At 46.6% G+C, this 71,701-nt stretch overlaps 1 protein-coding gene across 2 annotated transcripts; it reads right to left on the reverse strand.

The window, feature by feature from the left end:
* Positions 1–3,632: 3,632 nt before the first annotated feature.
* TMEM63A (transmembrane protein 63A) lies at positions 3,633–58,651 on the reverse strand. Of its 2 annotated transcripts, none has more exons than XM_064164603.1 (23): positions 58,569–58,651; positions 55,087–55,283; positions 52,703–52,782; positions 50,837–50,900; positions 46,760–46,797; positions 45,446–45,588; positions 42,316–42,367; positions 41,096–41,204; positions 40,623–40,693; positions 39,151–39,231; positions 38,495–38,618; positions 37,521–37,654; positions 31,498–31,635; positions 26,696–26,849; positions 25,864–25,970; positions 21,297–21,383; positions 20,607–20,669; positions 18,677–18,839; positions 17,346–17,451; positions 14,640–14,807; positions 6,864–6,979; positions 5,360–5,422; positions 3,633–4,776 (listed from the first exon to the last, which is right to left on the reverse strand). In XM_064164603.1, the coding sequence occupies exons 2-23, from the start codon at positions 55,270–55,272 to the stop codon at positions 4,606–4,608; spliced, it is 2,418 nt and encodes an 805-aa protein (XP_064020673.1). In that variant the 5' UTR covers positions 55,273–55,283; positions 58,569–58,651; the 3' UTR covers positions 3,633–4,605. The 2 variants fall into 2 exon arrangements, with proteins under 2 accessions (XP_064020673.1, XP_064020674.1); XM_064164604.1 differs by having other exon boundaries at positions 4,690–4,776; positions 5,327–5,422.
* Positions 58,652–71,701: the final 13,050 nt, after the last annotated feature.

The following is a 71,701-nucleotide window of genomic DNA, read 5'->3' on the forward strand; positions in this document are numbered from 1 at the left end:
TGAGAGTTGGACTCAATCTTATAAAGGCTTCATCCAACCAAAAGAGTTTTATGATGCCTCAAATCCCAGCAATGACTCTTTCAGGAGACACAAATTCCCATTACCTACCAAGTTTTCCATACTCTCTGATGCCTCAAATCCCAGCAATGACTCTTTTCAGGAGACAAATTCCCATTACCTACCAAGTTTTCCATACTCTGATACCTCAAATCCCAGCAATGACTCTTTCAGGAGACACAAATTCCCATTACCTACCAAGTTTTCCATACTCTCTGATGCCTCAAATCTCAGCAATGACTCTTTCAGGAAACACAAATTCCCATTACCTACCAAGTTTTCCATACTCTCTGATACCTCAAATCCCAGCAATGACTCTTTCAGGAGACACAAATTCCCATTACCTACCAAGTTTTCCATACTCTGATACCTCAAATCCCAGCAATGACTCTTTCAGGAGACACAAATTCCCATTACCTACCAAGTTTTCCATACTCTGATACCTCACATCTCAGCAATGACTCTTTCAGGATACAAATTCCCATTACCTACCAAGTTTTCCATACTCTCTGATACCTCACATCTCAGCAATGACTCTTTCAGGATACAAATTCCCATTACCTACCAAGTTTTCCATACTCTCTGATACCTCAAATCCCAGCAATGACTCTTTCAGGATACAAATTCCCATTACCTACCAAGTTTTCCATACTCTCTGATACCTCAAATCTCAGCAATGACTCTTTCAGGAGACACAAATTCCCATTACCTACCAAGTTTTCCATACTCTCTGATACCTCAAATCCCAGCAATGACTCTTTCAAGAGACAAATTCCCATTACCTACCAAGTTTTCCATACTCTGATACCTCAAATCCCAGCAATGACTCTTTCAGGAGACACAAATTCCCATTACCTACCAAGTTTTCCATACTCTCTGATGCCTCAAATCCCAGCAATGACTCTTTCAAGAGACAAATTCCCATTACCTACCAAGTTTTCCATACTCTTTCTGAAGCATGGTGGCATGAGTGGCAGGGGGCACGGGGGAGAGCTATACCTGTCCATACTGAACCCAAGGCAGCCACAAGCACCTTCATCACCACGATTCAGCAGTCTTCCAAGCAGAAGGAGGAAATCCAGTCACCCAATGAGTTTTTGTCCTTGCTACAACATATTGTGGTATCACAGAATGGTAGGGTTTGGAAGATTATTGAGTCTAACTCCCCCTGACAAAGCAGGATCACCTAGGGCAGGTCACACAGGAATGCATTCAGGTGGGTCTTGAGTCTCCAGAGCAGACTCCACAACCTCTCTGGGCAGCCTGTTCCAGTGCTGCACCACCCTTACAGCAAAGAAGTTTTTCTTTGTTATCAAAAGTCACTTCAAAACCATTAAGTCAGATGATAGAGCACCAAAATCTCAGTGTCAGCATTGTGGTAGCTGAATAATTTCACTCCCCAATAAGTGCCCACTGCTTCTGCAAACATCTGTATGGGATGGGGCACTGCAGCTAGTAATAAGTCAGAACAATCACAGGCTTCTGATCTAATTAATACAACAGGCTCTGTCCCCTCCTTCTGTCCTCACATCTGTATGGCAGACTCAAAAACAAGTAACAAAACGTGGAACCTGTTGGTTTTCTTTTGTCCTTTGTTTGGCCCTCAGTCTTCACTGGCAGTTTGCATCCAGGGTACACACCACCTCTAGCAACACCATGATCATTAATCCACCTGCCCCATCATACCCAGTGCACATAACCCCAGGCAACCAGCAATAGAACAAGGGGACACAGTCTCAAGCTGTGCCAGGGTAGGTCTAGGCTGGATGTTAGGAAGAAGTTCTTCACAGAGAGAGTGATTTCCCATTGGAATGGGCTGCCCAGGGAGGTGGTGGAGGCACCGTCCCTGGGGGTCTTCAAGAAAAGCCTGGCTGAGGCACTTAGTGCCATGGTCTGGTTGACTGGCTAGGGCTGGGTGCTAGGTTGGACTGGATGATCTTGGAGGTCTCTTCCAACCTGGTTGATTCTATGATTCTATCAATGCTACCACTGCTGAAGCCAACACTCACACACACTCCACATCCCTGCAACACTCAAGTGACAAAGATGCCTGGCACAAATCCATGCCACTCCACTAGACTAGGACCAGGAGTTTTGTGTACCTTCAACTAAGAGGATGGACTTCTCTGTAGGGTCCTTCTTGAAGCAGTGCAGGTCTCCAGCTCAGCATTCATCCAGAGTGCTAGTCTTGGGAAGCTGTAGGCAGTCCACAAAGACACTGAACATTTGCACACATTCATCTAGGGCAGAAATTCAGCTCCAGTCTCAAGATGCTACTGCTCCAGATGTGCTAGAAAAGCTGTAATGGTATAGGTGGGATCTATTCCAAAACTAACATTGTTTGTTCATTTTGATATTTAGCAATCTCACCACAGACCCCAATTCTGTAATTCAGATTCTTTGCACAGTCATGAAAAGTATTACACAGAGGGGGAAAGAGGGAATCTAAACCACTTATGAAATAACTACTAATAACAGAACAAACATTAAACTGTTTTGGAAAGAGAATCTTGTGGGCAATATGGAGCTTACCCTCAAGGGAGGCCCCAGAGGCTCCTTTCTGTTAAGGCAGAAGGTACAACAGAATTCAGTTAGAGAGAGGCTCATGAATATTTACTCACAAAAATATTCTCCTTGGATTCCCAGGGCTAACTACAGTTTCCAGACAGTACCCAAACACTTGAAGGGAGTTCTGTTGGTGTCTTGATAGCTGCTGAAGCTTCTAGATCTTCCCAGGCTCTAACAGGGTGCTAGGAAAGAAGCAGAGGATCTCTAACCTGATCCTGATTCCTTTTGCATTCCAGACTTAGTACAGAGGTTTGCAGAGGTGCAGGCAGGATGTCCTGCAGCTGTGCAGAGAGGACAATGCCAGTGGCACTTCTCGACACAGCATGAAACACTTAATGCCTTCTCCTGGTAAACCTGAGGCACAGCAAGTTTCCATATAGACAAAGCTTGTACATCAAAGCTAAGCTGCTCTGAAGCACGCTGGGGCAGGGCAGAGCACACTGGGACAGGGCAGAGCACACTGGGGCAGCTCCATTTATATTACTTGCCCAAGTGTAAAGGCTCCTTTGGCCACAGAGACTCACCAATCAGAGTGGCACTTTGCCAACCTGACCATATTAGATGAAACCAGGGATTGCTTACCCTTATTTGGGCAAGACACCAACAAGGGCATAAACACCCGTGGGTACCTGCTTATCACTTTGGGAGGGGACATAATGGCCCAAGCCTTTGTTTTCCTCTGACCTTGCTTCCCTGATCAGAAGGGTGGGGCTAGCCAGGACACCTTTTAGGCCATTAGCCTGCCAAGACAAAAAGTCAAGATCAGGAACCATCAGTTCAATGTTAAGCAGGCAAACAGGGTAGGGTCAAGAAGGCCAAAACTGTCTCCTACCTGAAAAGTCATCAAGAGTCATCCTACAGGGAAATGTCAAAACATTCAAATCTCTTGTGGGACATTCTGTGCCTCCCAACAGTGCTCTTCTGAAGAGCTGATGACACTGATGATGTTGTGAGGCAGTGAGCAAAAGAACTGTTTCAATACACAGAACACTGAAGAGAGCATGCAATTTCTCTGAACTGAAGGGTTTTATTGCTTGGTGATTATTAGTTACACTTTGACATAATACACTTGGTAATAAATTTACACCTATGACCTCATTTAAAAATGTAGTATCTTGCAGTTCAGATAAATGGCAGTACAGGGAGAACCCAGAGATCTGTCATTTTGACCCAAGATTAAAAGAAAGCTAAAATGTTTCCATCCCTTTTTGTTGGCAGGTGAAGTTTCACCGTGGAAGGCCCTTAAAAATAGTGCACAGAAAGTAACAACCTAAATGCCCTCCAAAACCAAGAAAACAAAGAGATAAAAACAGCATCAGAGAAATCACTCCCTTCTTTACACCAGTCTTTTTGGTTTGATACTTTTAGTACCCAAGTGCACAGCAACTCCCTCATCTCTTTTAAAGAAACATGATCAAGTCTATACTGACTATTCTGGGTGATAAGAGGAGAGACTACCACACACCATGCCCTGAGCACCCATACAAACAGCATTTGCATCCAAAGTGACATTGCTCCAGGATTGAAAACATCCCAAGAGCTTTATAAATACTAAAGGGTTTTGTTGTTTGGGTTGTGGGGTATTTTTTATTTTAAAAAGAGGAGAACTTATTTTGGCTAAGTAAATGACAGCTGTAACAGCTGCATTTTCTTTGGTGACCTGTATCTGTATGCAGCATAAGTTATCTTCACAAGGCAAGGGGTGAGATAGCATAGGTGAAGTCCCTGAGGATCAGCATCTCCGTGTTCCACACGTTTTGTTTCACAACGTGGTGTAGACAGCCTGGAAAACGATCAGTCCGTGGCATCTACTTTTTAATCTCTGAGCACAGCTGCAGACCACACAATGAATTATTTCTGTACCTCTTCTGTAGGCAGGAATACATAAATAAAAGGGAATACTTAGTAGGCGGCGGTGGGGAGGGAATGAGTTCTCCTAACCGCGGACCAAGTGCTCCACCTTGTGTCAGTCCTCGGCGTTCAAAGCGAACCTTTGGACGCCTGCTCAATAAGTGCAGGTCCAGCAGAGTAGCTGACGACTCCTTCTGCTTGTGAACAAGTGTTGTCCATGGTGCCATACGACTGCTGCTCCTTCTGGGCAAGCATTGTCCTTTCTGTGGAAGGAGGCTGCAAAACTCGAGGGACGTACATCTGAAATCACAAGCGTTAAGGGTTTGACTAAGTCTCTCCAAGTATAACGTTCAGATATTCACCCAAGATACTTTTTCCCCTTGCTACTCTTCTTATCATCCACTTCCCATTCTTCACCTTAACACCTAAGGCCTTTTGCACCCTAATGGAGGCTTCCTGTCCTTGTAGGCTGTTACACAAAGGCCTCTGTTTCTACCTCAGTCCTACATCCTTTTTAGTGACAGGGTAGGCAGGACCTGCTACATGTCACAACTTCCGAAGTTACAAAGCAGTGGCAACTGACTGCACTTGGCAGCTGTCCAGATGTGAAGATCTGCCTGCTGTAAGGCCCAGGACACAGGGTGCAGAGCTGCTGGAAGCAGCATGGCTCAACTACTCCCAAAATGTCAGATGAAGATACTTCTGGGACACCACCTGGGAGCAGTCAAGGAGCCCAGCTGCAGAACTCTGGTCCCACAGGCACAGGGAAGTCCCACAAGCCACTCAGTCTAGTAGTCCTACACGAGGTTTGCTTGTAAGCAAGGTGAGAAATTAAGTTTTTCTAGGATACATAAGAGAGTATTAGTAACTCTTAGCTTCTTACAGAAGAGGTTGGGATGGTTGGTACATCTGTGTCGTTTCCCCTTTCACTTTGCGTGTCTTCTATCTGTAACCAGTAAGAGGTGGGAGAAGGAAGAGAGAACATCAAACTTGTCAGTTAAAACAACATATAGAGACCATAAGCACCTGGCAACCTGCAAAGACAGATCTCTGAGCAGCACTCCGGTCACTAGTGGTGTCCCTCAGGGATCAGTGCTGGGCCCCATCCTCTTTAACATCTTCATAGATGATCTGGATGAGGGCATGGAGTCAGTCATCAGCAAGTGTGCAGATGACACCAAGATGGGGGCAGATGTGGCTGGATTGGAAGGCAGAAGGGCTCTGCAGTGGGACCTTGACCACCTGGATAGATGGGCAGAGTCCAAGGGGATGGTGTTCAATAGCTCCAAGTGCAGGGTGCTGCACTTTGGCCACAGCAACCCCATGCAGAGATACAGGCTGGGGTCGGAGTGGCTGGAGAGCAGCCAGACAGAGAGGGATCTGGGAGTGCTGATTGATACCCACCTGAACATGAGCCAGCAGTGTGCCCAGGTGGCCAAGAGAGCCAGTGGCATCCTGGCCTGCATCAGGAATGGTGTGGCCAGCAGGAGCAGGGAGGTCATTCTGCCCCTGTATTCTGCACTGCTTAGACCACACCTTGAGTGCTGTGTTCAGTTCTGGGCCCCCCAGTTTAGGAGGGACATTGAGATGCTTGAGCGTGTCCAGAGAAGGGCAACGAGGCTGGGGAGAGGCCTTGAGCACAGCTCTACGAGGAGAGGCTGAGGGAGCTGGGATTGGTTAGCCTGGAGAAGAGGAGGCTCAGGGCAGACCTTATTGCTGTCTACAACTACCTGAAGGGTGGTTGTGGCCAGGAGGAGGTTGCTCTCTTCTCTCAGGTGGCCAGCACCAGAACAAGAGGACACAGCCTCAGGCTGTGCCAGGGGAAATTTAGGCTGGAGGTGAGGAGAAAGTTCTTCCCTGAGAGAGTCATTGGACACTGGAATGGGCTGCCCGGGGAGGTGGTGGAGTCGCCGTCCCTGGAGCTGTTCAAGGCAGGACTGGACGTGGCACTTGGTGCCATGGTCTGGCCTTGAGCTCTGTGGTAAAGGGTTGGACTTGATGATCTGTGAGGTCTCTTCCAACCTTGGTGATACTGTGATACTGTGTGATACTGTGTGATCCTGTGTGATCCTGTGTGATCCTGTGTGATCCTGTGTGATCCTGTGTGATCCTGTGTGATCCTGTGTGATCCTGGTACTCTTTCCTCCAACCCTCTTCATTACTTTTTCCATACTGCTCCTCTCAAATACAGTTATGCTAACAATGCAGACTTCTCATTGTGCCAAGCAGTTTACTTCTACTATCTGCCCTCTTTAACCAGCCTGGTGGAATGAACACTTGTGGACAGATGTTTCTAGTGAGAAGGCACAAACGACCCCGTAAGAACAGCTGGTGCTACATCAAGCACATAGGTAGGTGCTGAAAGGTGTTAAGTATCCATCACTTACCTTGTAATTCAGTGGACTCAGGTACTTGAAACAGCCAAAACAAGTATAAGCCAAACAAATAACAATTGTGATGTTGACAACTAGGAAGGTGAACATTGTTGTAGGTGCTTTAAAGCCTAGAAAAAAAAGCAGAGAATACATATATTAGGAAAACAAAAACCCCACACAAACAAATGTTCATTTTATCTTGCCCATTTTCAGACTCATAGGATCAGAGGATGTTAGGGGTTGGAAGGGACCCAAGGAGATCATCGAGTCCAACCCTCCCAGTCAGAGCAGGACAATCCTATCTTACACAGATCACACAGGAACACATCCAGACAGGCCTGGAAAGGCTCCAGAGAAGGAGACTCCACAACCTCTCTGGGCAGCCTGTGCCAGTGCTCTGGGACCCTTACAGGAAAGAAGTTCCCCCTTGTGTTGAGGCAGAACCTCCTGTGCTGCAACTTACACCCATTGCTCCTTGTCCTGTCCCAGGGAGCAGTGAGCAGAGCCTGTCCCCCCCTCCTGGCAGCCTTCAGATACTTAGAAACATTTATCCAATCCCCTCTCAGTCTTCTCTTCTCCAGACTAAAAAGCCCCAGGGCCCTCAGCCTCTCCTCATCAGCCATGCCCTAATCATCCTCTTAGCCCTCCAGTGGACCCACTCCAGCAGATCCCTGTCCCGCTTCAACTGGGGAGCCCAAAACTGAACACAGTATTCAAGAGGAGGTCTCAGCAGGGCAGAGTAGAGGGGGAGGAGAACCTCCCTTGATCTGCTGGACACATCCTCCTAATACACCCCAGGATGCCATTGGCCTTCTTGGCCACAAGGGCACATTGCTGTGCCATGGGGAACTTGTTAGCCACCAGCACCCCCAGCTCCCTCTCCACAGGGCTGCTCTCCAGCAGATCACCTCCCAGCCTGTACTGCTGCAGTTTGTTATTCCTCCCCAGGTACAGGACTCTGCACTTCTCCTTGATAAACTTCATCTGGCTCCTCTGTGCCCAGCTCTGTGCCCAGGTCTCTCTGGATGGCAGCACAGCCTGCAGCTGTATCAGCCAAGCCTCCCAGGATGATCAGAGGACTGGAGCAGCTTCCCTGGGAGGACAGGCTGAAAGAACTGGGGCTATTCAGAATGGAGAGGACTCTGGGGACACCTTAGAGCTGAATTTCAATATCTGAATGGGACCTACAGAAAGGCTGGGAGGGACTGGCTTGTAAGTAACAGGATGAGTGGCAATATTTTTAGCAGGGTAGATTTAGGCTGAACATTAGGAGGAAGTTCTTTACAATGAGAGTGGTGAAACACTGGAACAGGCTGCCCAGGGATGTGGCTGAGGCCCCAGTTCCTGGAGAATTTAAGGTAAGATTTGACGTGGCAGCCTGATCTAGTTGGAGGTGTCCATGCTCACTGCATGGGGGGGTCAGACAAGGTCCCTTCCAACCAGATGAAATCTATCAATCTGTGTAAATTAATAGCTGGAAAGCAGTCAATAGCATGACTCTATCACAAAACATGGGAAGGGGGTAAAAAAAGTTTATCTCTGGTACAGATACAAAATATTTTGCTGGTTCTGAGCCTTGAACTTCAGAAATAATAGACAGAAGGACAGCAGGACAAGGGAGGTTATTCTGCCCCTGTACTCAGCACTGCTCAGGCCACACCTTGAGTGCTGTGTCCAGTTCTGGGCTCCTCAATTCAAGAGAGATGTTGAGGCACTGGAAGGTGTCCAGAGAAGGGTGACAAAGCTGGTGAGGGGCCTGGAACAGGCTGAGGGAGCTGGGGGTGTGCAGCCTGCAGAAGAGGAGGCTCAGGGCTGACCTCATTGCTGTCTACAACTACCTCAAGGGAGGCTGTAGCCAGGTGGGGTTGGTCTCTTCTCCCAGGCAAGCAGCAACAGAACAAGGGGACAGAGTCTGAAGTTGTGCCAGAGGAGGTCTAGGCTGGATGTTAGGAGGAAGTTGTTGTCAGAGAGAGTGATTGGCATTGGAATGGGCTGCCCAGGGAGGTGGTGGAGTCACCATCCCTGGAGATGTTGAAGCAAAGCCTGGCTGAGGCACTTAGTGCCATGGTCTGGTTGACTGGCTAGGGCTGGGTGCTAGGTTGGCCTGGATGATCTTGGAGGTCTCTTCCAACCTGCTTGATTCTATGATACACTAACTGGGTGGAACCCAAGAACTAGAAACAAGAGAAGAAACTGAGTAAGCATGAGCTAAGCTGAACAGTTTTTCTTTAGAAAGAGAATGGATATTCTGAACAAATTAATCTCATTTTACAGCAAAGACAACTTGAATAAACTTGAATTAAAATATTAGGGAAAAAAACCCCAAACAAATCACACAAAAAAATACAACCAAAAAAAAACCCCAACAACAAACCAGCATAAATCCAAGCTGCTTCCAAGCTTGTTTATCCAAAAGAGACAAGACTGAGCCTCAAACATTTCTGTGGTTAACACCAGTGGTCCAGAAGTAACAAGCTTTACTTTTTAGCAGGTTATAAGCCCTGCACAAATCTGCAAAAACACATACAGGCAGAAAAAAAACCAACCCCAAAACAACTCTCACAAACATGTCACCATTCCAACCAAAGAGGTTAAGTGAAAAAAACCTCCCTATGGGTATTTTGGAAACTCCTTCCCAAGAGGTTGTTTTTCTAAGTCTGGGTTATATCAGTATTCACCAACTGCTGAGGCACATCCACACCAAAGCAAATGTATGGTGTGAAGCATCAAGCAAACAGCAGAGATCAGGGAAGGAGAAATTTCTCCAAGGATTAAGTTTCCTTGTCCTGAATCTTCAGCACTCCTCCCAGCTCTAGAGAGCATGGGATTTAAGTAAGTATTCCAGAAAACATAGGCTGAAGTGGCATCCTGAGGTACATCAAGAAGAGTGTGGTAAGCAGGTCAGAAAGAGGTTCTCCTTCTCTTCTGCTCCTCCCTGTTGAGGCCAACTCCATCCAATTCTAGGCTCCCTGGTTCAAGGACAGGGACTTGCTGGAAAAGATGCTGACAGGACTGAAATATCTCTCTTATGAGGAAAGACAGAGAATTGAGTCACAGCATCACCAAGGTTGGAAGAGACCTCACAGATCATCAAGTCCAACCCTTTACCACAGAGCTCAAGGCCAGACCATGGCACCAAGTGCCACGTCCAGTCCTGCCTTGAACAGCCCCAGGGACGGCGACTCCACCACCTCCCCAGGCAGCCCATTCCAGTGTCCAATGACTCTCTCAGGGAAGAACTTTCTCCTCACCTCAAGCCTAAATTTCCCCTGGTGCAGCCTGAGGCTGTGTCCTCTTGTTCTGGTGCTGGCCACCTGAGAGAAGAGAGCAACCTCCTCCTGGCCACAACCTCCCTTCATGTAGCTGTAGACAGCAATAAGGTCTCCCCTGAGCCTCCTCTTAGTCTGGAAAATGCAAGACTGAGTGGGGGGGAATTTCTTAAATGCTTGGAAAAACTGAAGGGGTGGGTGGCAGCAGGATGGGACCAGTCTGTTTTCAGTGGTACCCAGTGACAGGACAAGGAGTAACAAGCACAAATTTGAACATAGGAAGTTCCATCAAATCACCAGGTGGAACTTTACTTTGAAGGTGACAGAGCACCAGGACAGGCCACCCAGAGAGGCAATGCAGTCTCTATCTCTGGAGACATTCAAAACCTGCCTAGACATGTTCCTGTGTGACCTTCTTTAGGTGAACCTGCCTTGGGAGAAGTGTTGGACTCCATCTCCAGGTCTCTTCCCATCCCTACCATACTGTAATTCTGTAACTGCAGACAGTATCATCACCACCACCTCTGTTTTAAGAGGTCCAGTGCTATTTTAGATGCATGGCAGACATGGTATGAGAGCTGAGGAAGGACACCAACTGAGAAAGAAATAGATGACACCAGTACAGCCTATCATCTTCTGTGTGCAGTCAAGTGATGTTTGATCTTGAGTGGTAGAAGTCCTTCCGGCTTTACATTACTATGAGTGAGTATGAGGCCTGTTTAGCCTGGAGAAGAGGAGGCTCAGGGGTGATCTTATTACTGTCTACAACTACCTGAAGGGGCATTGTAGCCAGGTGGGGGGTGGCCTCTTCTGCCAGGCAACCAGCAATAGAACAAGGGGACACAGTCTCAAGTTGCACCAGGGTAGGTCTAGGCTGGATATTAGGAAGAAGTTCTTCACAGAGAGACTGGATGATCTTGGAGGTCTCTTCCAACCTGGTTGATTCTATGATTCTATTATCACTGTAATCTGCATGCAGACTGAAAGAGTGGTCAGGTGTTGGAATAGGTTGTCCAGAAAAGTGGTGAGGTCACCTTCCCTTCAGGTGTCCAAGAAATGTGTGGACATGGCACTTTGGAACATGGCTTTAGTGGCCATGATGGTTGGTTGGACTCTGATCTTAGAGATTTCTTCCAACTGAAACAATTCTAGGAGTCTATACCAGGCAAACTACACAAATCAGTAACCAAACAGTCAGTCTTTGTGGCACGTAACCGATTCATTTTGCAGACAAGGAAGCAGAGCACTCCTCCCACTCCTTCCTTTCCTTTGGCCCAGGAAGCAGCAATGAAATCAATGGCAGTAAAATCAAAATCTCCAATTCCCACCTCTCAAGACTCATACCACTTGTTCAGACTGCCCTGTGCACTAAGTCACTGAACAACACCTTGTAAACAGGATTCTCCAAACTCACCAAGCCAAACACATTAATCCAGCCTCTATTTTCCATTACTAAGCTCCATGACAAATGCTGGGTTTACCACAGGTGGTTTTGCCACTAGGAAACGTTATTATAGAGACTTAATTTTTACTGCATCAAGATTTCCTTCCTAACTATTAAAGAAACAAATCAACTGCTGCCTGTTGGAGCTGATTTTTCTAAAGCATGCCCTAGAAATCCTGCTGTTATTTTAGAGGACAGAGAGTTGTTGCTCTTCCTGGTTGCAAAGGCAGCTCTGAAAACAAAGGGGGAAAACAAGCTCTCAAACATACAAGTAATGCAGGGACATCTGCTCAAATCCAAAGACAGCCTGAAGCAAAATCTGCAAGTGCCTCTCACATCCACAGAGAGCTATCTCTGAAGTTAGATGATAGTCTGCCAACAGTATCTTCATTACTAGTTGTATGCAGCCAAACCACAATGCAAGCATGGTCATTGGTGTGAAGTGACAGCAAAAGCAGAGAAGAGGACAAAACACACAGCATCAGCAAGTTTGCTGATGGGTGCAGTTGACAAGGCTGAGGGACAGGATGCCATGCAGAGAGACCAAGAGAGAAGTGCACTTAGGAGAACTTCATGAGGCTCAATAAGGTCCTGCACATGCATCAGGACAATCTGCAGGATAGACTGGGGGCTAGCAACATTGAGAGCAGCCCTGCAGAAAAAGTGTACTGGTGGGTGAGAAGCTGGATGTGAGCCAGAAATGTGCACTTGCAGCCCAGAAAGCCAATGGCATCAAAAGAAACATGGCCAGCAGATTGAGAGAGGTGATTCTCTCCTACTACTCTGCTCTTGGGACTCCCCACCTGGAGTACTGCATCCAGTTCTGGGGCCCTCAACACAAGGACATTGACCTGCTGGAGCAGGATCCTTGAGCACAAGCCCTACGAGGAGAGGCTGAGGGAGCTGGGATTGGTTAGCCTGGAGAAGAGGAGGCTCAGGGCAGACCTTATTGCTGTCTACAACTACCTGAGGGGTGGTTGTGGCCAGGAGGAGGTTGCTCTCTTCTCTCAGGTGGCCAGCACCAGAACAAGAGGACACAGCCTCAAGCTACGCCAGGGGAAGTTTAGGCTGGAGGTGAGGAGAAAGTTCTTCCCTGAGAGAGTCATTGGACACTGGAATGGGCTGCCCGGGGAGGTGGTGGAGTCGCCGTCCCTGGAGCTGTTCAAGGCAGGATTGGACGTGGCACTTGGTGCCATGGTCTGGCCTTGAGCTCTGTGGTAAAGGGTTGGACTTGATGATCTGTGAGGTCTCTTCCAATCCTAATAATACTGTGATACTGTGATCCAGAGGAGGGCCACACAGGTAAGAGACCTGGAGCACCTCTCCTATAGGGACAGGCTGTGAGAGTTGGGGCTGTTCAGTCTGGAGAAGAGAAGGCTCCAGGGAGCCTACAGCAACCTTCCAGTACCTGAAGAAGGGGACCTACAAGAAAGCTGAGGAGGGACTTTTTTCAAGGGCCTGTAGTGATAGGATGTGGGGCAATACCTTTAATCTGGAAGAGGGGAGATTTAGACTGGCTATTAGGAAGAGATTTTTTACAGTGAGGGTGGTGAGACACTGGAACAGGTTGCCCAGGGACACTGTGTTTGAGTACTGCACCCAGTTTTGGGCACCTCAGTACAAGAGAGATATGGGATGTGCTGGAGCAGGTGCAGAGCAGGGCAAGGAATCTGGTGGAGGGCCTGGAAAATAAATCTTCAAACTAAACAGTCCCAACTCCTTCAGTCATTCTCTGTATTGAGGGGAGACCTCATCACTGCCTACAGCTACCTGAAAGGATGTTGTGGAGAGGTTAGTGCTGGTCTCTTCTCACAGGTAGTTAGTGATAGAACAGGAAGGAGGAAAAGGTCTCAAGCTGCAACAGGGTAGGTTTAGGCTGGATATTAGGAAAAAATCTTTCACAGAAAGAGTGGTCAGGCCTTGGAATGAGCTGCCCAGGGAGGCATTTGAGTCACCAACCCTAAATGTGTTTTAAGATTGTCTCAATGTGGTGCTTGGGGATATGGTTTAGGGGTGAAGTTTATACAGCAGGGTTATCGGTTGGACTTGATTGAGATCCCAAAGGTCTTTTCCAACCTGAATGCTTCTGTGACTGTCATGGATGCCCTCTCCTTGGAAGTGTTCGAGGCCAGGCTAGAGAAGGCCTTAAGCAACTTGGTTAAGTGGGAAGCATCCTTGCCCATGGCAGGCAGTTGTAACTAGGTGATCTTTAAAGTCCCTTCCAACCCAAACCATCCAATGATTCTATGAAATCAAGCTACATAAATGCAGGTACAAAAATTCAGACTACATCTTACTATAAAGAGCTAATCCTGAGGAGACTTTTGATTTAGCCTCTTGATTTTTAAGTGTTGCTCCACAGCCCAACTGGCCAATTCAAACTCTACAGGTTGATGGGACACAATTTCCTGTAAAATGAAGAAATACAAAGCCCCATGCTGACAGTTTTAAATCACCATCTAAGCCATTTCCATCAGACTACCTTAATTATAGAAGCTTTGCAGCTTACACAGGGTAGCTCAAGTGACACAGGTAACCACCATAGAATCACAGAATCATAGAATCAACCAGGTTGGAAGAGACCTCCAAGATCAGCCAGGCCAACCTAGCACCCAGCCCTAGCCAGTCAACCAGACCATGGCACTAAGTGCCTCAGCCAGGCTTTTCTTGAAGACCTCAAGGGATGGTGACTCCACCACCTCCCTGGGCAGCCCATTCCAATGCCAGTCACTCTCTCTGTGAAGAACTTCCTCCTAACATCCAGCCAATACCTACCCCAGCACAACTTGAGACTGTGTCCCCTTGTTCTATTGCTGGTTGCCTGTGAGAAGAGCCCAACCCCCACCTGGCTACAGCTTTCCTTCAGGTAGTTGTAGACAGCAATGAGGTCACCCCTGAGCCTCCTGTTCTCTAGGCTAACCAATCCCAGCTCCCTCAGCCTCTCCTCATAGGAGACTTCCCATTCACAGAAGCAAAAAAGAAAAGCCCACAAAAGCCACGAGACTCCATCAGCCATTTAAGTTAGTTGGCAAGCCAGCTGGGAGTTGCTCCTAGGTGGAAAAATGCAGTACTTACCTAGCCGCAAGAAGGAGTAAAAATAGAGCCAAAAGAGGCAGAGAATTGGAGCTGCCAGGGCCTGGTTCACAGCTGCAAAGTGCATCTTCTTCTCCAGCTTGGCAGGGAGATAGGCATAGTAAAGGTTGTAACGGTCAACCATGTGCTTCAGGAGTATGTATATCAAACCTGAAAGGAAAAAAGGGAGAGCCAAGGAGAAGCTGTTGAAGACTTGATAAGAAGCAGTAATTCTATGAGGACATCTACATGGAGGAGGGAGTTCTTCACAGAGAGTGTGATTGGCATTGGAATGGGCTGCCCAGGGAGGCAGTGGAGTCACTGTCCCAGGAGGTGTTGAAGTAAAGCCTGGCTGAGGCACTTAGTACCATGGTCTGGTTGACTGGCTAGGGCTGGGTGCTAGGTTGGACTGGATGATCTTGGAGGTCTCTCCTCCAACCTGGTTGATTCTATGACACACACTGAATATGAAAGGTGTATAGCAGGGGACAGAAGCTTGCTCTTAAGGCTGTGGCATCCCCAACCCAAGACCCCTGGGGTCTCCCCACCCTTTTGCCTCTTCACACGCTTGTCTGGAGCACCACTCGTGCATCCATAGAATCATAGAATCAACCAGGTTGGAAGAGACCTCCAAGATCAGCCAGGCCAACCTAGCACCCAGCCCTAGCCAGTCAACCAGACCATGGCACTAAGTGCCTGAGCCAGGCATTGCTTCAACACCTCCAGACACGGTGCCTCCACCACCTCCCTGGGCAGCCCATTCCAATGCCAATCACTCTCTCTGTGAAGAACTTCCTCCTAACATCCAGCCTAGACTTTCCCTGGCACAACTTGAGACTGTGTCCCCTTTTTCTATTGGTGGTTGCCTGGGAGAAGAACCCAAAGCTCCCTTCTAGTAGTCCTGGCATATGGAGCCAGACTGGTAGGGCAGGCTTGGTAACTGCTCTACCACCATAATGGCAAGGAACAGTGGCTTGACAACTCCTTGTCAGCCTTCAGTAGACTCCTGACTGGATTTCAAACTGTCTCTATCTTATCTCTCCCCCCCAAAAAAGTCAGTTATTAATGTGACAGCTATGAATTGTAACAGCCCTGGTATGCAGCAGCACATTCAGCTATTTATAGCTGCACACAAAACAAACTGTAACTAAACATCAAATACACTGCTACCCAAAAAAGAAAGGCCACATTCTTCCAATAATAAATGTGGTTCTGGTTAAAACCAGCTCTGAACAGTATCTCATTTAGCTCATTTACACTGTATCCATGTCTCTCAGATTTTGGATTAGAAAATGAACTGTATAATATGATTTAAATGCTACTTATGTCTGACAATCACATTTCCAGAGTGGGAGCATCTGTAGCTGCTGAAATGATTCTTTATGGAGAATTCCTATGGCAGTCCAGAATGTCTATGATGAAAGATGCTATAAAATAAGGTGTAGATCATGTCATAGTCAAGATGGGCAACTGTCCATGAGCTCTAGTCTGATTGCTAAGTTTCTTGCATGTGCAACAAGATTTAATTGCTGGTATAGAAAGAAGAAAGTAGTCAAAGCCAGATACTCAGGCCACTTAAGGTAGAAATGTTAAGTTTTGCTCATGAGACAGAAGGCAACTGAAAAAAGAGAAACATCCTAGAAAAAGGAAATTCATGAGTCAGAGATCTATCTGGAGATCTTCTCAGTGAGCTGTAGGATGGCAGCTCCATCTGCACCACAAGGCAGCTGTGTTCCACACACGCATCCTGAACTCCTAGAGTTAACCACCAGAGTAGAAGTACCTTTCCTCATCGAAGGGCAGCTACGGTGTTCACCAAGACCATGTCCCAGCTAGGTATTTGTTAGGTCCCAGCCCTGTGGTCAGGATCATGGAGCATGCAGCTGCCTACAGCAGAAGTGAGGACCACAGCCCCATTCTCATTCAGGATGTGGATTTTTAAATGAACAGTTTGCAATGCAGAGGAACTGCAGTAGTGAAAAGGGCAGGTAGTTTTGCAGTCTTTTGCTGCTGGATCAGCATACTTATTTTTGTGTTTCACTTTACACACATTCAGTCAAACTTCAGGACAAAAACTATTAAGGGTTTGTTGATCACAGAATCACAGAATGTTAAGGGCTGGAAAGGACCTCAAAAGATCATCTAGTCCAGCTCCTGTAAGAGCAAGATCACCTAAAGCAGGTCACACAGAAACACATTCAGGTGTGGTTTGAATGCCCCCAGAGAAGACAACTTCACAACCTCTCTGTGATCAGAAAGTCTCATGTCAAATTTGACTGCTTAAGGTGGACCTCCAGGCTGGGTATCCTCTGCCACTTGCTTCACCCCAGACCTCCTGAACTCACCATTCCCTCATGCCCAGACCTACCTAAGCTCCTACACTTTACTAAAATCCACCTCTAGAACTAACACACTCAAACTTGTGAAATAAAATAAACATCTTATATATATATATTAAACACTTTCAACTTCTAAAAGCAAGTACCACAGTATCACCAAGGTTGGAAGAGACCTCATAGATCATCAAGTCCAACCCTTAATTCACCATCTTCTGTCCTGTTTTGCCACAGGAAGAGAAGGAAACTTGGATCCAAGCCCTAAGAACGATCAGCTTTGGAACTGGAATAAGAATGCAGAATTGGGCTTTCCAAACCTCCCACATGTCCCTGTCTTGCTCACACAGTGCCCCCAGCTCACTGGGAAACTTACCAAATGGGACAATGATGGGGCATGTTATGCTGTAGGCCATGATGACAGTGAAGACACACAACATCCAGGCGTACATTGCTCCAAATTCATATTCAAATGCTTGTTGCTAGGAACAAAATCAGAACATTTAAAACTCTCATCACTGTGTCAGGAGTTAAGAACAGATTTGGTAAAGCAATAATTCACCTTTTCTTATTATCTCTCTCTCAGATTTATTTCCCTAAGAGGTATAAATGATGTAATTAAAGAGGTGAAGTATTATGCCTATTAAGTATCTCTACTTATAGAATATATGCTGCTTCCTTCATAGCCTTAAAGTAATTCCTCAGGGAATCTGTTTTCATCTACAAGAAGCAACTGCTTAAAATCTGAAGGCAAAAAATAATTGTGCCAAACTCAGATCCTTCATCTTATTGCCAGTTCCACTGAATGTGTACTGTTCCTTCCCATGGCTTTGCTAAGAAGGAAAGCTCAAGATGTCAAGGCTTTGGTGTGGTCAGTATTCCCACTTTTTCCTCTTGGGATAAAGAAATCAACATAAATGATTCCAACCACAGCAAGGGGTAACATACAGTAACTAACAGAAGTGAACGTTTAAAAGCAGCTTTTAAAATGGAATTCATCCACTGATTAAATAAGGGAAAGTCATAGAATTGTTTTGGTTGGCAAAGATTTTAGGATCACTGAGTTCAATTGTCCTAACACTGCCAGGACCATTAAAGTATGTCTCAAAGTGCCAAGCTCACACATTTCTTCAACACCTCTAGGCATGGTGACTCCACCTGTTCCAATGCCTGACCACTGTTTCAGGAGAGAAATTCTCCTAATATCCAACCTAAAAAGAACAGGGGCAGGCATATACAGGGTTAAGTTCCTATTGTAACAGCTGGAATTTAAAGGTGCAAGATGTCACCATCATTAGGAAGTGAAAGTCAACCACTTAACACTAAATAAAGACTTTAAGTACCTATGTTTCTAGATGCATGTTCAGATTAAATTGTACACACTTGGGGGCTGACAGAAGAAACTAATCACATATTTGAATTTTAGAACCCTTGAGGTTTATAACATGAGAATTATCCTATAAATCCCACTCATAAAACTGAGTTTTATGACCAATAGACCTATGACTTGGACCTAGGAAAAGTAATATCTGCAGTTCAGAGCTTGGGTTTTGACTGGAATAAATATCTCCCTGCTACCTGTGCTTCAAATCAAGGGCATATGAACCTGTCATGGATGAGTGAAAGAAAGGCCAAAAGAAAACTACAACAAAGAAGGTTCCCATGTCAGGGTCAAGTCATTTAATGGCTAAGGAAGGGCTCTGATACCTGTTTAATATTTTTCCTTTCTGCTGTGGACTTGGCCATTATCATGCGTATGGTGTAAAGGATCAGGCCAGGAAGGCGCAGCAGCTCCATCCCATTGCCAACAAAAGCAGAGGCAATCACATAGTTCACAAAGAAGGCTCCTTGGTCAGGCAAAAAGACACATCTGCAAGAAAAGGCTTTCATCACAACATTGCCCCTACATGAGACACTGACTGGAAAGCAAATAAAGCAGATACAGCTATACTCAAGCGTAGCCATAATCAATCTTTATTGCCTTTGGGAATTTCTTACCATAAGAAGTGGCTTGAAGACTTCAGATAATCTTGTTGAAAAAAAAAGAGCAGAGCATAGCTACAAATGCAGTGAGTAGCACACTTTAAGAGTCTGGCTGAGTTGCAGTTTGGATGAGGAAGAAACTGTTCATGAAAAGACAAAGCAGTGGCTGACAGCATCATTTGATGTCTGCAACAGCAACCTGAGACAAGATCAGCTAAGGATGCAAGAGAGTAATTGTCTCTCTCAGCTTAGTAGCTCCTAATTGCCTTGTTAGTGATTTTGAAACAGCATTTGGAAACCTATGTCCTAATAACTGCCTTCTCTTGTTTCTCTCCAAGCACAGCTGGAAGAGCTTATAACGAGCAGTATCTGTTGTTGTTAAAAGGTTCATGTTCCTTAAAATCAAAATGTCAAAGGACCTCAAAAATAAAGCAGCTGCAGTTATTTGGTCTCAGCTGTAATTCTTGGAGAGATTCCCTGTCCATGACAGAATCACAGAATTGGTTTTGCTCAGAAAAGACCTCTAAGATAATCAAGTCCATGCAACAATGCTCAGTACATTTTCTAGTCCTCACTCACCTGCATCATATTTACAGGCTGACCAGGGCCACATTGAATCAAATTCTGAATGCCTCCAGGGGTGGGGCCTCAATCCTGGGGAACCTGTTTCAGCACTTCACCACTCTCATTGTGAAGAACTTCTTCCTCATTTCCAACCAAATCAACCCTGCTCCAGTTCAAAACCAATGCCCTTCATCCTGTCACTATAAGCCCTTCTAAACCGTCCCTCCCCAGCCTTCCTGTAGGTTTCCTTCAAGTACTGCAAAGCCTCAAAAGGTCTCCCCAGGGCCTTCTCTTCTCCAGGCTGAACAACCCAAACTCTCACAGCTTGTCCTTATTGGGTAGGTGCCTCAGCCCTCTGATCACTTTTGTATCACAGTATCATCAGGGTTGGAAGAGACCTCACAGATCATCAAGTCCAACCCTTTACCACAGAGCTCAAGGCCAGACCATGGCACCAAGTGCCACGTCCAGTCCTGCCTTGAACAGCTCCAGGGACGGCGACTCCACCACCTCCCCGGGCAGCCCATTCCAGTGTCCAATGACTCTCTGAGGGAAGAACTTTCTCCTCACCTCCAGCCTAAATCTCCCCTGGCGCAGCCTGAGGCTGTGTCCTCTCGTTCTGGCGCTGGCCACCTGAGAGAGCCTCCTCTGCAGGAGGAGACTGATGTCCTTGCATTAGGTGCCCCAGAGCTGGACAGGTTAGGTCACACCAGAGCAGAGTGACAGAATCACCTCTCCCCATCTGCTACCCAGGCTTCTTTTGACGTGGCTCAGGATGCCATTGTCTTTCTGGGCTGCAAGTGTGCACTGCTGGCTCATGCCCAACTTCTCATCCATCAATATTCCCATGTCCTCTCTTGCAGAGCTGCTCTCTAGGTCATCATCCTGTTATTTCTTATCTTGCACAAAATTTGCAAGGTTTGGGGAAAAGAGCTGTCTCTTTATTGAATGTTTGCATCTAGCAGAAAAAGCAGCACGTATTTCTTCACAGCAGAATCACTTCCATACTCCTCCCTTTATCCCCTATATCCCCCAAGTAAATTTCAACAAACACCAACCAGAAAAAGAGAAAAGAGTTGCTAAAACTTACTCCAGCCTTACTGCAGAGTCAGCTGATTCTCTGTCAAACAGCCACCGGAAAAAAAAATCAAGGCTGAAAGAAAAATGGTTAATGTCATTATTCACTCTTCAACCATTTGGTACTTCAGAAAGTAGTTCAGCTCAAGGTAGTGGACAGAGAATGTAATCAAACAACCTCAACACTACTTTAGCTTTACTGCAGTTACTGATAGTTAGAAATAGGGAGGAAAAAAAGATACAGAAACAAACCAGAAAAGTCTACTTCATGCTAATGCTTTAATGATTTATGTTTAGTAGTTACTATATAAATAGGACAAATATATGGTGCCCAGTTAGCTGGGGAAGCAGTTCAGTACTGTGAGGGTGCAAAGAGAAGGATACCTGCAACTGAAGAGTGAGACATGATCAGGAAACAGAGGTCACGGCTATGATGGCAACTACGGGCAACTTTCTTGATCTTACAAGAGCTTAAAATGTCATTGTTAAAAGAAAACTCAGCCTTTGGAAACTTTAAGGGCTAGTTGGTCCTCAGATGAAAGGTGAACATGGAAATCCAATGTGTAATGATAATATAACCTTACACACTGCAGGAAGTGGGGGTACATCAACTGTACTTCAACTAGCAACCAGATAACAGAAGTTGTCGCATATGATAGCTCAAACATTACTCTGTTAGAAGTAAAGAGTTGTTGTTATTTACCTGGTCAGACCAAGGGAGGGCAGAATCAATACCATGAAGATCAAAAATATGTAGACTTTATGCATCATTATTCTGTTCTCTGCAGATCTACCAAACACAGAAAGTGACTGGAGTGAGAAATTCATACAGAAGACTTTCACAGGTGAAGGATCCAGCCTAGAGAATGCCAGCACCCATCAGACTTCCAGCTTACTCTACCATATCACTTTGCTACAAGACACTCATGAAACAAACATAGAATCATAGAATCAAGCAGGTTGGAAGAGACCTCCAAGATCAGCCAGGCCAACCTAGCACCCAGCCCTAGCCAGTCAACCAGACCATGGCACTAAGTGCCTCAGCCAGGCTTTGCTTGAAGACCCCCAGGGATGGTGCCTCCACCACCTCCCTGGGCAGCCCATTCCAATGCCAATCACTCTCTCTCTGAAGAACTTCTTCCTAACATCCAGCCTATACCTACCCCAGCACAACTTGAGACTGTGTCCCCTTGTTCTATTGCTGGTTGCCTGGGAGAAGAGGCCACCCCCCACCTGGCTACAATGCCCCTTCAGGTAGTTGTAGACAGCAATGAGATCACCCCTGAGCCTCCTCTTCTCCAGGCTATCTTTGAGATGTTCACTGTTTTGGACCAAGCAGGCTCTCAGAACCTTCCTGGGCAAAGAAAATACCACTGGACATTAATCTTGCATGAACATATCTGGACTAGCACTACTACAAGTCTGCACCATGAACAAGTGGATGTGCAACAAGGCAGCTGATCTCTCAGCCAGTCACATTCCCATCTCACAAGAGCTTGTAAGCAAACAGCTCCTCAAGCATTAGGCCAAGAGGGACTAGGCAGGTAAAAGGCCACTTCTGCCAAGAAACAAGACACTTAGACAACCTACTCAACTCTCCTTGCCAAGTGCCAAGGCTTTGGGAACAACATGACTCTACCCATCTATATCCCTTCTAAAGTAGCAGGAACATCTATCTGGTGACACACTGCCACCAAAAAAAGTGCAGCAACCCCTATAAACAATTCACATTCCTAAAGGTGGTACCTGATAGGACATGAAAACCACAGAGGTTTGATTACAGTGTCAGGTAGCCCTTGGACACTGTGAGACAGATCAGTAGAACTATGCTGAGACTTGAAATCAGATCTGTGACCACTAGTGACTTTAGGAAACTATTTCAGCTGCTTAAGAAGGGCTCAAAGTTTATGTGCTCAGTGTAAGTACTGGTGAAAAGCATACAACTTTGATAAAGAAATAGGAGATTCTGGATGTGATGTCTTACAAAGGAATGGGATAAAAAATGACCTTGGAATATAAAAATAAACCAAAAATGGCTGCAAGCATTATAGAAAGATTGAGTGGAGCTGGGATTTGGCATGTAGTAGAATCACAGAACTGTTTCACACAGTATCATCATCATCAGGGTTGGAAGAGACCTCACAGATTATGAAGTTTCAGTTGGAGAAGACCCCTAAGATCATCAAGTCCAACCATCAACTCAACACCACCACTGACCATGTCCTAAAGTGATAAGTCCACACATTTCTTGAACACCTCCAGGGACAGTGACTCCACCACCTCCCTGGGCAGTCTTGTTCCAATGCCTGACCACTTTTCAGTAAATAAACACTTGATATCCAACTTAAACCTCCCCATCACAATTTCAGGCCATTTCCTCTCACTCTATTACCTGATACTTGGGAGAAGAGACAAACACCCACATCGCTCCAACTTCCTTTCATGGTGCTCTAGAGAGCTGTGAGGTTTCCCCTTAGCCTCTTCTTCTCCAGACTAAACAACCCCAGTTCCCTCAGCCAGTCCTCACGAGGCCTGTTCTCCAGAGCCTTCACCAGCTTTGCTGCCCTTCTCTGGACATGCTCCAGAACTTCAGTGTCTTCCTTGGAGTGAAAGGCCCAAAAATGAACCCAGTATTCAAGGTGTGGCCTCACCAGTACTGAATACAGGGACATAGAATTTCATAGAATTTCATAGAATCAACCAGGTTGGAAGAGACCTCCAAGATCATCCAGGCCAACCTAGCACCCAGCCCTAGCCAGTCAACCAGACCATGGCACTAAGTGCCTCAGCCAGGCTTTGCTTCAACACCTCCAGGGACGGTGCCTCCACCACCTCCCTGGGCAGCCCATTCCAATGGGAAATCACTCTCTCTGTGAAGAACTTCTTCCTAACATCCAGCCTAGACCTACCCTGGCACAACTTGAGACTGTGTCCCCTTGTTCTATTGCTGGTTGCCTGGGAGAAGAGGCCAACCCCCACCTGGCTACAGCCTCCCTTCAGGTAGTTGTAGACAGTAATAAGATCACCCCTGAGCCTCCTCTTCTCCAGGCTAAACAGGCCCAGCTCCCTCAGCCTCTCCTCATAGGATTTGTGCTCCAGGCCCCTCACCAGCTTTGTTGCCCTTCTCTGGACACCTTCCAGCACCTCAACATCCTTCTTGAATTGAGGGGCCCAGAACTGGACACAGTACTCAAGGTGTGGCCTGAGCAGTGCTGAGTACAGAGGAAGAATAACCTCCCTTGTCCTGCTGCCCACACTGTTCCTGATGCAGGCCAGGATGCCATTGGCTCTCTTGGCCACCTGGGCACACTGATGGCTCATCTTCAGCTTACTCTCTACCAGTACCCCCAGGTCCCTTTCCTCCTGGCTGCTCTCAGCCACTCAGTCCCCAGCCTATAGTGCTGCTTGGGGTTGTTGCGGCCAAAGTGCAGAACTCTGCACTTGGCCTTGTTCAATCTCATCCCATTGGCCTCTGCCCACCCATCCAGCCTGGCCAGGTCCCTCTGCAGGGCTCTCCTACCTTCCAACAGATCTTCCCTACTGCTGGCCACACTAGTCCTGATCTGGGCCAGGATACTGGTAGAAGTATCATGCTTTTATTTGACTGTAAACTGGAGAAATAATCTGGCATGCCAAATCAAGCAGTGCTGAATTCTCCAAGTTAGCAGCTTGACATCTTTGGAGTACACCAGCTGTATATGAAAACCTTGCATCAACACATCTGCTGGGCCTTGGTCCAACAGGGCTTCTCAGATTGCCCCTAACAATAGTGCACTACTCTGCTGCTATTGCCTAAGCAGTACATCCACACCACTTCCTTTCCAGGCAACACAACAAAAGGATGTATGCCCTTTTTATGAGTAGCATGACAGCAGTTAGAGGACTTTGTGCTGAAGTGGGATTCTGGGATTCAGTGGTGTTCTCAGCCTGAGGAGGATCCAGATCCACAACTCCTATCCTCCCAGAGAGCAAGTTAGTTATGAGATCAGAGGCATTTCCCATGCTCCTATGGAAGCTACATCACTCAGCTTGCTTGCACATTTTTTCCTGGGCCAAACACAGTCTGGTAAGAAGAGGGGGAGAACAGGTGAAAGTGTTGGTTATAACATTAGAAAGAAATGAGAACATGACAGGCCTGACAAATTTGGTGGCTTTTTATGATGAAGTCACAACAACAGTGGACAAGGGAAGGCAACTGATGTCATTTAACTGGACGTGAGTAAGGCATCTGACTCTGCCCCACATGACATCCTGGGCATCAAACTGGAAAAACACAGCAAGTCTGCAGATGACACCAAGCTGTGTGGCACTGTCGACTTGCTGGAGGGCAGGGATCCATCCAGAGGGAGCTGGACAGGCTGTAGAGGTGGGCCCAGGCCAACCTGATGACATTCAGCAAGGCCAAGTGTAAGGTCCTGCACCTGGGTGGGTGCAATCCCAGGCACAGATACAGGCTGGGTGGGGAATGGCTGAGAGCAGCCCTGAGGAAAAGGACCTGGGGGTCTGGAGTGATGAAAGCTCAACATGAACTGACAGTGTGAGTGCAGCCCAGACAGCAACTGTGTGCTGGGCTGTAGCAAGAGCAGTGTGGGCAGCAGGGCAAGGGAGAGGATTCTCCCCTTTTACTCTGCTCTCCTCAGACCCCACCTGGAGTCCTGGGTGCAGTTCTGGAGCCCCCAACACAAGAGGGACATGGAACTGTTGGAGCCAGTCCAGAGGAGGCCACAAAGATGCTCAGAGGGCTGCAGCAGCTCTGCTCTGAGAACAGGCTGAGAGAGTTGGGGATCTTCAGTCTGGAGAAGAGAAGGATTGGAGGAGACCTCATAGTGGCCTTCCAGTATCTGAAGGAGGCCTACATTAAGGCTGGAGAGGGACTACTGACAAGGTCTTGTAATGACAGGACAAGGGGGAATGGGTTTGAACTGGCAGAGGGGAGATTTAGACTGGATGTTAGGAGGAAGTTCTTTCCAGTGAGGGTGGTGAGACACTGGCACAGGTTGCCCAGGGAGGCTGTGGCTGCTTCCTCCCTGGAGGTGTTCAAGGCCAGGTTGAACGAGGCCTTGAGCAACCTGCTCTAGTAGGAGGTGTCCCTGCCTACAGCGGAGGGTTGGAGCTGGATGATCCTTGAGGTCGTTTCCAACCCAGACCATTCTGTGATTCCTTTCTACGAGAGGTCTGCACATTGAAAAGCTCCATGGAAGATAAATACTTTCTCCATGTACTTCAGTAATTCAGCTGATAGGGCCAAACCAGAGGGAAATCTTGCTTACTTTGTCCAGTGGGATTCCAGCAGAGTTGAGTAATAGACGATTGTTGGTAGCAAAGCTGAGAAGGACCAGAGCAAAAGCGTTGGGAAAAACTGACTGACAATGGGATTCTAGGGGAGGAAAGAAAGGAATAATAATTACTTTCCATATTTTAATGCAGATGTGGTAGAGCAGAGGCTGCAATGTAGTGCTTTTTGTAAATTACAGCAGGTTGGACTGTGGAAATTAACCCTTTTAAGACCATATCTGAATATAAGTGATCAGCACCTGTGTGCAACAAAAAAAATGTGAGTAGAATTGGAAATTAAGTTCCATGCAGGTGAAGTTCCACAAGCAGACTTTATGTAGTTTATGCTAACTTGGGGGAAATGAACAGTTTGCAAAGGACTTTAGCAACAGTCAGACTAAGACCAGATATGTAAGCCAACCTGTTTTGACCCTAGCAAGTAAAACAAAACCATGGTATTTTTCCTTTAGAGTTTAAAATGTGAATTTCCTTCTTCTCAGCATAAAAATCAACACTCAAGTTGGACTTGAAATTCCATTTTTGGCAAAGGTTTTGGTTACAAAACTTTAAACTACATAGAATTTGGATGGCAATGTTTTTTCTACAAAGAAATAAAACATTTCATAGTAATAAAAAGTTTGAAGTTAAATTATTTTAGCCTACTACTATCAGGGAACAAAAAAAGACTTGAGTCTGGATACTCTGATGTAAAATAATCTTGAGACTTCCAGCTGAGCTTGTAGACATTGTTTCACTGCTATACACCTATTAGTTTAGCATCATTTTGCCCTGATCCACAGCTACTTCCAATCATATGGCAATACTCACATTAAGGTAGTGAATAGGTTTGGTGACATTGAACTTGTCCATGGTTGAGATGATTATGGATGGAGTAGTAAGAAAAAACAGCACAATAAAAAGAAGTAAATTAATGCAAGCCCATCTAAACCACCACTTCAGTCCATGCACTGAAAGATTTTTCCTAGGTGGAAGAGAGAAAAAAAAAGAGACAGTGAGCATTTGCTGGTAAAAACTAGAAACTGTCAACTAACAGGTGGCACTGCTTTTACTGAATTGAGCTTTCATAGTCTCAGAGTTATATAACAAAGCACTACACAACATTCAGTCACCATCAGGAAAAAAAAGAAAGCTGCAACCTTTCTTGAATGGTAAAAAAATTCACTTGCAGAAGAACAGAAGGCAAACACAATGGCTAAGATAGTTAAGGATTAGGATGTAACACTCCCACTGTTTAGTAATAGGGAAATATTACAACTCAAGTTAGAACAAGGCTAGAGAGGGAAAAAGATAACAGAGAAAAACATGCAAAGAGAACAGCTATCAGGCAGAATCTACCAAGAAAGTGATCTGGAAAAGGAGGAGGAAAAAAGGAGTATTTAAAAACCATGCCTGCCATATTAAACATCAACTATAGGCCTCAAATGAGTCAGGTTCTTTCATACCTGAAACTGTTCCTCCAAAAGGACCAGAATGATCTGAACCCCAACCAAAACCAAGTATTTAGAAGAGACAAAATAGCAACATCCCCACTTATGACAACTCTTATACACCTAGGTAAGTAACTTGACAAATCCCTGTGCCTCTTCTTCTACCAGAGGAGAGAGGAGAATTAACACAAAAAAGCCAAAACATCATCTTCCCTCTCAGAGATGCTCAGAAAAGCTTTGAATTATTTCAACTCACTGAATCTCAGTGATCTTTTCCTGTGGCCATAAGACAGTGCTTGAAGAAAGGAAGAAGTAGTGAAGCACACAGACACACATGAATAAAGCACGTTCAAGTGACCCTACTTGGAAAGTAGCTTGCAAGAGCTTTTTAATCCATGTATCATAACAACATGCAGTTATTGCGGTGAATGTGGGGCAGGCTGTGGACATAGTCTACCTGGACTTCAGCAAAGCCTTTCACACTGTCTGCCACAACAAGCTCCTGGCCAAGCTGGCAGCTCATGGTTTCGACAGATTCACTCAGTCCTGGATCAAGAACTGGCTGGTTGGCAGAGCCCAGAGAGTGGTGGTGAATGGTGCCACATCCAGCTGGCAGCTGGCACTAGTGGTGTGCCCCAGGGATCAGTGCTGTGCCCAGTCCTGTTCAGTATCTTTATTGATGATCTGGACGAGGGGATTGAGTCCAGCATCAGTAAGTTTGCAGATGACACCAAGCTAGGAGCAGGAGTTATCTGTTGGAAGGTAGGAGAGCCCTGCAGAGGGACCTGGCCAGGCTGGATGGGTGGGCAGAGGCCAATGGGATGAGACTGAACAAGGCCAAGTGCAGGGTTCTGCACTTTGGCCACAACAACCCCAAGCAGCACTACAGGCTGGGGACAGAGTGGCTGGAAAGCAGCCAGGAGGAAAGGGACCTGGGGGTACTGATAGACAGTAGCTGAAGATGAGGCAGCAGTGTGCCCAGGTGGCCAAGAGAGCCAATGGCATCCTGGCCTGGCTCAGGAGCAGTGTGGCCAGCAGGACAAGGGAGGTTATTCTGCCCCTGTACTCAGCACTGCTCAGGCCACACCTTGAGTGCTGTGTCCAGTTCTGGGCCCCTCAATTCAAATGAGATGTTGAGGTGCTGGAAGGTGTCCAGAGAAGGGCAACAAAGCTGGTGAAGGGCCTGGAACACAAAGCCTATGAGGAGAGGCTGAGGGAGCTGGGGGTGTGCAGCCTGCAGAAGAGGAGGCTCAGGGCAGACCTCATTGCTGTCTACAACTACCTGAAGGGAGGCTGTAGCCAGGTGGGGTTGGGCTCTTCTGCCAGGCAAGCAGCAATAGAACAAGGGGACAGAGTCTCAAGTTGTGCCATCAGGGGAGGTCTAGGCTGGATGTGAGGAGGAAGTTGTTGGCAGAGAGTGATTGGCATGGGAATGGGCTGCCCAGGGAGGTGGAGGAGGTATTGTCCCTGGAGGTGTTGAAGCAAAGCCTGGCTGAGGCACTTAGTGCCATGGTCTGGTTGACTGGCTAGGGCTGGGTGCTAGGTTGGGCTGGATGATCTTGGAGGTCTCTTCCAACCTGGTTGATTCTATGATTCTCTATGATTCTGTGATTCTCTAAACACAGCTAAGAATTAGGGTTGTTTGCTTTATGGTTAAAGATTCTGTACTTCAATCCCAACTGCAGTGCTAGAGAAAAGCTCTCAGTTATCAGAACCAGATGGCACAATCACATTAGAAGTCATTTTCTATGAAAACCATTAGGAAGAAAAAGTGTATTTAAAAAAAAGAGATGGAAAAGAAATGTTACATGCAGGTGAAATACAGCAAGTTGTGCATACTTAGGTCTCACTTGCAGTTCTGATTTGGGGAAGGGAAACATCACAACAAATTTATTGTTATATTGTGCTAGTTTGAAGCTAGCCAGAATGTTTTGGTGAGAAGGAGTGGATACAGGCTGTGAAAGGGAAACAATGGTGATGTCTACTGAACTCATAGGCTTGCTGAGATGTATAAAAACAAGAATCAAAATACAGCTAAGGCACTTCTCCTGCTGGAGAGCTCCAAGCTGCATCTCTCTCTCTCTAGCCACTCTGACTGATCCACTTTGCTTCCTAACCCCCTGGCCAAACCTCCATTCTTCCTTGGGACTGGGGTAAGGTTGAGAGGGGTAGGGGGAAGGTGGGGGGGTGGTTTGGAGCCCCTCCTGGGGACTCAGGTTTCTGGGAGGGCTGTTGTGTTTCTGTATTACCTTTTACAGTTCTATCTATAACTGCATATACTGTAACTATCTGCTTGTCTATTCTGCTAAGCTGTAAATACAAAGCTTCATTCAATTTCCAGAGCCAGCTGAGTCTAGTCTGGGTGATTTACAAAGTGTGGGGGGGGGAGGGGGCAAGGAACAATCAAACCATCACATATATGAACAAGGGATTATAGTGACCCAACTCCAAGCATCCCAGGTTAGGGTAGGTCCCTTCCCCAGTAGAAGAAACTCACCATAACACAGACTTTTGTTTTTAAAGTCATGGAAAAATGAAATTGTATTTCTTATAGTTTAAATCTAACAGTATAAGGAGAAATAAACTTCTAGAGAAATATAATAACCTTAATGAAGATGGGGAAGGGATCAAATGGTGGCGAAGAAGCAAAGCAGCAGCAGCCAAAACAGCAGCTGGGGAAGATAGCAGCAGAAGCCAGCAAGGGGAAGGTCCAAGCTGTGCTTCCAAACAGAAAGCTCTTGGTGCTCCAATGAAATGATATTAACTTATCCATTGTTGCCATGATATGGCCTATCCCTAGAATGTTCACCTCTCCCCTATGTCTGAGCTAGAAACCTAGCTCCAGCAGCCACACCAAGCTATTTGCAAAGCAACTGGAAGATGTTTAGTCATTGTCAACCTAAGAGCATGAGAGAAGGCAGCACAGGAAGAGTTTAATACAAAAAAGCATTTCCCTCTTTTCTGACACTCTTACCAGTGGTGGGTCATGCCTGGGAAATTTACTGGGTCAAAAACAAAAGAATTTAGATGACAGCCCATATTTCAAAATGGAGCAAGTTTTGTTCATGTTGGCAACTCAGAAGAAAAACCAATATGGAAAATACTGAGAACTAACAGCAAGTTGCTTTCCTCAAATCTCAACAGCAAAAGATGGAAATACTGATGCACAAGCATTAACAGGGTGGTGTTTGATTGTTTTTTTCTCCCAGTTAACTGGAACTGTAGGTACCAGAATTCTGGGGCTGGTTAGCCTGGAGAAAAGTTCAGGGAGACATTATAGTGGCCTTCTACTATCTGAAGGGAACATACAAGAAAGCTAGGGAGGGACTTTTTACAAAGGCTTGTAGGGATAGGGTGAGAGGGAATGGATTTGAGCTGACAGAGGGGAGATTTAGACTGGACATTAGGAAGAAATTCACAGTATCACCAAGGTTGGAAGAGACCTCACAGATCATCAAGTCCAACCCTTTACCACAGAGCTCAAGGCTAGACCATGGCACCAAGTGCCACGTCCAATCCTGCCTTGAACAGCTCCAGGGACGGCGACTCCACCACCTCCCCGGGCAGCCCATTCCAGTGTCCAATGACCCTCTCAGGGAAGAACTTTCTCCTCACCTCAAGCCTAAATCTCCCCTGGTGTAGCTTGAGGCTGTGTCCTCTTGTTCTGGTGCTGGCCATCTGAGAGAAGAGAGCAACCTCCTCCTGGCCACAACCTCCCCTCAGGTAGTTGTAGATAGCAATAAGGTCTCCCCTGAGCCTCCTCTTCTCCAGGCTAACCAATCCCAGCTCCCTCAGCCTCTCCTCGTAGGGCTGTGCTCAAGGCCTCTCACCAGAACAAATCACCCAGTGAAATCATGGATGCCCCCCTCCATGGAGCTGTCCAAGGCCAGCCTTGAGCAACCTGATCTAGTGGAAGGTGTCCCTGCCCATGGCAGGGGACTTGAGACTAGATGATCTTTAAGGTCCATTCCACACCAAACCACTCTATGAACTCTGGGATGCAAAATGGTAGTTGGCTTCTGAGAGGCCTCCCCAAGGCCACTGAAGAACACCAGCAATAGAAAGAAAGATGTGACCAACCACATCCAAACACTACATAAAGCCTTTGTTTAGGGTTAAAGAAAAAGGCACTTTGCTCCTCATTCTAAATCTACATAAGTAGATGTAAGACAGGAACCTTACCAGCAAATATTCTCAGGATAAGGTGCATAGGTAACCTCCCAGTTTGATACACACAGCTCTCTGCTGTAGGACGATGGCTGAGGTTCCCCTTTACACTTAATACTCTGACACTTGCAGGCATTGAAATCCTTAAGGATGCTGTAAGGAAGAAAATGGAGACGTTTCCTAAATTTTTACACCTGAAAATGTTGCACACATGATGAGAAAAGACTGGGAATAAAGGGGTTTTTTTTTGCTTTTAATAGCTAGAAATCAAGACAGCACTTAGACAACAATGGAACTTTCTGCTATGCATGTAATGAGCATCTGTCATAGAGGGCCTGTAGGCCCAAAAGAGGCTTGTTTATGCCCATACATGCCTGGACATGTTTTTCTGCCAGGACCCCTGGTTGTAAACAGGTTGTGTAAGCCACACACACCCAGCTCATGTCTCCCTGGGGCAAACCCATGTGACCCCCATATTTGGGGAAGTCCAGGCAAGAGTCTTCTGCCTATTATGGTAAAGTTTGGCTGACTGCCAACCTGATTGGTCATTCTAGTGGCCAAAGGAGCCATTAATCTCAGCCCACAGTCAATGAATAGGGGTGCACAGCTAAACCACGTGCTCAGCTCTGACTCACCTGCACGGCTCAGACACAGCTCTGACCCTCACTGCAGTGCTCAGCCGCTCAGACCCCCACACTCGGATGCCATTGCACAGTTCCAATGCTCAGAGGCTCAGACCCTCATGCTTTGACCTTCGTTCACAGCTTACCTGTCTGAGTACCTTTCATGCAGAGCTCATTTAAGCCAGCACATAACATATATAAGGAGCCCATAGCCTCCTAAGCCAGCTGTGCACATCTGCACGCTATCGCTATCAGGACCAGATCCTGCATTGCCTTTACCTATGGAGCTCAGGCTCCCAGCAGCTGCGCACACTTTGCATGCCTACTGCCTACCATTGCCTGGTAAGAGCCACTGCTGCTGAGAGAACCAGGAGGCAGACTCTGGATTGTCTGCACACACACAGAGCCTGCTAGCTGTGTACAACCATGCCAGAGACAGCCTGAGACTCTCCTGAAATCCTGCCAGCTGAGAAGTCCTGGACACAGCATCCAGAAGGAGCCAGCAGCACCAAAGGCAGAGGTCGCCTCTTCACCAGGAGAAAAGGTTAGAGGAAACCTATTTCCCCAGAAGCTGGGAAGATTTATCCTCTCCCCTCAAGCCAGGAGGATTCCAGCCTTCCAGCCTCAACATCCATGGGCAGAGATCCCCTGAAGTCTGGACATTAGACATAGGCTGTGACGCAGCCCTGGAGGGTGATTAATAATTAATAACACTTGTGAGTAAAAGCTTTAATACCTCTGTAATATAAGTTTCCTCTGCCATAGTGCAGAAAGAGCTCCAGCCCACCCTGCTGGGCAAACAGCATAAAGATCCCAAGTGGCATTAAGCCACAGGGAAACTCCTCTCTCTGTTTATAGTTTGAATGTTTGCTAGTTAAATAACTACTTCCCTGTAAATATTTTATCCTAAATTGTTTTCATAACCATGTACTGACCTTTAATATTAATATACAGTGGTTAGGGGTGTACAGAGAGTTCAGAATATTGAATTTAATACATCTATATTGTTATATAAAATTATATCACCCCAATTAATTTCTCTCCTCCAACAAATAGGCATAGGTACTGAAATCCCCCTCTGCAACACCATCACATACACAATTATCAACACAGGTCTTTAAGACTTGATAAAGCTGGAAACAAAGAGGCTTGGTTTTAACTTGTCAGTGCTTTTAGCAACATGAACAACAGCACTGACTAATACTAAATATATATATTTTAATATTCAAAGCCTGAAAACACAAAAATAAAGACACCCAGAGCACCTCTTGATGTAATTCCAACTGTTTTCAAATCAAAGCAGAACAAAGGATTAATCTTGCACCCTAAGCATCAAAACTTGCCAATTTTACCATGAGTAATTCAGATTTTTTTTTTGGTTTTCAGCATGTTAATATTCTCACAATTCCAAATATTACCCTTTTTTTCCCCACCCATTCCTAAAATAATCACATTACTTATTTATGCCTTCCAATATTCTGAGTAGATTAAGGGAAAAAAAATATCTGTCAAGCAAAATTTAAACATACCCATAATAAACAATACCTAAGATTTCTCACAACACAGCAATAGAAGTGCTGGACATATATTCAGAGACAGCACAACTTGGAAAAAGAAGTTGTACTCCAGATAAGCTCTGTTACACTAGCATGGAAAGGATGTGTTATATATACAGGGGTTTGGAACACCTCTGCTGTGAAGACAGGCTGAGGGAGCTGGGTTTGCTCACACCTTCCAGCACTTGAAGGGGGGCTACAAGAAGGATGGAGAGAGACTGTTTACGAAGGCCTGCAGCAATAGGCTTGGAGCAAAGGCCTGCAGGCATGGCTTATGAAGAGAGGCTGAGGGACCTGGGGCTGCTTAGTCTGGAGAAAAGAAGACTTAGAAGGGATTTGATAAATGTTTCCAAGTATCTGAAGGCTGCCAGGAGGGGGGGCACAGGCTCTGCTCACTGCTCCCTGGGATAGGACAAGGAGCAATGGGTGTAAGTTGCAGCACAGGAGGTTCTGCCTCATCACAAGGGGGAACTTCTTTACTGCAAGGGTCCCAGAGCACTGGCACAGGCTGCCCAGAGAGGTTGCGTAGTCTCCTTCTCTGGAGTCTTTCAAGGCCTGTCTAGATATGTTCCTGTGTGATCTGTGTTAGATAGGATTGTCCTGCTCTGGCAAGGGGGTTGGACTCGATGATCTCTTTGGGTCCTTTCCAACCCCTAACATCCTATGATCCCAATATGATGAGGGCCAGTGGTTTCAAACTAGAGAAAAACAGATTTAGATTCGATGACAGGAACAAGCTCTTCACCATGAGGGTGGTGGAAGACGGGAACAGGTTGCCCAGGGAGGTGGTTGAGGCCCCATATCTGAAGGTATTCAAGGTGAGGCTCTGGGCAATCTGATTTAGTTGAGGATGCCCCTGCTCACTGCAGAGCAGGTTGGACTAGATGACCTTAAGAGGCCACTCCCAAACCAGAACATTTCATGACTCTGATGTTCAGTAATTTTAGAATCTACTTGTTCAAATACACACTCAGTTACACAGTTAAAGAAATCAGACCACACACACCCCCAAACAAAAATACCCCCAAACCCAAGAGATTTGCCTTACCAGAATTCAAGCAGTGATGGTTAAATCCAGCATCTTGCAGCAACAAGTATTTAAGAAAGTTAAATATCTTGCCAATTTATTAAGAATAAAAAACAACAAACCAAAACATACACATACAGAGCAAGCTTTAGCACTACCAGCATTACTAACATGCACCATCATTCATCAAGCTTCTACAATCACCTGACTGCAAGAACCTGGCCTCTTGTTTCTCCCATCCTATTTGTGGGCTCCTACTAATGGTACCAAAATGCTTTCTAATTTAATTGTAGCCTCAGCTTCACATGTATTCTAATTTTCCAGAGAATGGAATCCTCCACATCAATTCCAAGCTAAATAAACTAAAATCTTTTCAGGTCTTGGTAACTGAACTCAGAGAGATGCTTGTGCACAACTCAGAACATGCTTAAGCAGAGACTATCCCATGAAAATTGTCTATGAGAAACCAGCACCTAGAGAAGGAGCTTCAGTGCTTATTACTTCTTTCAGTTTCACATCTTAAAATGTTCATTTGTGCTCTAGATTCTCTAAATATCAGCAAGTTTGCAGATGACACTAAGCTGGGGGCAGATGTGGCTGGGTTGGAGGGCAGAAGGGCTCTGCAGCGGGACCTTGACCGCCTGGACACATGGGCAGAGTCCAAGGGGATGGCATTCAATAGCTCCAAGTGCAGGGTGCTGCACTTTGGCCACACCACCCCATGCAGAGATACAGGCTGGGGTCGGGGTGGCTGGAGAGCAGCCAAACAGAAAGGGATCTGGGGGTGCTGATTGATACCCACCTGAAGATGAGCCAGCAGTGTGCCCAGGTGGCCAAGAGAGCCAGTGGCATCCTGGCCTGCATCAGGAATGGTGTGGCCAGCAGGAGCAGGGAGGTCATTCTGCCCCTGTACTCTGCACTGCTTAGACCACACCTTGAGTCCTGTGTTCAGTTCTGGGCCCCGCAGTTTAGGAGGGACATTGAGATGCTTGAGCGTGTCCAGAGAAGGGCAACGAGGCTGGGGAGAGGCCTTGAGCACAGCCCTACGAGGAGAGGCTGAGGGAGCTGGGATTGGTTAGCCTGGAGAAGAGGAGGCTCAGGGGAGACCTTATTGCTGTCTGCAACTACCTGAAGGGTGGTTGTGGCCAGGAGGAGGTTGCTCTCTTCTCTCAGGTGGCCAGCACCAGAACAAGAGGACACAGCCTCAGGCTGCACCAGGGGAAGTTTAGGCTGGAGGTGAGGAGAAAGTTCTTCCCTGAGAGAGTCATTGGACACTGGAATGGGCTACCCGGGGAGGTGGTGGAGTCGCCGTCCCTGGAGCTGTTCAAGGCAGGATTGGACGTGGCACTTGGTGCCATGGTCTAGCCTTGAGCTCTGTGGTAAAGGGTTGGACTTGATGACCTATGAGGTCTCTTCCAACCTTGGTGATACTGTGATACTGTAAATATGATGTGCAACTTCACAAAAACAGGAAGGGGTCAGAATTCACCATACAATTGCTACTCAGTTAAAGAGCAGCAAGCACAACTTTCTCCAGCATCTCAGCATCTTGCAAAGAATTCTACACCCTGGGCTTCTCTTTGGAAAAAAAAAAGAGCCTGAAAGACTGGCTCTCTAACATGACAAAAGAGTGCAGACAATTTAAGTCCAAGAGGCTGTGGAGAATAAAAAAGTCATGATGTGTTTAAGTCATACAAATATTCTGCCTTTTCTCCACTGTGTAAATACAAAACACACAGTGCCAAAAGAAAACAAGAGGCCATGTACCATTTTCCCCTGCAAATGACTGAGTGAAAAGGCCTGAACGACCTCTGATGTTGGGTTTACATATAAACCTTTAAACAGCAGGTAAGCAGGATCTATAATTTGTGCTAAGGAGTCCAGAGGAGGGCTATAAAGATGATCAGAGAGCTGGAACATCTCTCCTACGGGGACAGGCTGTGAGAGTTGCGGCTCTTCAGCCTGGGGAAGAGAAGGCTCCAGGGAGACTTTATAGCAGCCTCTCAGTACCTGAAGGGGACCTACAGGAAAGCTGAGGAGGGACTTTTGACTTGAGCTCTGTGGTAAAGGGTTGGACTTGATGATCTGTGAGGTCTCTTCCAACCTTGGTGATACTGTGATACTGTGAAATGTTTGCGGTGATAGGACAAAAGTTAATGGCTTTAAAGTGGACGAGGGTAGATTTAGATTAGATGGAAGGAAGTTTTTCACCATAGGGTGGTGAAACACTGGAAAAGGTAGCCCAAAGTGATTGTAGATTCCTCATTCCTGGAAAGCGAAGCGGGATGAGACTTCAAACTATCTGGTCTGTGGAAGATGCCCCTGTCCAAGGCAGTGGAGCTGGAACTAGATGATCTTTAAGGTCCCTTCCAAGCCAAACCATCCTGTGATTTTAATGATATGTGACCTATGGCCAGGTGAGTCCCTGACTCTACTTAGTAGAGACAACTAACTTAACAGTGTCATTTGCACCCACTCTCATAGTTTGGTAATTGGACCATTTCCACATTAAAAAATGGATGAGTAACTCTTTTCCAATAGCCAATTAGTCTGACTTACTATTAACTTACACTGATGGACTCAATCCCACACAGAAGAGAAAGGCTCCTCATCCCAATAAACGTTCAGAGCCATTTAATTCTTAGGTATTTTCTTCACTCAAAGCATAGAGGCTAAATGCACACTTAAAGGAAAACTTACCAGAAAGCAAAGCAGATCAAATCCACATGATGATTTAGAAGAAGAAAGGAAGAAGAACTGACATAAGCAAACAAATGACAAACAGACCAGTTGTAGTGTTACAGTTCAAACAAGACAGCAGATGAAACTTACTAGGTTGCCATGGATTTCTCTTGAAACGTTACAAACGCCATTCCCAGTGGGTTATGAAGAACAGCTTGTTCCTCTTTTGAATACTCTTCCATCAGTTCATTCCTAACTTTGGTGTAATAATCTACAGCATCCTCCTGTTGGAAAATTGATGACTGTTACATCCAAGTACCAGATGGCTAATATCTTCATTAAAATACAGCTTAGACCAGTCTCTCTTCCTCATACTACTTCCATGAATTACAGATTACACCACATGAGATGACAAACAGACAGGAAGCTTTTCCTGTACTTCAATTTTAACACTAAGATTTTGTTTCCAAAGTTTTGAGGAATTATTTTTCTGTATAGCACAAGAACATGAAGGATAAGCAATCTGCTGTAAAGGAACAAAGACTTTTCATAGAATCAACCAGGTTGGAAGAGACCTCCAAGATCATCCAATCCAACCTAGCACCCAGCCCTAGCCAATCAACCAGACCATGGCACTAAGTGCCTCAGCCAGGCTTTGCTTCAACACCTTCAGGGATGGTGACTCCACCACCTCCCTGGGCAGCCCATTCCAATGCCAATCACTCTCTCTGCCAGCAACTTCCTCCTAACATCCAGCCTATACTTCCCCCACCACAACTTGAGACTGTGTCCCCTTGTTCTGTTGCTGCTTGCCTGGGAGAAGAGACCAACCCCACCTGGCTACAGCCTCCCTTCAGGGAGTTGTAGACAGCAATGAGGTCTGCCCTGAGCCTCCTCTTCTGCAGGCTGCACACCCCCAGCTCCCTCAGCTTCTCCTCACAGGCATTGTGTTCCAGGCCCCTCACCAGCCGTGTTGCCCTTCTCTGGACATGTTCCAGCACCTCAACATCTCTCTTGAATTGAGGGGCCCAGAACTTTTCTGAAGCTCAACAAGATGTTACCCTCAAATTATTCTCTCCTAACAATCTGCCTTGGCATAACTAAAAGCAAACACAATCCCTTACCCTTTCACATCCTCTCACTTCACAACAGCAGAACTGTCCACATGGCTTTGGATTGATCTGGACCCGCTTGCCATACTTCTGATGCAGATGTTCATAGTAAGACAGGCTTTTTTCTGCTTGTTTCCTGGACAAAAAAGTACACCCATGACACTGAGCAAGAAAACATCATGCTTAAGAAGAATACAATCATCAAGATAAAAACTGATGTCAAGGACTCAGTCACCGAAAATGATCCTTTACCTTACTTTGGGCCACTCAGAATACTTTCAAGTCTCTAATAGCTCTATGTAGCCTACACACGTGGTGAGCTTCCAAGGAAAAGTGCAATGCATGGCTCATTACTAGCACATCCAGCCAAAGCAGCAGGGTCCAAGAGTTATTAATTCAATAGCTGGATTTTCCACCTTAACACACATAACTAGCAAGCCAAAGCTTATCTTATGCAACACATGACATATCACACCTACCAGAAATGGGCTGAACTCCACAGTTCACCTTAAACTGCATCTGAATCAAACTGAAGTCTGGACCAGAACTTAAGAGCAGAATTTATCTCCAGTACGTGCAAGCTTAGCACTACCGGTGTATGTTGATCAAGGACTCATGAAATTATGCTGAATTTCAGATAGATTGCAAAAAAAAACCCACCCAAATACCTTTTTTTGAAAAGATAAATAAGCTTGGCTACATCATAACACAGCTGGACCTCCAGCACAGTGCAGGTTGGGTATGCAGCACTGAAAAGGAAAGAAACCAGTAAGAACGGAAAGCACAAAGAGCATCACTGATGTCTAACTGATATCTTTAACACTCAATTCCTTTCTTGGGTAAGTACCATGGAGTGGAGACTTCCAGCTGCTGGAAGCTTCTTTAATATGAGATGTGCAGCATTATTCCCAAGTAAAGAATCATAGAATCAACCAGGTTGGAAGAGACCTCCAAGATCATCCAGTCCAACCTAGCACCCAGCCCTATCCAGTCAACTAGACCATGGCACTAAGTGCCTCAGCCAGGCTTTGCTTGAAGACCCCCAGGGACAGTGCCTCCACCACCTCCCTGGGCAGCCCATTCCAATGGGAAATCACTCTCTCTGTGAAGAACTTCTTCCTAATATCCAGCCTAGACCTACCCTGCCACAACTTGAGACTGTGTCCCCTTGTTCTATTGCTGGTTGCCTGGGAGGAGAGGCCACCCCCCACCTGGCTACAATGCCCCTTCAGGTAGTTGTAGACAGTAATAAGATCACCCCTGAGCCTCCTCTTCTCCAGGCTAAACAGGCCCAGCTCCCTCAACCTCTCCTCATAAGATTTGTGCTCCAGGCCCCTCACCAGCTTTGTTGCCCTTCTCTGGACATGTTCCAGCACCTCAACATCTTTCTTGAATTGAGGAGCCCAGAACTGGACACAGTACTACAGGTGTGGCCTGACCAGTGCTGAGTACAGGGGAAGAATAACCTCCCTTGTCCTGCTGGCCACACTGTTCCTGATGCAGGCCAGGATGCCATTGGCTCTCTTGGCCACCTGGGCACACTGCTGGCTCATCTTCAGCTTACTCTCTATCAGTACCCCCAGGTCCCTTTCCTCCTGGCTGCTTTCCAGCCACTCAGTCCCCAGCCTATAGCGCTGCTTGGGGTTGTTGTGGCCAAAGTGCAGAACCCTGCACTTGGCCTTGTTCAATCTCACCCCATTGGCCTCTGCCCACCCATCCAGCCTGGCCAGGTCCCTCTGCAGGGCTCTCCTACCTTCCAACAGATCCATTCCTGCTCCTAGCTTGGTGTCATCTGCAAACTTACTGATGCTGGACTCAATGCCCTCGTCCAGATCATCAATAAAGATACTGAACAGGACTGGCTATGTGGGAGCCTGAATGAAAAGTATGGATACACAGCCACTTCCTTAGATTGTATTTTTAAGCTGAGCTGGCTAACTGTACTGGAATATAACCTTCTCTGAATTCTGACTAAGCAATGAAATGTGCTTTTAGAAGACAGATGCTATAATAACAATAATTTTAAACAGTGCAAAAATGGAGAAAAAAAATAATAGAAAATGATGCTTCTGCAGGTACAACTGCCAGGACCATTTTAAATGTCTTGTTCCTCAGGATATTACTCATGCACAGAACTTACGTGAAATGGTCTTGTATAGTCTCTTCTTTTGCATGTTTTGGAAGGCCTGTTACAAACAGTGTGCATTTCACCTGCAAGAGAAAAATGCAACTCCAACTTTGACAAACCACATCACAGAGGAGAAAACAAAAACACAAGGAAGGCAGCAACACAACACAAGTAGTTGTGTTGTAGGGGAGGAAAAAAGAGTAGAGGAGGAAACAAGGTAGGAAATTGTGACTTTGATGGGAGATGCATCTATTCATGATAGCTCCAAGTTCACCTTCTAAACTGTTAATAGGTTACAGCAACATTCAACAAGAGTCTCCCCAACGCCTTCCCCACCATCCATTTTCACAATCCACTCAGTGGAGCTTTGCTTTCAGTGAATTCCTTCACACTTACACCACATTCTAGCAAGCAGGAGGCATCTTAGCAATCTGCAAATGTACTGTATGACCTTTTCTTTTCCCCACCCCAATACAGAAACTTACTATGTTTTCTTCTTTATATGTGACATACTTCATGTGATGCCTCATGAAGACAACAGTCAGAATCAGGTAAATGACAGCAAAAACCGTGTGCAGCCACAGGAGGTTATTGCTGTAGGATGAAACGTTATGGATATGAGAAATACAAAGTAGTTGTGATCAAACTGCTAAGCAGATCAGAACCTCTCACTAACAATGAGCCAAGAAAAGAAAGCAGTTACCGGTAGTCATGTCTAAGCAGATGCCTTGGACTGCCACTAGGGTCACTTGCTTATCAGTACATTCTATGAGCAACAGACTATAGAAGAAGGATGTTCTGATAAGGATGTTTGTAGGCAGCACTTGGCTTGTGCCTTGTCATTCAGATGACTGACAGCACACACCCAAATGTTTTTTATTTGCCTTATTACCTACTATGCTGAGTGCATAATTGAACTCTCCTTCAACACAATCCTTATGCCAAAGAGCCTAATACAGGGAGTAAATTCAGCTTCCCTGATAGCTCCTTCCTCAAAGCTCACAAAAGCTCTGCACTGTGAACAGTTCTTCAGTTTTATGAGGAGCATAAATAATTACAGTTAATCTAAAAGACAAGAACCCATTATACAGCATAAAAAGTCAAACCAATGAAACAAAAAATCCCCACTAGTTGCTAGGATTCATAATGTGGTTAAAAATGCCAAAATGCACTGGCAGAAACCCTATCTGACACACTACACTGGCTAGATGTAGACTGGTTAAGTAATAAATCAGAAGACAGAAGTATAGTTTTGTATCTCAACTGCTTTACAGATAGTTTTTAAAACATAGAATTTTAATCATGATCCTGGATGGGAAGAGATATGCACACAGGCATCAACCTGATGCAAGAGTTTTTAAAATCATCTGAGTTACATATTCTAGTAAAGCTGTCAGCTCCATTTTCTTACTGGTTTCTTTTACTGTGGATATTTCTGAGAATAATATCACTACATGTACAGTCATTAGCCAAGAGAAACATGTAGTGTAGGAAGTAAGAGCTGAGAGTAGATGCCAAATCTCCAGATTTCTTATCAGCACTGTAACTGCATAGCCTGAAGCAGAACATATCCCAGTTTCAGTTGATGAAGCATGAATAAGTAATTCCTACTCCATGAGCCACGCTGCAAGAAGCAATTCATGTGTTTAGAGACTAGAGCAGGAAACAGGCATAAGCACTGAAGCAGTCTGCAAGATTTACTTACCCAGTCTGCAAGTTCACTATAGTAGTTCTTCCAAAACTATAGGGATCTTTATCTAAGAACAAAACCAAGTAACTCAATTAATCAGTGCAACATTCACACACACAAACTATTAGAAAGTCAGAGGGACTTTTTTTCACTTTGATATACTTTTTGAAGTTGAGCATCTTCGTTACTAAAAAGATCTGGAATGATAACAAATGCTGGATACACTGTATTGCATTTTAAAGTTGCAGGAAAAAAATCCAACAAACCAGGACTGTAGCACATTCAACCCATCCACAACAAGCCCCTGGCAAAGCTGGCAGGTCGTGGCTTAGACAAATTCACTCTGATATGGGTCAAGAACTGGCTGGAAGGCTGGGCCCAGAGAGTGGTGGTGAATGGTGCCACATCCAGCTGGCAGCTGGCACTAGTGGTGTGCCCCAAGGATCAGTGCTGGGCCCAGTCCTGTTCAACATCTTTACTGATGATCTGGACAAGGAGATTGAGTCCAGCATCAGTAAGTATGCAGGTGACACCAAGCTAGGAGCAGGAATGGATCTGTTGGAGAGTAGGAGAGCCCTGAAGAGGGACCCTGCAAGGCTCGATGGGTGGGCAGAGGCCAATGGGATGAGACTGAACAAGGCCAAGTGCAGGGTTCTGCACTTTGGCCACAACAACCCCAAGCAGTGCTACAGGCTGGGGACAGAGTGGTTGAGAGCAGCCAGGAAGAAAGGGACCTAAGGGTACTGATAGAGAGTAGCTGAAGATGAGCCAGCAGTGTGCCCAGGCGGCCAAGAGAGCCAACAACATCCTGGCCTGGATCAGGAACAGTGTGGCCAGTAGGATGAGGGAGGTTGCTCTTCCCCTCTATTCAACACTGGTCAGGCCACACCTTGAGTGCTGTGTCCAATTCTGGGCCCTCAATTCAAGAGAGATGTTGAGGTGCTGGAAGGTGTCCAGAGAAGGGCAACAAAGCTGGTGAGGGGCCTGGAACACAAACCCTATGAAGAGAGGCTGAGGGAGCTGGGGGTGTGCAGCCTGCAGAAGAGGAGGCTCAGGGGTGACCTCATTGCTGTCTAGAACTACCTGAAGGGAGGCTGTAGCCAGCTGGGGTTGGTCTCTTCTCCCAGGCAACCAGCAACAGAACAAGGGGACACAGTCTCAAGTTATGCCAGGGAAAGTATAGGCTAAATGTTAGAAGGAAGTTGTAGCCAGAGAGAGTGATTGGCACTGGAATGGGCTGCCCAGGGAGGTGGTGGAGTCGCTGCCCCTGGAGGTGTTCAAAGACTGGATGAGGCACTTAGTGCCATAGACTAGTTGACTGGCTAGGGCTGGGTGCTAGGTTGGATGATCTTGGAGATCTCTTCCAACCTGGTTGATTCTATGACTCTAAGAGAAATATTTATATTTTATATTCTAAAAATATGAATACTAAATGTTTACAGCAGTTCCCTTTTCCCCTCCTAAACTCTTTCACATCCACCAACAACATTGTTTAGGGACTTGAACATACTTCTTTCACATTTTTATTCCATCACTGACTTGTTATCTTGTTGGGTTTTTTTTAACTGCATTAATTCAGTGTTGACAAAACAGTACTGATAACTTTACTAAGGTCAAAAAAGAGCAAGGTTCTATGATACTTTCTCTAGACTGTCAAGCTTTTTAAAAGCTGACAACATGAGCAAAAACTTTGAGTGCATGCTCACAAAGGAAGCTAAACAATCTTCTAGCATTGATGGGCAAACCACATTAAAAGTCATCACAGCAGAAAGAACTGCAAAATGCACTGAATCAACAGATGGAAGAGAAGGAAGAAAGGGAGAGACCTGAAACTTCATTTTTTTCCAGCTGTATTTCCTAGCATCACAAAACATAGTTTAAGCAAGCTGTGTTTTTCTGCTTTAGGAGTCTTGCAATTTGTATTCACAGAGAGCACCCACTGGTGTCTACAACTTTTATCAGACTGAGGCTAAAGGAGGACAGGGCACACAGACTGAAGCATGTTACAAAACCCATTTTGTTGTAAACATACAGTTAGTAACTAGACCAGAAGAGGGAACTATACTCTGTAAGCTCTTTGAAGGCACTAGCATCTCTCTCTGTTTTGCAAAGAAGGGCCACTGTAGCCAGGTGGGGGGTGGCCTCTTCTCCCAGGCAACCAGCAACAGAGCAAGGGGACACAGTCTCAAGTTGTGGTTGGGGAAGTCTAGGCTGGATGTTAGTAGGAAGTTGTTGGCAGAGAGAGTGATTGGCATTGGAATGGGCTGCCCAGGGAGGTGGTGGAGTCACCATCCCTGAAGGTGTTCAAGAAAAGCCTGGATGAAGCACTTAGTGCCATGGCCTGGTTGACTGGCTAGGGCTGGGTGCTAGGTTGGACTGGATGATCTTGGAGGTCTTTTCCATCTGAACAATTCTATGAATCTATGACTTGACTGCAGGAAACATGAACTAATTCTTTGTCTATGACAGTCTCAGTGACATTTGTCCACTGTTGAGCTGCAAACCAAGACAGAAGGGAGCAACAGGAAACAGTCTAACTAGATTTGTTTAAAAAGTCAGAAGATGGCTGATGATTTTATGATCAGACAGATGGAAAACATTCCTCATTAATAACTACATTAACTAGTCTGGTTTATAAAAAAAAACCCACAGACAAACTGGTGATCTTCAAGCAGCTGAAAGGACATTGCAAATAGTAAAAGAAGAAACAATTCTCCCCAGTGATCTTAAAACTGCAGCAAAAAAAAATTCAAACCAGACACCAGAAATAGATTTCTCAGCTGTGAAGGCAGTTTCCATTGGCAATCACCACAAATAAAAGTCATAAGGAGTGCCTAGATAAACAACAGTAAAGAGAACATAGGTCAAATTAACCCTGCCTTCAGTCTTCTAGGTCTAACTACCTATATCTGCATCTGATCTGCCATCCTACTTCTGATAAGAGCTTTTGCCAGACATCTAAGAACCCTCTACTCTCTTACAAATACCCAAGTAAAACACACATCAGCCTAAGGGGAGGAAAAAACCCTAAAGTAACAAACCCTTACAAAGTTTACCAAAATGAAGAGATCCTGAAAGGTTTTGCAATGATATAAAGCACCAAATTCTTCTCAGAATAAAAGAAATCAAAAAAGCAACCTCTTACCAAGTAGATCACCTGATAGGTTGACAGGCAGTATAACACAGACAGACAAAATGCTGACAGCAATCAACAAGCAGATGATGTGACGCTGGAAGGCAAGGTAATGTATGGCATCTTCACCACATCTCTCATGAATCTCTTCATCACTGCACCAGACAGAAAAGCACATGGTCAGCCTACTTGGTACCTTTGGGGTTTTAGAGGATGGTTTTTCAACATACATCCATTTCTCAGTCTACCCAGTGCCTGATCTCATTGGAAGTATCCCTGCTTACTGCAGGGGGGAGGGAACAAGATGTCCTTTGAGGATCGCCTCCCAAGCCAAAGCAATTCATGAATCTCCATCAGTCAATCTCTATTGGTTTTCAACCTGGTTGTGTTCTTTCATGCACGAATTTCAGTTCCAGAAGTAATTTTGGTTGGTTTTTTTTTTTTTCTTGTGCAGTATCACCACCCAAAAAATTAACAGGAGGGAATTTAGGATGGAAACAATCTGAAAAGCAAATTATTTTTTCATCAGCCTGAAAGAGGACAAAGTAATTTGCTGTGACCTCTTTCTTTGTGAGAGTCATGAGGTGTTAAGATCATATTGTGACAGTGTTCACTCATCTCCATAAAGCCTCCCCATGAGGAAAATTACAACACAATCACCTTATGACATCAGATTAATAGAACGTACTAATAGGCTTTGGAATGAATGCTCATCATCTATTCACTGTCAGCATGCCAGATCATTAACACAGAGGTTCTTGGAAAAGGAAGGAACTGAACTAGCAAAGGTGAATATAGACAGGCCTGATCCTCACCTCTTTTGTGTTTCCATGTCCCCAAGCTAGAAATTGATTTTTAAATATCATGATTTACTAAGCCACAAGAGATAAAAAGAATGAACATCACATGTCTAACACTCTGTTTCTTGGAAACAAGGGCATGAGCTTCCCTTAGCTAGTCAGTTCCAGCCTCAACTACACCACCAGTAGTTGCAAAGAAACCCAATTTCCTGCCCAGGTTGATACTGGTTTCAAACAGAAGATCCACACAGTAGTCTTTAAAGGATAAAAGCCCAGAGCTTAGTTATTAACTCATATAAATGCCACAGATTCACATAGGGTCACACACTGTCCCAAGATCAGGAAGTCTCAGGGCAGTGAAAGGAAGGAAAAGTGTATCCTGAAGAAGTATTCTGTAAATTGACCTTGTTTTCATAATTTTTCCACTCCACCAGAGGTAACTCCTAACTATTTTTAATGCAATCTTCCTTTAATTAAAGAAGAGCTAAGCAAACCATAGCTCACAATCTCTGTTTTGCATACTTACTGCATCCGAAAAGCAACTGTCATCCAGGAACAGAACCCCTATAAATGAAGAAGGAAGTTTTCAGGTGTGATAGTTTGGGTGTTCCCTACCCCCCTCACACTTTAGAAATCACCCAGGCTAGACTCAGCAGCTCTGGAAATATGACTGGAGCTTATATTTACTGCTTAGCACAATATACAAGCAGATAGTTACAGTATATACAGTTACAGACAGAAATAGACAAGGTAAAAAGGTAATACAGAAACATAGCAGCCCTCCCAGAAACCTGAGTCCCCAGGAGGGGCTCCCAACCACCTTTCCACCTTCCCCCTACCCCTCTCAACCTTACCCCAGTCCCAAGGAAGAATGGAGGTTTGGCCAGGGGGTTAGGAAGCAAAGTGGATTAGTCCAAAATGGAAGGTGAGGTTAGAATCATAGAATCAACCAGGTTGGAAGAGACAAGATTAGAGAGATGATTCCTAACTAAGGAAGCCTCTGCACTGGTTAGACCACACCTTGAGTACTGTGTTCAGTTCTGGGCCCCCCAGTTTAGGAGGGACATTGAGATGCTTGAGTGTGTCCAGAGAAGGGCAATGAGGCTGGTGAGAGGCCTTGAGCACAGCCCTACGAGGAGAGGCTGAGGGAGCTGGGATTGGTTAGCCTGGAGAAGAGGAGGCTCAGGGGAGACCTCATTGCTGTCTGCAACTACCTGAGGGGAGGTTGTGGCCAGGGGGAGGTTGCTCTCTTCTCTCAGGTGGCCAGCACCAGAACAAGAGGACACAGCCTCAGGCTGCACCAGGGGAAATTTAGGCTGGAGGTGAGGAGAAAGTTCTTCACTGAGAGAGTCATTGGACACTGGAATGGGCTGCCCAGGGAGGTGGCGGAGTTGCCGTCCCTGGAGCAGTTCAAGGCAAGGTTCTACGTGGCACTTGGTGCCATGGTCTGGCCTTGAGCTCTGTGGTAAAGGGTTGGACTTGATGATCTGTGAGGTCTCTTCCAACCTTGGTGATACTGTGATACTGTAATTTCCATCTGCACTTGAATCACAATGTCCCCAGGAGTAACTTGTACCCATTACCCCTTGTTATTTCCATTGTGATTCCTTGTAAAAAGGGAGTTTCCATCCTTGTGGTAGCCACCCTCTATGTATATGGTAATTACATCTCTCCTAAGCCTTCTCTCCTCAAGGCTGAACAAACCCAGCTCTCTTAGACTTCACCCATGTGGCAGGGCTTCCAGTCTTCTGATCATTCTCAAGGCCCTAACAGCTTCAACAGCCAAATTGCATTAGGGTTTTTAAATAATGAAGAAACCTGCACAAATCAGCAGAGCAATCCCAATCAAACACTACTACGCTTTCGATGCTCACACAATTATTTAGTTGCAAAGCCAAATATTAAGTTGATGCCTATATAAAATGTTAAAACTTAGGCTGTCACCATTGGATAACTCTCACATGGCTCATTCTGAAGCTATACCACAAAATGATAGAGATGTATAAAGTCAAAGAATCCAGAGAGACCACGGAGGGAATCAATGAAAAGTTTGGCCAAAAACTTACCTTCCACCATAAAAAAGTTTTCATATTAAGAATTTATGGTATAGTTGCTGTCTACAACTACCTGAAGGGACATTGTAGCCAGGTAGGGGGATGGCCTCTTCTCCCAGGCAACCAGCAATAGAACAAGGGGGCACAGCCTCAAGTTGTGCCGGGGGAGGTATAGGCTGGATGTTAGGAGAAAGTTCTTCACAGAAAGAGTGATTGGCATTGGAATGGGCTGCCCAGGGAGGTGGTGGAGTCGCTGTCCCTGGAGGTGTTGAAGCAAAGCCTGGCTGAGGCACTTAGTGCCATGGTCTGGTTGACTGGCTAGGGCTGGGTGCTAGGTTGGCCTGGATGAGCTTGGAGGTCTCTTCCAACCTGCCTGATTCCATGATTCTATGAATTAGTAGCCTCACACTTATATCCAGTTTCCTCAACTTGGAAAGGAAAAACAAAGTACTATGAAGAGCATCTAGCTATTATGTGCAATGTGAACACAATGTAACTTTTTGAACTGTTATTGTCATGGAGGGCCTGTAGGCCCAAAAGCAGGCTTGCTTATGCCTTGCCTGGACATGTTTTTCTGCCAGGACCCCTGGTTGTAAACAGGTTGTGTAAGCCACACACACCCAGCTCATGTCTCCCTGGGGCAAACCCATGTGATCCCCATATTTGGGGAAGTCCAGGCAAGAGCCTTCTGCCTATTATGGTAAGGTTTGGCTGACTGCCAACCTGATTGGTCATTCTAGTGGCCAAAGGAGCCATTAATCTCAGCCCACAGACAATGAATAGGGGTGCACAGCTAAACCACGTGCTCAGCTCTGACTCACCTGCACGGCTCAGACACAGCTCTGACCCTCACTGCAGTGCTCAGCCGCTCAGACCCCCACACTCGGATGCCATTGCACAGTTCCAATGCTCAGAGGCTCAGACCCTCATGCTTTGACCTTCGTTCACAGCTTACCTGTCTGAGTACCTTTCATGCAGAGCTCATTTAAGCCAGCACATAACATATATAAGGAGCCCATAGCCTCCTAAGCCAGCTGTGCACATCTGCACGCTATCGCTATCAGGACCAGATCCTGCATTGCCTTTACCTATGGAGCTCAGACTCCCAGCAGCTGCACACACTTTGCATGCCTACTGCCCACCATTGCCTGGTAAGAGCCACTGCTGCTGAGAGAACCAGGAGGCAGACTCTGGATTGTCTGCACACACACAGAGCCTGCTAGCTGTGTACAACCATGCCAGAGACAGCCTGAGACTCTCCTGAAATCCTGCCAGCTGAGAAGTCCTGGACACAGCATCCAGAAGGAGCCAGCAGCACCAAAGGCAGAGGTCGCCTCTTCACCAGGAGAAAAGGTTAGAGGAAACCTATTTCCCCAGAATCATAGAATCAACCAGGTTGGAAGAGACCTCCAAGATCATCCAGGCCAACCTAGCACCCAGCCCTAGCCAGGCAACCAGACCATGGCACTAAGTGCCTCAGCCAGGCTTTGCTTCAACACCCGCAGGGACGGTGCCTCCACCACCTCCCTGGGCAGCCCATTCCAATGCCAATCACTCTCTCTGTGAAGAACTTCCTCCTAACACCCAGCCTATACCTACCCCGGCACAACTTGAGACTGTGTCCCCTTGTTCTATTGCTGGTTACCTGGGAGGAGAGGCCACCCCCCACCTGGCTAAAATGTCCCTTCAGGTAGTTGTAGAAGCTGGGAAGATTTATCCTCTCCCCTCAAGCCAGGAAGATTCCAGCCTCAGAGTCCACGGGCAGAGATCCCCAGACGTCTGGACATTAGACATAAGCTGTGATGCAGCCCAGGAGGGTGATTAATAATTGGTAAGAATAGTGAGTAAAAGCTTCAATACCTCTGTAAATATCTGTTGCCTCTGCCATGGAGCAGAAAGAGTTTCAGCCTGCTCTGCTGGGCAAATAACATAAAGATCCCAAACAGCATTAAGCCATGGGGGAAACTCCTCTCTCTGTTTATAGTTTAAATGTTTGCTAGTTAATCAACAAATTCCTGTACACATTTTATCCTATATTGTTTTCATAACCATGTACTGACTTTTAATATTAATATACAGTGGTTGGGGGTGTTCAGAGAGTTCAGAATATTGAATTTAATACATCTATATTTTTATATAAAATTATATGGCCCCAATTAATTTCTCTCCTCCATCAAATAGGTGTAGGTAGCAGAATATCCCCCTCTGCAACAGTTATTTAAGTACAAATCATTTACTGGTGTTTTCCTCTCCTCCTCCCTCTTTGAAACTAACATATAGTCCCTCTCCTAAGTGAAAAAAAAAGAAGTGACTTAAAAAACAATGACACAAGATACTGGTTTGCATGGCAACAGTTTGCCACAGAACAGAGGGAGATCATCTATGGTTCCATAAAAAACACAGCAAATTATATACTGCTAATTTTTGCATGTAGATGGCTTTCCTGTTTAATGACTGGTTTAGCTGGTTAGGTAGAATGGCAAATTACAACAGAGCCCATTAATATACAAGGGAAAAAAAAGAACACATCAAAACTCTAGCATGCTTACCTTATCATATTCAGGATCTTCAGGTATTGATGAAGATGTTGACAATCTGTTGTATCTTAATTCACTAAAATACATTAAATGATGCTTTTAAGTATTTTTAGTAATGGATGATGTAATTCCAGAAGTTAATTCAACTTTAGCAATTCTTCAGTAACCAAGGGAATTGTCATGGTTCAAAGGGACGTCAAAAATCATCTAGTTCAAACACCCCTGCCATGGGTAGGGACACTTTCCATTAGATCAGGTTGCCCAGAGCCACATCCAGCCTGGCCCTAAAAATTTCCACAGTTGGGGCTTCCATCACCTTCCTGGGCAACCTGTTCCAGTGTCTCATCAGCCTTATGGTGAAGAACTTCTTCCTAACACCTACTCTAAATCTACCTTCCTCTAGTTTGGATCTATTCCCCTTAGTCCTATCACTACCTGACACCCTGAAGAGTCCCTCAACAGCTTTCTTATAGGCCTTCTTCAGATACTGGAAGGCTACAATAAGGTCTCCTTAGAGCCCTTCTTTTCCAGACTGAACAACCCCAATTCTCTCAGCCTGTGTTCATAGGAGAGGTGCTCCACAAAATCTTTTTCACTTAGAAAAGTTGTGGTTTTCTCCTTGTAGCATATGCTTAATAATGGAAATTTGTGCTACATCACATGCTGAAAAGAAAGCACACGTGAGCATCTGATGGATGCCTAGCAAGAATCAGATCTGCAAGCCAGCTTCCTGTTCAGACATTCCTCATTACAAGACAACACCTCTTTTCCCTCCACCTTTCTTCCTTCACCTTACAGCTACTACTCAGAATTTCTCTGTGCAATTAGATCCCTTACCTGCAGGGCCACCTCCTCACCTAAATGGAGTTCTGTAGCAAGGCTAGAAACATTTAGTGACTTTGCAGCCCTTGGAAACAGCAGAGCATTTCTTTTCAGTTTGTTGCTAAAGAAATGTTGCAATGGGGATGTGCTCATAATTACAGGACAATACCCCTTAAAATGAAGTGTATTACTAGGTGTATCTATAATTTTGACCTAGCTGGCTAACAATCCAGCAGGAGAAATAAATAACATAGGCTCCTAGATGTCTGAATGCTCAAGGAACTGTTTGTCCCACCCAGGCCACATGGAAGTAGGCTCTGTAGCAGAGCATCTTCATTCTTGCTACCTGAGTTGGCTGGATTAAAGCTGCTTCAGTTACTGCCTTCCCCCCTCCCCCTGCCATTTTTTCACTACCTACTTTTTACAACTGAACATGGAACCCAAATCCACATTTTGAGTTCTTTCCTGTTGCTTAGATGTGAATTTCCCACAACATAGTTTAAAATCACTAAGATCTGGAAGAGGCTCACTGTTGAAGTCCATAAACACAAGAAGATGTCATCTGTAGAAATAATATCTTGTACAAAATAATCAAAAGCTCATTTGCAGTGAAGAATTGCAGAAGCCTGCATCAAAACACCTCTTTTATTTTTAAATCCTTCAGAAATATTACAGCATGGGCAGCTCTGGAAGCCCAGAGCTTCTCAGAGCTTTGGGAAGATAGTGGGTTTGAGCCAAGATAAACTAAATAGTTGATAGCCTTCTAGCACAGAAGCACACTGTAAACAACAACGTGTAAGTATGCAGCATGTCAGCACACAAGCAGCCTATTTTCTTACCTTCACTTCCTTAACCCCCAGCTGTAGAATGAAATTCACAACTATGGCAAACACACAACTGTATTTCCGACACTGCAAATAGGAACTCCACAAGCAGCATGAGGAAACACCTACCTAATACAAAGGCACTTCATTTAAGCCCTGTTTACTGCACTTGCTTCCACACTCACCAAATGGTTTCAACAACTCAGTCTAATTAGCTGTGGTTTTTTTTTACCTTTCAGCTTCTGATACCAGAGCAACTCGGCCGTAGTCCCAGAATCTCTTTCTTATAATGGAAAACAGTAATATTAAAATCTAGAAAATAAAAACAAAGATCTGAGTGTTTATTTTTGACATTTCATCATCATTATTCTTAGGTGTCCAAAAAATGGCATCCTAGCTTTTAAACCAATTGTCATATGTTAACCAATTCAGTGGTGGCTACACCACAAACCAGCCTCTCTGAGATGAATTGGTGGCTACATCATAAACCAGCCTCTCTGAGGCCAAAGGACCAGAACATCTGCCTTGTTGTTCTAACTTACCAAGGAGAGGAACTGCATGCAGAAGTACTTCTGAACTGCATGTGCATGAAGGTTTGTGACAGAAAGTAGCACTTGAGAGGAAGGCCAAACTTCCATAAATACACCTTTACTTTTATTTGTTAAAGACCAGAACTATCATGGAAGACTTCTAATTTTATTTGATTTTTAATCAGTGATGTAAACAGGCTGTAAGAGACTCCACTATTTTCTCAAGTATGAGAATAAACTCAGTAAAATCAATACCCAATTCATAAACCTCAGAAACTTGATCTCTGCAATCCATTTCTTTATCCCTCCCCTGTATCTTTACTTTTTGAAAGAGGCTAAGAAGGGAGGAGGAAAAGTTTCATGTTTCATAGATGACATTTTCTTTCTCCTCCCCTTTGCTCCTTCCCTCTCCTCTCCCTTATTTTTTCCTTTAAAAACAAAACCACCCCAAGTTGCTCTGTACAAAGCAATGAAGCAGAAGTAACAAGGCCTGTTTTCTATGCATATGTAGCACACACCCCCACCTTCTACCCTTCGTACATCCCATACCTGTTTGGCTAGAAAGTGGTGCTACTGTGGTGTAATTTATCTAGATCTATGCAAATACTGACTGGCCAACCAGGATATGTGTCAAGATCATTTTTGTGTCAAGATTACACAGCTGATTTCCTCATTTCACAATTACCAACATCTTCTTATAACAGCTTTCACCCCAAAAGGGAATATCAATTTAAATCATTCTTCATCTGGCTACTAAGCTTCAGGCAAGCAGGAAAATTCCCTACACTGTTTGACAACTTTGGTTGAAATTGGCTAATGTATTCTATGGTTATTAGGAGGAACTGCCAGGCAAATATGGGAGGACAATGCAACATACAAACCTCACTTCCTTAGGAAATCAGCCTAGATATACAAATGTGAAAACCCATCAACTGACAGTTACAAAACTAAATGTGTCATGAAAATAGTAATACAGGAGTTGCTAAATAAATAGCAGTGTTCTGTACTTAAAGAATAGAGGAATCTTAGTGCCATGGTCTAGTTGACTGGATAGAGCTGGGTGCTAGGTTGGACTGGATGATCTTGGAGGTCTCTTCCAACCTCGTTGATTCTATGATTCTTCTGTGCTGCACCTAACACTACCTAACACTGTTTGACAGGAGATTCCAACAGCAAAGAACCCAGTATCTTAAAATTCAACCATAGCTTTAAAAGACAAAACAAAAGAGTCTCCTCAAATCTTAGCTGTGCCATCAACCACACAAAGCACTAAATACTGTGCATCCTCACAAACTCAGACTTACAGCACCATGCTGCACGCATATCCTGAATCAATAGCAAAGAAAGACACTACATAACTTTTAGGAGCATCTTCCACATTCCTATGGAAGGGATCAGACCTCACACAGCAAGGTTTAAGTTCCTCCACAGTAGCTTTCTAGAACTCAAGAATTTTGTGCCATCCCTTTAGTCTCATTTTACAACCACAAACCTCACTTACCAGGCCAATTTGCAAGTGTATAACTCTCTTTCTGGTGGCTTAAAACCACATACATCAAACTTACAGAAATAAGTTTTATTGGAGTCTCAGGCCTGTCCTGGAGTCTCCAGACCAGCAGCAAATGCTATTCCTCTTTTTATCAGGACATCATCTCCTTGAGAGCTTCATGAAACCCCTTTTTTAATTGTGAAATGACAGCTTTCCCTTTTGAAAAGCAATGAAGTCAGCAGTGATGTCCCTCACCTGAAAAGGTACTCAGTGTTTAAACTCAGAGTAAGGAAAAAATGTTCTTGCTGTTAAGACACAGAAATCTGAGCTACCACTACAACACCCATCATGACTCCATGTATAGACACTGTGATACTGCACTCTCTACATCCAACATATAGTGACACTATCACCCCACAGATATGTGAACCTTTATGAACACGTGAAAAGTTGCCTGATGTTCCCAGGATAGCCTAAGCACATTTCTTATTCTGGAGACTCTCAGAATAAAATCCCTACCTGATAACTAAGACAAAAAAATAACTTTTGAGAAGACCAGAATTATTTTCAATACAAGAAAACTGAAACCAGGCTTACAAAAAAGAAGGTTACGTCAAGCAGCAGGACAGTTGGGATTCCACCAAAAGTTACTCCTTGGAGCACTGTGCTGCCCCGGGCAGTGCTGTAACAGTAGGTCTCATTTGTTGTGTTGAGAGGTAGACTACTATTCCAAAAGTAGGGTAGATGAGAATTTCCAAATCCCAGGAAAAAGAAAGGGTTCATTTTGTCTTGCCCTTAAAAAGAAAAGAAACAAAAAACCAGATGAAGCAAAATGACCGTATGAAAAGCTTGCCTGGTACCTGTGAGATGCTCTAACACCACAACATTAAAAGCACAGGAGGATTCAACCAGGATACAACTTCAGAAGAGAAGCAGTATCCCCTTCACCTGTAAAATACCTCACCATAACTGACAGGCTCAGTTGCTAACAGCATTCAAACAAAAACTCCAGCCATCTAAGCAGCCACGTTGTCTACAGACATTCAGGGACCACTGCAGGAGGGACCACTGCAGGAGGGACCACTGCAGGAGGGACCACTGCAGGAGGGACCACTGCAGGAGGGACCACTGCAGGAGGGACCACTGCAGGAGGGACCACTGCAGGAGGGACCACTGCAGGAGGGACCACTGCAGGAGGGACCACTGCAGGAGGGACCACTGCAGGAGGGACCACTGCAGGAGGGACCACTGCAGGAGGGACCACTGCAGGAGGGACCACTGCAGGAGGGACCACTGCAGGAGGGACCACTGCAGGAGGGACCACTGCAGGAGGGACCACTGCAGGAGGGACCACTGCAGGAGGGACCACTGCAGGAGGGACCACTGCAGGAGGGACCACTGCAGGAGGGACCACTGCAGGAGGGACCACTGCAGGAGGGACCACTGCAGGAGGGACCACTGCAGGAGGGACCACTGCAGGAGGGACCACTGCAGGAGGGACCACTGCAGGAGGGACCACTGCAGGAGGGACCACTGCAGGAGGGACCACTGCAGGAACTTTGTTATTTACTTATTCCAGCCTGGATTTTGATGCTTGGAGTAACACAGGGTATTGGATATTCCAACAAGACCAGTTGGAAGATTTTGCTCCTAGTTGATGGGCACACATGTATGTACTGGCTCATGAACTTTGTATTCAGATGTCAAGACTATAGTAATAAGAAGAAAATTGTCATTAATTCCACAGAATAAAGGAAAAAAATACTGTGTACACATGCTCTTTCTTCTCTATTTTTGGGATATGAGAATCATAGAGTGGTTTGGGTTGGAAGGGACCTTAAAGATCATCTAGTTCTAACTCACAGAACTAATGCATGGGTTCCTTATTTTTAAGGGAATTCAAGTGAAAAAAACACTGCAGTAATTGCAGCTTATCACAAACAAGAAAGAACAAAGAATAATTCTCACAGAACAGCTATGTACCTCATTTCAGTCAACTGACCTGCTTACATAATTTCTGCAGTAAGATACAAGACTACACAAGATTTGGATGTTGATACAAAGGTCTTTTCATCGCTCTGTGCAACTGCTCACTCATTCTGGGGCTTTCCATTGTGAATATTTCTTCTCTTGGATCTTATTAACTTGATGGTTCCTATGTAGTACTTGAGACAAAAGCATGCTTCATGGAGGACACACTTCTGAGTGATAAATTTGCAATTAAAGCATAACCTCAAAAATCTCTATCCTTTGTAAGGAAATGTTGTTTGCTGTCGCAGAAAGCGACCTCGGGGTGCTGGTAGATAGCAGCTGAAGATGAGCCAGCAGTGTGCCCAGGTGGCCAAGAGAGCCAATGGCATCCTGGCATGCATCAGGAGCAGTGTGGCCAGCAGGACAAGGGAGGTTATTCTGCCCCTGTACTCAGCACTGCTCAGGCCACACCTTGAGTGCTGTGTCCAGTTCTGGGCCCCTCAATTCAGGAGAGATGTGGAGGTGCTGGAATATGTCCAGAGAAGGGCAACAAAGCTGGTGAGGGGCCTGGAACACAAAGCCTATGAGGAGAGGCTGAGGGAGCTGGGGGTGTGCAGCCTGCAGAAGAGGAGGCACAGGGCAGACCTCATTGCTGTCTACAACTACCTGAAGAGAGACTGTAGCCAGGTGGGGTTGTCTCTTCTGCCAGAAAACCAGCAACAGAAGAAGGGGACACAGTCTCAAGCTGTGCCAGGGGAGGTCTAGGCTGGATGTTAGGAGGAAGTTGTTGGCAGAGAGAGTGACTGGCATTGGAATGGGCTGCCCAGGGAGGTGGTGGAGTCACTGTCCCTGAAGGTGTTGAAGCAAAGCCTGGCTGAGGCACTTAGTGCCATGGTCTGGTTGACTGGCTAGGTCTGTGTGCTAGGTTGGCCTGGATGATCTTGGAGGTCCCTTCCAACCTGGTTGATTCTATGATCACAGGCCCAGAGACACTACTTTCGGGGTATCACGCCTCTGCAAGAGGAATGCACATCTCTCATGGCAGCACTATTCTGGCCACTGAAAATAAAAACAAAACCAGAGTATGAATAACTTCAAGTCCTCCCTTGCAGAAAAACAGCATGGTGAACACCCTTTCCAAAACAGCCCTTAGTAGACGTTGGATTGGGTGGCGGTGAGGAGAAATTTCTGTTCCAACTCACATGTTACATCACAGGAAAAGAAGAAAAAAAAAAAAAAAAAGGGGAAGAAAAAAATAGCAAATCCAAACCAAGCTCACACAAAATGTGTGCCCTGAACCTATCCCTGCTTTCCCAAGGACTGAAATTTAGCGCTGACAGAAGAACCTTCTAACATACTTTAGGACCCTTGGCCACAACCACTGCAGAGACTGCGTGCTGAAGTCTAACGCGCTCAATCTCAATAGAGACTTTCCAACTCCTGAAAGCTATTATTTACTGGGTTTTCTTTTCTTTTCAGGAAGCCAGCCGTCAGGAAAATGAAAGGCAAAACGTCTCTCACGGGTGGAACTGCACTGCAGCCATCAAAAGAGCAAGCAACGAATGGCACAGCGCCGGTCCGGGCTGTGCGAACTAGAAAGCGTCTCCCTGGTTTTGGCTGAGACTCCCACAGCGTCCCCGGCATTGCCACGGGCGTGAAAGCCTGCAGGGCTGGCAGGACCTGCTTCCCTAGGCAGCACACCGAGCAAACCCCGAGCGTCAGCCCCTTCCCTCCCTGCTCGCCTCTGCGGAAGGAGAATGCGCGGCAGGCAGCCCTCTGCCCCGCCACCGGGAAGGGCTTGCCCCGACCGCCCGCTCCCCGCCCCGAGCCCCCGGAAGGCCAGTGTCCTGGTGACAGCAGGAGGCCCGGAGGAAACGGCTGCTTCCTCCGGAGGGCCGGCAGCGACAGCGGGGAGAGGCGGCCGCGGGCCCCTGGGGCAGCCCGGCCCCTGCTCGGTAGCGCAGTCCGCGCCACGGCGGCCGCCCCTCAGGGCTCACCGCACCCTCTCAGCGCCCCGCGGCCGGACTTGCCCTGAAGCCGCCTCCCGCAGTCCCGTCCCCACACGGCGGCACCGACCTGGCAGCGCCACTCCCACCCCCCTCGCTTACCTGCACGGGGTGGCCGCGGCCTCTCCCCTCCCGTCCCGTCCGGCCTCGTCTCGCCACCACACGGGGCGCAGCGCCCAGGCACCGTCCCAGCCCCGAAGTTCCAAGTCTCACAACAAGTGCCGGGAGCCGCGCATGCGTGCCCCGACGAACCCCCACCGCCTGCGCCCGGGCGGCAGCCGGCCGTTGGCAGCCGGGGCGGAGGTTGGTGCCGCCGCTCTGGCTATCTTCTCGGCGTTGCATAGCTCCAAAGGCAGCTGAGGTTTTTTCCCCTGTGCACAAAGTCATAGAATTAACCAGGTTGGAAGACACCTGCGAGATCAGGCGGTCCAAGCTAGCACCCAGCCCTGTCCAATCAACTAGACCGTGGCACTAAGTGCCTCAGTCGCTGCCTTTCGCCCTTCCAGCCGGGCTTTGGTGATGCTTAGTTAAATATGTCAAGACTACACTTGACTAAGGATGTAGGGAAGGATGTATTCCCAAACTGAGCTGGAGCATTACACGGCAGACTCCCATTGTGCTAGCAGTCATCTGTGCTTGATAAAAATGTGCTCTTCTGTTGCCACAGTTAATCAGTGGAGGGACTGGTTCCCTGCCCTGCCATCACAGCTGGGGGGAGGTTGCTGATGTTGCCAGAGTAGTGTGTGTGTGCTGTCCTTTGTGTGTGTGCTGTCCTTTGTGTGTGTGCTGTCCTTTGTGTGTGTCACGGCCACAACAACCCCATGCAGAGATGCAGGCTGGGGTTAGAGTGGCTGGAGAGCAGCCAGACAGAGAGGGATCTGGGGGTGCTGATTGATACCCACCTGAACATGAGCCAGCAGTGTGCCCAGGTGGCCAAGAGAGCCAGTGGCATCCTGGCCTGCATCAGGAATGGTGTGGCCAGCAGGAGCAGGGAGGTCATTCTGCCCCTGTACTCTGCACTGCTTAGACCACACCTTGAGTGCTGTGTTCAGTTCTGGACCCCCAGTTTAGGAGGGACATTGAGATACTTGAGTGTGTCCAGAGAAGGGCAACGAGGCTGGGGAGAGGCCTTGAGCACAGCCCTACGAGGAGAGGCTGAGGGAGCTGGGATTGGTTAGCCTGGAGAAGAGGAGGCTCAGGGGAGACCTCATTGCTGTCTACAACTACCTGAGGGGAGGTTGTGGCCAGGAGGAGGTTGCTCTCTTCTCTCAGGTGGCCAGCACCAGAACAAGAGGACACAGCCTCAGGCTGCACCAGGGGAGATTTAGGCTGGAGGTGAGGAGAAAGTTCTTCCCTGAGAGAGTCATTGGACACTGGAATGGGCTGCCCGGGGAGGTGGTGGAGTCGCCGTCCCTGGAGCTGTTCAAGGCAGGACTGGACGTGGCACTTGGTGCCATGGTCTGGCCTTGAGCTCTGTGGTAAAGGGTTGGACTTGGTGATCTGTGAGGTCTCTTCCAACCCTGATGATACTGTGACACTGTGATACTGTGACACTGTGATACTGAGGCATCGTTTGAAATGCCCGAGTGGGCAGGGCCATGCACTTTTCAGCTGTAAAACTCAAAAGCCTTCCTTGCTAGGTTAGAAATTCTTCTTTTCCTCCTCCCAGTAGCATGTTCCACTTGCGGCTTGCGATGCTGTGCCAACCTCGACGTGTTCCTGTGTAGCCTGCCCTGGGTGAATCTGCTTTAGCAGGGGTGTCTGGACCTGATGATCTCTGAAGGTGCCTTCCAACCCCTAACATTCTGTGATTCTGAGACAAGTGTTAGCCATCAGTCCAGTCAGATGTAACCTGTGCTGGAGGTGATAAACTGGAGAGGACAGAACAAGAAGACCGATGGCAGCAGTGGCTATGAGTGCTTTCATTTTCCTCTAGTACAGCTTGGGAGTGAGGGGTGTGGTGCTGTGGAGAAGAGGCTGGGAGGGGCTGGCAAGCGGTTAACCTTTTTGTTAACCCTGAAGTGCTTCCCTTAGAGATGGAACCCTGTAGTGAAAAACAAGCAGGGGAAATGGCTGTCATCTCCTTGCGCTGCTGTCCCTTCCCACCTGCCACCAGTAAGCCTTGGCAGCTGCCAGGTGCAGTCAGCCGAGTTTGGTTTGACCACAAGAAGCACTCGGAGCTGTGCTGGCTGCTGGTGGTGTTCCCACATGGCGAAGGCAGCAATTGCTGCTGAGACAGAGGCCTGTGTCTGCCACAACGGACAAGGGAGGTTCTTCTGCCCCTGTGCTCAGCACTGCTCAGGCCACACCTTGAGTGCTGTGTCCAGTTCTGGGCTCCTCAATTCAAGAGAGGTGTTGAGGTGCTGGAAGGTGTCCAGAGAAGGGCAACAAAGCTGGTGAGGGGCCTGGAACACAAAGCCTATGAGGAGAGGCTGAGGGAGCTGGGGGTGTGCAGCCTGCAGAAGAGGAGGCTCAGGGCAGACCTCATTGCTGTCTGCAACTCCCTGAAGGGAGGCTGTAGCCAGGTGGGGTTGGTCTCTTCTCCCAGGCAACCAGCAACAGAACAAGGGGGCACAGTCTCAAGTTGTGCAATCAGGGGAGGTCTAGGCTGGATGTTAGGAGGAAGTTGTTGTCAGAGAGAGTGATTGGCATTGGAATGGGCTGCCCAGGGAGGTGGTGGAGTCACCGTCCAATGAAGGTGTTGAAGCAAAGCCTGGCTGAGGGACTTAGTGCCATGGTCTGGTTGACTGGCTAGGGCTGGGTGCTAGGTTGGCCTGGATGATCTTGGAGGTCTCTTCCAACCTGCTTGATTCTACGATTCTATTCTAAACATCTCAGCATAGAATCACAGAATACCAGATTGGAAGGGACCTCAAGGATCACCTGGCCCAACTGCTGGAAAGTGTGTACAAATCTTACCAGCTTGGGCAGCTTGTGCCAGCAATCTAACCACATAGAGTCATAGAATCAACTACGTTGGAAGAGACCTCCAAGCTCATCCAGTCCAACCTAGCACCCAGCCCTAGCCAGTCAACCAGACCATGGCACTAAGTCCTTACTGATTGTTAGTAACAAGGAGTCTTTGCATCCTTACTGCTGAACCCTGCCCATGCATCTTAACTAATCACAGGCTCACAGGATGTTAGGGGTTGGAAATGACCCAAAGAGATCATCCAGTCCAACCCCCCCTGCCAGAGCAGGACAATCCTATCTAACACAGATCCTACAGGAACACATCCAGACAGGCCTGGAAAGGCTCCAGAGAAGGAGACTCCACAACCTCTCTGGGCAGCCTGTGCCAGTGCTCTGGGACCCTTCCAGGCAAGAAGTTCCCCCTTGTGTTGAGGCAGAACCTCCTGTGCTGCAACTTGCACCTATTGCTCCTTGTCCTGTCCCAGGGAGCAGAGCCTGTCCCCCCCTCCTGGCAGCCTTCAGATACTTAGAAACATTTATCCAATCCCCTCTCAGTCTTCTCTTCTCCAGACTAAGCAGCCCCTGGTCCCTCAGCCTCTCCTCATCAGCCATGCCCTCCTGTCCCCTCATCATCCTCCTAGCCCTCCACTGGACCCTCTCCAGCAGATCCCTGTCCCTCTTCAATTGGGCAGCCCAAAACTGAACACAGTACTCAAGATGAGGTCTCAGCAGGGCAGAGTAGAGGGGGAGGAGAACCTCCCTTGATCTGCTGGACACACTCCTCCTAATACACCCCAGGATCCCATTGGCCTTCTTGGCCACAAGGGCACATTGCTGTGCCATGGGGAACTTGTTAGCCACCAGCACCCCCAGCTCCCTCTCCATAGGGCTGCTTTCCAGCAGATCACTTCCCAGCCTGGACTGCTGCAGTTTGTTATTCCTCCCCAGGTGCAGGACTCTGCACTTGTCCTTGCTGAACTTCATCTGGTTCCTCTGTGCCCAGCTCAGTCTGTCCAGGTCTCTCTGGATGGCAGCACAGCCTGCAGCTGTATCAGCCAAGCCTCCCAGCTTGGTGTCATCAGCAAACTTGCTGAGCAGACACTCTCTGCCTTCAAAGTGCTCTTCAAAACTAGAGAAAGCCAATTAATGTGGTCCAGGCACGTGGCAAAACTAAGGGAAGATCTAATTTGTGATCATGGAAGGAAAAGGAATTAAAAGATTCTAACAAAGTTCAAACCTGGAGACAGCATCTCCTAGCTGGTAGATCTGTGCCCAGAATGGTTGTGCTGGATCCTAAAGACAAAGTCTCTGGTGAAGGCTGAAGAATTTTGTAACTACTTGCTGATTTCTTAGTTTTAAGACTGGTGTAGAGGGTACTACAGGTTGGGAGGACGACCTGTTGTGCCTCTATGACTCATACTATCCATTAACATAAAAAAAATCCAACAGATCCAACCAACCTTTAAATATATATATTTTTTTAATTAATATATGTGAAATCTCAAGATATTGTGTCCAGTTCTGGGCTCTTCAGTTCAAGAGGTACAAGAGAGTATCCAACAAAGGGCTACAAGGATCTTTAAGGGACTGGAACATCTGTCTGATGAGAAAAACTGAACAACCTGAGCTTGTTTACTCTGAAAAAGAGAAGACTGAGAGGAGACAGTATCACAGTATCATCAGAGTTGGAAGAGACCTCACAGATCATCAAGTCCAACCCTTTACCACAGAGCTCAAGGCCAGACCATGGCACCAAGTGCCACGTCCAGTCCTGCCTTCAACAGCTCCAGGGACGGCGACTCCACCACCTCCCCGGGCAGCCCATTCCAGTGTCCAATGACTCTCTCAGGGAAGAACTTTCTCCTCACCTCCAGCCTAAATCTCCCCTGGCACAGCCTGAGGCTGTGTCCTCTTGTTCTGGTGCTGGCCACCTGAGAGAAGAGAGCAACCTCCTCCTGGCCACAACCTCCCCTCAGGTAGTTGTAGACAGCAATGAGGTCTCCCCTGAGCCTCCTCTTCTCCAGGCTAACCAATCCCAGCTCCCTCAGCCTCTCCTCGTAGGGCTGTGCTCAAGGCCTCTCCCCAGCCTCATTGCCCTTCTCTGGACACACTCAAGCATCTCAATGTCCCTCCTAAACTGGGGGGCCCAGAACTGAACACAGCACTCAAGGTGTGGTCTAACCAGTGCAGAGTACAGGGGCAGAATGACCTCCCTGCTCCTGCTGACCACACCATTCTTGATGCAGGCCAGGATGCCACTGGCTCTCTTGGCCACCTGGGCACACTGCTGGCTCATGTTCAGGTGGGTATCAATCAGCACCCCCAGATCCCTCTCTGTCTGGCTTCTCTCCAGCCACTCCGACCCCAGCCTGTATCTCTGCATGGGGTTGCTGTGGCCAAAGTGCAGCACCCTGCACTTGGAGCTATTGAAGCCATCCCCTTGGACTCTGCCCATCTGTCCAGGCGGTCAAGGTCCCGCTGCAGAGCCCTTCTGCCTTCCAACTCAGTCACATCTGCCATTATTAAAGTTTACAAATATCTGAAGGGTGGGTGTAAAGAAGAATCACAGAATTCCTTAGACTGGAAAAGACCTTCAACCTCCTCGAGTCCAATCATCAGTTTCACACTGACAAGTCCTTGACCAAACCAAACCCCTCAGCACAACATCCAATCACTGTGAATTGCTCTGCTTGGAAAGGACCACCAGGACCATCCAGTCCAACCTTCATCCCAGCATCCTTCATCACCAGACCACAGCCTCAAGCACCACAGCCACTCTCCTTTTAAACACCTGCAGGGATGGCAACTGCACCACCTCCCTGGGCAGCCTGTTCCTGTGCCTGACCACCTGCTCAGTGAAGAACTTCCTCCCAACATCCAACCTAAACCTCCCCTGACACAACTTGAGGCCATTTCCTCTTGTCCTATCATTAGTAACTTAGGAGAAAGGACCAGCTCCAGGCTCACTCCAACCTCCTTTTTAGGTAATTGTAGAGGGCAATAAGGTCCCTTTTCAGCCTCCTCTTTCTTCTCCAGATTAAACAACCCCAGCTCCCTCAGCCGCTTCTCATTGGTCATCTTAGAGGAATTGTGATGGTTTGGATGTTTCCTGTCCCCCTACGCTTTGGAAATCACCCAGACTAGACTCAGCAGCTCTGGAAATTGAACAAAGCTTTATATTTACAGCTTAGCACAATAGACAAGCAGAGACTTACAGTATATACAGTTATAGACAGAAATAGACAAGGTAATAAGGTAATGCAGAAACAAAACTCCTCTCCCAGAAACGTGAGTCCCCAGGAGGGGCTCACAACCATCCTTCCACCTTCCCCCTGCCCCTCAACCTTTCCCCAGGATCTTGCCTTGTGTTTAAGGTAGCATGGAGGGTCGGCCAGGGGGGTTAGGAAGCAGGTGGATTAGTCACAGAGATGGCAGGTCAGGTTAGAGAGATGCAGCCCAAAGCCCAGACAGAGAGCAACTGCATTATCTATATTTACATCCTTGTTCTTACCCATCTCAGCAAGCCTGTGAGTGCAGCAGACATCACCATTGTTTTTTTCTCACAGTCTGTAATCTAGTTCTTCTCACCAAAACATTCTAGCTAGCTTCAAACTAGCACAGGAATCTTCCAACCAAACTGTTCTCAGATTCTAGGATTCTGTGAATGGCTGCTTGGTGGAGAGCAGCATTTGGCTGCATGCATTCTATGTGCCTTCCTGCACTCCAACCCCACAGAAAGGCCAAAGTCCCAGATACCTGCACTAACCATTTCATGGTAGAATTTCACAGTTTATGCAGCAGCTGCATTGTAGGAGATCTGTGATTTCAAATTGGCTGCAACAATTATGTTAGTCAGCAGTTGGCATAAAAGTTCTCAGCTGTCCTTGGATGGTGTTTGTTTTAGCTTTAAAACACACTCTTAGGGCTCTGCTGGTAGGGAGGTTGTTTCATAGAATCAAGCAGGTTGGAAGAGACCTCCAAGATCATCCAGGCCAACCTAGCACCCAGCCCTAGCCACTCAACCAGACCATGGCACTAAGTGCCTCAGCCAGGCTTGGCTTCAACACCTCCAGGCACAGTGACTCCACCACCTCCCTGGGCAGCCCATTCCAATGCCAATCACTCTCTCTGACAACAACTTCCTCCTAGCATCCAGCCTAGACCTCCCCTGATTGCACAACTTCAGACTCTGTCCCCTTGTTCTGTTGCTGCTTGCCTGGCAGAAGAGACCAACCCCACCTGGCTACAGCCTCCCTTCAGGTAGTTGTAGACAGCAATGAGCTCTGCCCTGAGCCTCCTCTTCTGCAGGCTGCACACCCCCAGCTCCCTCAGCCTCTCCTCACAGGGTTTGTGTTCCAGGCCCCTCACCAGCTTTGTTGCCCTTCTCTGGACACCTTCCAGCACCTCAACATCTCTCTTGAATTGAGGAGCCCAGAACTGGACACAGCACTCAAGGTGTGGCCTGACCAGTGCTGAGTACAGGGACAGAATGACCTCCCTTGTCGTACTGGCCACACTGCTCCTTATCCAGGTTTGGCATGTGCATAGCAGAGTAATTACTCCATCCTGTTTTTTCTGGAGTAACCCCTCCTGTGAACACCTGATTTCAAAGTCAAATAGTTGTAATAACTTTCTTTTCCACTAGATTTGACTGCTCTACCTGCAGACCTGCCATGCAGGTAAAGCCTCAGTGTATATTTGCCTCTACTCTAGGACCAACTCCATTTGGTTGATTTTCTCCCTGATTCCCCAAGCTGTTTGTCCTTTTGATTATTGCCTTATTTTTCAAACCAAAGTTCTGGGTAGACTATCTTAGTCTGGAGTGTGAAATAGATGATACTCAGTGATCCTGACGCTATAGTCTTGGCATTCTTTGTCCTGAAGGCTTTTGCCCAGCTACAACATTATTTTTCCCTCTCTTTCTCACAAGAATAGCATCAAGCTTTTGTCATTTGTTTGGGTCTTTTTTTCCCTTCCTCTGTCTAGACAGGCTCTTTAGCAAAGTGGTGTGATTTTGTTTATCTCTAATTCCAACAGCAGAGTCACATTTCCCTCCTCCCTCCCTCTTGTAAATAGGGGTTTGTTTACCACTGTCTGTTCTTTCGGTGACAAAAGCCACATACTGTCATTAGTTAGGAAACATTTAATTATGTTGCTAGAGCAGATGGAGATCCAGCCTCAGGACCTGGGGAGCACTTTGACAGAAGTTTAGATTTCTTCCATCTCCATATGCATGCTCCATATCCACTTCAGCAGCTCTTTAACACCAGGTTGAACAAGCGTGCGGGGTATTTGCACTTACATGTGTGACTTTTCCTTTGCTTTATTCAATGACCTTATGGCTGAAGAACTCTTTTGTCACTTTAGTTTGATTTATCACAGCAGGATTCCCCTTGATGGGTGAAGTCCCAACAGGACATCAATAGCCCCTGGATGTGAGTAGCAGGTGGCCTGATGCTTTACCATGCGTGGCAACTCTCGCCGTGGTTTCTTCTCACTGAAGGAACTCATCAGCCCAGCTTGCTCTTCCTTACTTATCTGCCTATTCAAATACATCCTAGCTGATTTAATCCAGGCTTCTATCCTGGCAGCCTTTTGCTATCTTTACCTTCATCTTTGTCTTCATCTAGAAATCTGTTTACAAGCCTAAATAAACCAGAAGGCTTAGTGTGGGCATTATGAAGTCTTCCCTTGGAAGGTTTGAGTGTTAATATGTGTGCAATAAACAGATAAATCTGGGCAGATAGATTTACATGAACTCTAATCATAACACAAATAGGCAATGGGCAAGTCTTGATTTCAATTAACACTTTACATTTGGTTTCTAATCATAATACAAATAGGCAATGGGCAAGTCTTGATTTCAATTAACACTTTACATTTGATTTCTCTCTATAGTTGTTAATTCTTTTTGTAGTGCTGCTTCTCATTCATAGATAAGATGTTGGTTTTTCAAGGCAAAAATAGCCTTGCATTAAAGTAGGGGTCTGTTTCTGTTAACCAAAGAGAATTGATCTAGCAAGGTATGATAGAATTTTGCCTTGCTTTTCTCTAACATTTTGCATCACAGAAGAAATTATATCAATGCTTGAGCATGATGAATTTTTCTCATGATCTTTGCAAAGTTATAGTTGGATGAAAACTGAAATTGTGCTAAGTAACTACAGTACAGTAGTAACTACACTAAATACTGTAAACTACAGGAGAAATCTTCAAGGGGGGGGGGGGGAAGTAAGATTATTATAACATCTTCTGCATTTAAACTTGATTTATAAATGGTGAATTGTTGTCCCTACTTTGTGCACTGAGCTCGTTGGTTTTGATTATCCTGATTGTGTCTAAGAGGCATCCCTGTGAGTGTTCTTAGGCTTCTGTACCCATACCTCTGCTAGAAACATTGCCAAACTCAACCACAGCAACAGCCAAACCTTGCCATACCAGGAGGTCTGTGACTTAACCAGGGAGCAATGCATAGAATCATAGAATAGTTTGGGTTGGAAGGAACCTTAATGATCTTCTAGTTCCAAAACCTACCCAACATGGGCAGAGATAACTTCCACTAGACCAGGCTGCTAAAGACCCTGGCCTTGAACACCTCCATGGAGGGGCTATCCACAACATCCAATGCATGGATTTCCTCATGGCTCACTTGTTTGCAGTGTGAGGTTTTAAACCTCTGTTTTATGGAGAGTTGCAGGTGTGGACAACCTCTTGCTGATACATAGGACTTTTAGCTTCATTATTAGCTTGTCAAAATGCAAACACTGTCGATGTGACAGCCTTTGGTACAAAACTAGGATGAGGTGACCTGAGAGGTGGATGACTTCATTGTTTTCTGAGTATCTGTGTTGTCTTAATGCCTATCCATGTATTAACCTCATGCATAAGGAGGCTGAAGGGAGCTACACATAGGTGGATAGCACTAACTGAAGTTAAGGTGGCTCCCTGTGAGAGAGAGGGAGATGGAGAAGCCATCACAACCTGGTCTCTCCCACTGAAGACAACACCACCTGGCCACAAAACCCATTGAGTTTAGATGCATTTGAGAGCAGCTGTATTTGTCACCAGTGTAAAATATGAAACCACTTACAGCTTGCAATGTTTTCCTTGGGTACAATACACATTAATGTTTGTGAAGAGCTCTAGTGTCCTCAGGAGCCTCTCTACTCCATAGCTGTCCTGACTGTACATAGTCACTCTTGTTGCGACAGCACTGAGGTGAGATCTGGACAGACATTAGCATCTTTGCCTTAGGTTCTGCTTTCCATGGGGCAGAAAGCTGGGTGATTGCCATAAAACATCCCAGGAGATCTTGCAAGGCTAAACCATTAGAGGGTCAGGTCACCATGGTGTGCTGGAAGTAAGCTTCTGTTATCAAATGTCTCACCTGTCCTGATCAGAGTAGAGTGGAAGAGGAAAACTACTTTCTCCTTTGATGACAACTTTGAGCAAAGCAGTCATTTAAACTGGCTGGGCCACTTTAGCCACTCTTCCTGTCCAGTGAGATCCCCAGCTCTTAGAGTTAAGAACTGGACCAGCAATGTGCCCAGGTAGCCAGGAGAGCCAATGGCATCCTGGCCTGCATCAGGAACAGTGTGGCCAGCAGGACAAGGGAGGTTATTCTGCCCCTGTACTCAGCACTGCTCAGGCCACACCTTGAGTGCTGTGTCCAGTTCTGGGCCCCTCAATTCAGGAGAGATGTTGAGGTGCTGGAAGGTGTCCAGAGAAGGGCAACAAAGCTGGTGAGGGGCCTGGAACAAAAAGCCTATGAGGAGAGGCTGAGGGAGCTGGGGGTGTGCAGCCTGGAGGAGAGGAGGCTCAGGGCAGACCTCATTGCTGTCTACAACTACCTGAAGGGAGGTTGTAGCCAGGTGGGGTTGGCCTCTTCTGCCAGGCAACCCACAACAGAACAAGGGGACAGAGTCTCAAGTTGTGCCATCAGGGGAGGTCTAGGCTGGCTGTTAGGAGGAAGTTGTTGGCAGAGAGAGTGATTGGCATTGGAATGGGCTGCCCAGGGAGGTGGTGGAGTCACCATCTCTGGAGGTGTTGAAGCAAAGCCTGGCTGAGGCACTTAGTGCCATGGTCTGGTTGACTGGCTAGGGCTGGGTGCTAGGTTGGCCTGGATGCTCTTGGAGGTCTCTTCCAACCTGGTTGATTCTATGATTCTATGACTGGCTGATGACCCTTCCTGGCTCACTGGCTTGGCTTTCTTTCAAATGTTAGCATCAGACACATTGCTTGAACTGTTTAGTTTGAAGAAGAGGAGGCTGAGAGGAGACCTCCTTGCTGTCTACAGCTACCTGAAAGGACGTTGTGGAGAGGCTGCTGCCAGTCTCTTCTCACAGGTAAACAGTGACAGAATAAGAGGCAATGGCCTCAAGCCATGACCAGGTAGGTTTAGACTGGATATTAGGAAGAATTTTTTCCACAGAAAGAGTGGTCAGGCATTGGAATGAGCTGCCCAGGGAGGTGGCAGAGTCAGGGTGCTGCACTTTGGCCACAACAACCCCATGCAGAGATACAGGCTGGGGTTGGAGTGGCTGGAGAGCAGCCAGACAGAGAGGGATCTGGGGGTGCTGATTGATACCCACCTGAACATGAGCCAGCAGTGTGCCCAGGTGGCCAAGAGAGCCAGTGGCATCCTGGCCTGCATCAAGAATGGTGTGGCCAGCAGGAGCAGGGAGGTCATTCTGCCCCTGTACTCTGCACTGGTTAGACCACACCTTGAGTGCTGTGTTCAGTTCTGGGCCCCCCAGTTTAGGAGGGACATTGAGATGCTTGAGCGTGTCCAGAGAAGGGCAACGAGGCTGGGGAGAGGCCTTGAGCACAGCCCTACGAGGAGAGGCTGAGGGAGCTGGGATTGGTTAGCCTGGAGAAGAGGAGGCTCAGGGGTGACCTTATTGCTGTCTACAACTACCTGAGGGGAGGTTGTGGCCAGGAGGAGGTTGCTCTCTTCTCTCAGGTGGCCAGCACCAGAACAAGAGGACACAGCCTCAGGCTGTGCCAGGGGAGATTTAGGCTGGAGGTGAGGAGAAAGTTCTTCCCTGAGAGAGTCATTGGACACTGGAATGGGCTGCCCGGGGAGGTGGTGGAGTTGCCGTCCCTGGAGCTGTTCAAGGCAGGACTGGACGTGGCACTTGGTGCCATGGTCTGGCCTTGAGCTCTGTGGTAAAGGGTTGGACTTGATGATCTGTGAGGTCTCTTCCAACCCTGATAATACTGTCATACTGTCATACTGTGAACCCTGCATGTGTTTAAAAGTCCTTCGGATGTGGTGCTTGGAGACACGGTTTAGGGGTGAACTTTATAGAGTAGGGCTCTCTGTTGGTCTTGGTGATCCTGGGGAGGTCTTTTCCAACCAGAATGTTCCTGTGATTCTGTGATTTGTTAATGTCATTTACAATGTTTTTGAAGTGTCAGTAGCTTAAGTCTTAATATAGGTGCTTGTACTTTAAGTGTATACTTATTTAAGTAGCCATGGTTTTGTTTTTGATAGTGTGTTTGAACTGGAATGTGGATTCAGTCATTTTAAAAAGACTTTTTACATGAGTAATCTCTTTTAATTCCCTTTCCCCTCTTCTGGATTTACTGATGGAAAAAGAATCAGAGTGCAGTCTGCAAGGACTTCAAGGAGCTTTGGTTTTGTTTTAGTCTCAGGTTAACTCAAAGTAAACTCCAAGGAGTAGAACTAAGAGCTACAATTTATTAGCCTCTGTGTTCTGCTTAGGAGCTGGCACCAATAATTATCTCTGTAGGTCTGTGTGGCTCAGCCTTTAGAAACAGTCTTGATCTGCTCAGTTCAGATTTTAGCTTTGCAAAGAGCCAAGAAGGTTCCTCTTATGTTTTCCACTACAGCGCTGGCTTAGCTCCTTTGCAGATCTACACCACAGCAGGCAAGCACAGGGGGCCACTAATAACAGCAGGATGATCCTGGTGAGCCCAAGCAGGGGGCCAAGTGCCAGCTACTAGAAGCACAAGTGTGCTGGGCCGATTGGTGACAGGATGCAAAGTGGCTTAAGCTGGAAGCTGTGAAGAGCTATCACCGTGGCAAACAGCCATGACCGAGGACTGAGTGGCTTTTCCCAGCGAGGAAGATCCTGCACCCTGGGCCTGACATTACTGAAGCATGACTGGAAATGGTGGGGTGCAGCAGCATTCTGCCAGTTCCAACTCATGATGGTTGCTCAAGGGCATGTGGGTCCTCACTGGGCACTTTCTAGCACCTCCACGCTAGGGAAGCAAAAGAGATGCCCAAATACTGACCATTCCCTACCGTATGGTTACCAGTTGGACATATGATCACACCTTCTGACTTTCCCATT

The sequence above is a fragment of the Pogoniulus pusillus genome, chromosome 25, assembly GCF_015220805.1.
Source record: "Pogoniulus pusillus isolate bPogPus1 chromosome 25, bPogPus1.pri, whole genome shotgun sequence".
NCBI classification, from domain to species: Eukaryota; Metazoa; Chordata; class Aves; order Piciformes; family Lybiidae; genus Pogoniulus; species Pogoniulus pusillus.

What these genes read in the sequence shown, in the direction of transcription:
- TMEM63A (XM_064164603.1), bottom strand. Translation starts at nt 55,272, where the DNA reads ATGAACCCTTTCTTTTTCCTGGGATTTGGAAATTCTCATCTACCCTAC. An exon ending in AAAGGAAAAATATTAAACAG is followed by an intron (nt 17,452 to 18,676) that starts GTATCAGAGCCC and finishes TTTTGTTCCTAG; the next exon opens with CAACAAGCATTTGAATATGA. An exon ending in CCCCATCATTGTCCCATTTG is followed by an intron (nt 14,808 to 17,345) that starts GTAAGTTTCCCA and finishes TTTTCCTTTCAG; the next exon opens with GTTTGATATACATACTCCTG.